The sequence below is a fragment of the Carassius auratus genome, unplaced genomic scaffold, assembly GCF_003368295.1.
Source record: "Carassius auratus strain Wakin unplaced genomic scaffold, ASM336829v1 scaf_tig00039389, whole genome shotgun sequence".
NCBI classification, from domain to species: Eukaryota; Metazoa; Chordata; class Actinopteri; order Cypriniformes; family Cyprinidae; genus Carassius; species Carassius auratus.
In genome coordinates, this window is record NW_020526507.1 from 386 (window position 1) to 72474 (window position 72089).

A 72089-nucleotide genomic window follows, 5' to 3' on the forward strand; every position below is an offset into this window, starting at 1 on the left:
TTAAATGATTTGTAAGTGTTTTGTAATGATTTTATTGACCTACAAGCATTTCTGAAAGTTCGCTTGCATTAGAGCTTAGTCTTGATCTGTGAGCTGAACAGATTTACTGTTACATCCATGAGATTATGTAAATTCAAATAAATATCATGTCACAGGATGTCAGAGGTCAGTATCAAATTAGTTTGAAATTATTATTTGCAACACAAATAAGGTTTTTTAGGATTTTTAAAAATCCCTAAAACTGTCAGAAAAGGATAAGGCCTAAGATTTCTAAATTTATTTGTTTTTATAACTATAATGCATAAACTATGAAATTATACAAAATGTATAAAAAAGTACAACAGTTATTCTTTTCCAATGTTTTTTATTTATTTAATTTTTTTTTTTTTTTTTTTTTTTTGGATTTACATTTTTAAAAATTAGACTATGGCAATCATTCTAAACAGCTTGAATAAAACCTGTCAATATTTATTATAGACCACTGTAACTGTGTATAATCTAACAAACAAGTTTATTATGAAAATAAAAGTGTGTACACCAGATAAATTGGACGATAAAAAATTGCTAACAATAGTATAATAGAGCATGTTTTAGGTTTTTAGGCGTTTAGATGCAGAAATGGACAAATCAAATGTAAAATAAAATGTAATTGATTTAATTAAATATAGATTAAGTCTTGTTAGAGCAAAATAATAAATAAATACGTACACACATTAAAAAAGCAGCCAAGATGAATGAGTTTAATTTTTTATATAGATTAAAATTGAAGACCGAAGCAGCTGATATATGCGGTTACTTAATATTAAAATCCAGTAGATCCACTTCAGATTTATTTCTCAACAGTTTATGTTCACATGGCTGTTTTCGTTTATATTAGCCAAGCTATTATGTATTTTGAAATAATCTTGTCCGTGATGTGTTCGTTCGTACGACGAAAGGCAGAAACCTGCAGCTCGAGAGATATATGTTATTCTGCCAGTCGCGCTTTCAAATAGCCTTGCGCACATAAACGGGTCACAAACACCTGCATTTAGCTCTTGGTGTGTTATAATGGATGTATCGTGCGCATTTATGGCAATAATTTATTTTAAAAAGCTCTTAAACAAGAATAAATTCGTTAGTTTTGAACTTGTGACACTGTGCGCGCTGATCGGAGGCAGTGATTTCAGATAGGCAGCCGCGAATATTTCATTTTCACACAAACAGTTCAAAAACATCTTAATTTAGCTCTTGGTGTGTTCTAATTGGTGAATTGTGTGATATCGCTGCAATACTTTATTTTAATAGCTATAAAACAAGAATAAACTCGTTTTTTCTGAGCTCATCATTCCACACGCTCCTGCTCAGAGCGGTGATTCATCTCTCGTGTTTCTCACGTATCACTGACCACACATCAATTATTAATGAGCCCTGACCTGATAATAATCATATATGTTGGTTTAGCTTGTCAGTGTGAATTAAATCCAAGTATTTATTTGTATTTTAACAGATTTAAAAGTGAAACCAAAAGAGAGTCTCCTCCCTTTTTTAGTCCGGGAATTGAACCTGTAGGGGCGCATTTTCTCTCAGACAATGGAAGTCTAAGCACACACACTCAAACAGAGGGACAGAGTGAGATGAGATGTCTGACAGTTTTTTAATTTTCTGTTATCCATACAGTGTTGTAAAGTCATGAAACTATGCATATTTATTCAGAATAACTTTTTTTTCTGTATGAAAAAAGGTTTTGAAGTGTTTGGAATTTAAAAATGCAGGAAAATTAATAATTCCATCTTTACTGTAATTTAAAAAAATCACCACGACAAAACCATCCAAGCTATCCAAAACCCATTCACAATTTAAGTTCCTCAATGTTTTTTTCAACATGTAGACAAAGTTTGGTGTGTATAGTTTTACTCTCCTCTGAGCAGTATGCATTAATTCACAGCTAAATGTAAAAAACAATCCACATTCAAATCAAAATAGCCGACTTCCTGTTGATCGTAGCTGATGACTGTGAATTAGAAAGTTGTCCGTCTTGATAAGAACAATTTTTGTACTGAGTTTGGTGTCTGTAACTAAAACTAACCCCCCCACTTTTGACAAAAGGTGGCGCTATAGAGTGCCTCTTCCACGCCCTCTTATGAACTTTTGCCATTGTCTAGCTATCACTAATACTGATATGTGTTTTGAGTTTCATGTAAATCTGAGGTTGTTATCTGCCTCAAACTCACCATAACAGAACATTCAAGTTTGACACGTTGCCATGGCAAACACTATATCAGATATCAATATCCCCACAGCAGATTTACATCGGCCATGTTTTGTCATTATTCTGATGAAGTTTGAAGCAAATCGAGTAAAAATAAGATGCTGAATTCAAAGCATTTGGAAAATGACACACTTCCTGCTGCCAGTTGGTGGCGCTATAACGTTGACTCTTAATAGTCACATATATACGATCGGTATCATACATCAAACAAACAAATGAAGTTTGATCAAATTCAGGAAATGTATGTGGATGTTATTAGACATTTCCTGTTTCTCGCCATAATTTCCACACCTCGCCACGGGCAAACCGTTCGAGATATCAAAAATCCCCTCGCAATTTTTCATACTCAATGTCTTGAGATCATGTTCACTGAGTTTCTTGGCGAATGGGATGAAAACCTCAGAGGAGTATTTCAAATTCCAGAGCATGCTTTTTTTAAACAGCCCTGATTAGCTGACTTCCTGTTGGGCGGAGCCTATGACATAAAGTGTGAAAGTTGTTCGGCTCAATGAGATCTATAAGTGTACCGAGTTTCATATAAATACATGCAAGTGTGTGTGAGCTATGGTTCAAGATTTCTGACGGTGTTCCAGGGGGCGCTGTAGAGCCCCTGTGCCACGCCCGGGTCCCAGCCTCTGCAGCGTCCTGATGGCCGCAGATTCCAATGTGTGTGCCAATTTTCATGAGTTTTTGAGCATGTTAAGGCCCCCAAAAACCCCCGGAAGGTTTAATAAAAAATAAAAAAAAATAATAAGAATAATCCTTAGGGGAACAATAGGGCTCTTCGCCCCTTCGGGCTTGAGCCCTAATAACAATTTAAAATATATATTTTTTTTCCTGATTATTAAAGGAATGATTAGGTCTCTCTCTCTCTCTCTCTCACTCTCTCTCACTCTCTCTCTCTCTCTGCCAGACAGCCCCTCCCTACAATCCACACACACTGTCAGTCACCAAAGATTCACAGTCACCAACCCCCTCACACTCACACTCCCCCTCCCTTTCCTCACACAGACGGAGTGGCCAGAGTGAGATCATGTCAGTTGAGAAGTCTGACCGTTTTTTATTTTCTTTTATCCATACAGTGTTGTAAAGTCATGAAACTATGCATATTTCCTCAGAATGATTTGATCTCTGTATGAAAACATGCCTTGAAGTGTTTGGAAGCTGCAATTTAGACATACAATACAATTAATGTTTCCCTTCTTACTGTCATTTCAAAAAATCACCACGTCAAAACCGTTCAAGCTAACCAAAATCCGTTCGCAATTTAAGTTCCTCGATGTTGTTTCTTCAAGTAGTCAAAGTTTGGTGTGTATAGTGTACTTCCCATGTGAGGAGTATGCATTAATTCACAACTGTAAAATCTCAAAAATACACATTCAAATCAAAATAGCTGACTTCCTGTTGATCGTAGCTTATGACTGTGAATTAGAAAGTTGTCCGTCTTGATAAGAACAATTTAAGTACCGAGTTTGGTGTCTGTAGCTAAAACTAAATAAAATGCATTATTATTATTATTATCTGTACACTTGCTAAACATTTTTAAATATAAACGTATGCAATTGTGTGTATATATATATATATATATATATATATATATATATATATATATATATATATATATATATATATAAATTCAAGTGTACAGTTTTCTTTTATTGCATCTTGAAATAAATATTTATGAGTTCTGTGTTTGTTTATTTTATTTTTTTTATTTTTTATTTTACATTTTTTAGGGAGATTACAGCCTTTAATCTCCTCAAAATAAATGTGCATATAAACCATGAACAATTTAATTATAGCTGTATTTATAAAATGCTTACTAAAATATTAATTTTGGGAGAAGGCTATATAAAGCATGAACTGACTATTTACTAATGCTTAGCTAAGAATTGCAGCTATTATGAAGTGTTACCAATGCATTTACTAATGTTAACAATTGAGACATTATTTTAAAGTGTTACCAAATCCTTAAATAATTTAAAAGTGTTTTGTTATGATTTCATTAACCTATAAGCATTTGTGAAATAGTTCTGCTTGCATTAAAGCTTAGTCTTCATCTGTGAGCTAAACAGTTTTACTGTTACATCCTTGAGATTATGTAAATTCAAATAAATGTCATGTCACAGGGTGACAGAGGTCAGTATCAAATGAGTTTGAAATTATTATTTGCAGCACAAATAAGGTTTTTTAGGATTTTTTTAAATCCCTGAAACTGTCAGAAAAGGATAAGGCCTAAGATATTTCTTAAGATGTAATGATAACAGCACAATTAGCAACAACAACAAAAAAATAACTATTTAAAATACAGTTTTTTTCTGGTGATTAAAGAGATGTTTAAGTCTCTCTCTCTCTCTCTCTCTCTCTCTCTCTCTGTCTGTCTGCCACTCAGCTCACACCCCTCCCCCACTCACACTCACACACACACACAGAGTCAGCACACAGAGTGACAGAGTGAGATCAGATGTCTGACAGTTTTTTTAATTTTCTTTTAATCATACAGTGCTGTAAAGTCATGAAACTATGCATATTTCCTCAGAATCACTGGTTTTCTAAATTAAAAATGTTTTTTAAAGGTTTGGAAGCTGCAATTTAAAAATACAAGACGATTAATGTTTCACTTTTTACTGTCATTTCAAAAAATCACCACGACAAAACCGTTCAAGCTAACCAAAATCTGTTCGCAATTTAAGTTCCTCGATGTTTTTTCTTCATGTAGACAACGTTTGGTGTGTATAGTGTACTTCCCCTGTGAGGAGTATTCATTAATTCACAACTGTAAAATCTCAAAAATACACATTCAAATCAAAATAGCCGACTTCCTGTTGATCGTAGCTGATGACTGTGAATTAGAAAGTTGTCCGTCTTGAAAAGAACAATTTATGTACCAAGATTGGTGTCTGTAGCTAAAACTAACCCCCCCACTTTTGACAAAAGGTGGCGCTATAGAGTGCCTCCTTCACGCCCTTTTAAAAGCTTTTGCCATTGTCTAGCTATCACTAATACTGATATGTGTTTTGAGTTTCATGTAAATCTGAGCTTGTTGTCTGCCTCAAACTCACCATAACAGAACATTCAAGTTTGACACGTTGCCATGGCAACACTATATCAGATATCAATATCCCCACAACAGATTTACATCGGCCGTGTTTTGTCATTATTCTGATGAAGTTTTAAGTAAATCGAGTAAAAATAAGATGCTGAATTCAAAGCATTTGGAAAATGACACACTTCCTGCTGCCAGTTGGTGGCGCTATAACGTTGACTCTTAATAGCCACATATATACAATCGGTATCATACAACGAACAAACCCATGAAGTTTGATCAAATTCAGGAAATGTATGTGGATCTTATTAGACATTTCCTGTTTCTCATTTCTCGCCATAAGTTCCACGCCTCGCCACGGGCAAACCGTTCGAGATATCAAAAATCCCCTCGCAATTTTTCATCCTCAATGTCTTGAGATCATGTTCACCGAGTTTCGTGGCGAACGGGTTGAAAACCTCAGAAGAGTATTTCAAATTCCAGAGCATGCTTTTTTTAAACAGCCCTGAATAGCTGACTTCCTGTTGGGCGGAGCCTATGACATAAAGTGTGAAAGTTGTTCGGCTCAATGAGATCTATAAGTGTACCGAGTTTCATATAAATATATGCAAGTGTGTGTGAGCTATGGTTCAAGAATTCTGACTGTCTTCCAGGGGGCGCTGTAGAGCCCCTGTGCCACGCCCGGGTCCCAGCCTCTGCAGCGTCCTGATGGCCGCAGATTCCAATGTGTGTGCCAATTTTCAAGAGTTTTTGAGCATGTTAAGGCCCCCAAAACACCCCGGAAGGTTTAATAAAAAATAAAAATAATAATAACAAGAATAATCCTTAGAAGAACAATAGGGCTCTTCGCCCCTTCGGGCTTGAGCCCTAATAATCCTTAGAAGAACAATAGGGCTCTTCGCCCCTTCGGGCTTGAGCCCTAAATATAGCTGCAAGCAGCGATGGCGGGCTCAAGCCACCAATGCCATCGCCACCCCGGTGGCATCAGGTAAACTGTGCCCAGCGGGCACATGCATTCACAATATCCCTCTGGCAGTGAGGTTTTAAAGGATATGGCGGTTAAAGGGTTAATCCGAATCATCTAGACTTTAAAATCACATTCACAGAACAATATATATATATATATATATGAAGAGTTCAGATGCAAAAGCCGCTAAACGCCACCTCCGTCAAAAATGAGATAATGACATTGAGTGAAAGCTATCTGCATATAGTACACGTTCAACAAATATATTTGCTTCAAATACTCTAAATCTCACCCTCAGCCCATTCAGAAATATCAGTTTGTTGGCAAAAGCCTCTAGACGCCACTTCTCTTTGGCAGCAAAAGCCGCTACATCCCGAGAACCAATCAGAAGGCGCGAATCAATACAGGCGGTTTCAATATAGCGGCGCGCTGAGGAGACGGCTTTTTTTAGACGTCTGAGGAGATTGTTTTTGTTTTATTCAGATTCAGATTTTTTTACGTTTTTAAGATGGAGTACGATGAAATGGATGAGCCTATCCTAATGACATCAAATGGCAGAAGAAAACGTCGTTTACCTCAAAACTCTTCCCGTTACAAGGCAAAAGTAAATCGATACAGTGGAAATGGCTTGGTCGCAAGTGAAGCATGCACTCATAACACTTCTTGGTGCGGTGCTGTTACTTTGAAGGAATCTGATTTATTTTATATCAAACAACAGCTCTATTCCACCAATGACAAAGTCGAACAAGATGCCATTCTTCTGTCTCATATGGATGCTATGCCATGTAAACGGAGGAGACAACAAGTGGAGGCTGAAGAGAAAAGAAGGCAAAGAGATGTATCGATAAAGTATGCCGTTTTGAAAGAAGATAAAACAAAAGTTCCCATCTGCCACGCTTCATTCCTGAGCATTTTCTGTAAGTACAATGAATTTCTCATCACAAGTTTATATTTTTTTCCATATTTTTGCATTAGTGGCTTAGTATTTGTTTTATTGTTAGTGTTTTATTTATTTTTCTAATTTTTGTTTTACCTCATCAAAGCCGTGTTTATCCAATTATCTTCCTCTAGTACGTGCTCAGTAACGTTACACAGGCTATTTTTCAGCAGTTATTATCTGGTAATGCATCTCTCTGCAGTATTAAATGCCATGTATCTTATTTAAATTATTATCATTGATGGTCATAGGCTACCTAAATTTGTTAAAAACGATATCAGAATCAGAAAGAGCTTTATTGCCAAGTATGTTTGCACATACATGGAATTTGTTCTAGTGACAAAAGCTTCCAGTAAACAGAGACAACAACAACACACAGATAATGAAAAATAAAAATAAGTAAATAAAAATACAAACACATATAAAATACATATGTATATGTATATAAAAAATAGAACAAACATTGTATGTGCAGGTGAGTTATAGATGGATTAAGTTATAGGGATGGACTAAGTTGGGTGGTATCAAAGAAATATAAGTGAAATTACAAATAGTATTGTTGCACAATGGGGAGAGCATTTAATATGGGCAGACCTTTTCCAAAAAAATAAACTGTATAACTGTTGTCAATTCATGTTTTTAAATTTTGTGTAATATGGGTAATATGCCTGCATGATTGGTTTCATGTTTATTTTCATTTTAGGTGTCAAGAAAGACAGAGTTCAGAGTATTGCAAAGTACTGGCTTGAGAACGGCAAAGCACGTCCCGAACATCGTGGTGGTCCCAGGGAAATTGAAGCACAAACTGCAAAGAAGGACATAGTTCGAAAGCACATACAGTCTTTTAATTGTAGAGCAAGCCACTATGCCCGCCGTGGTGCACCTGGGAGAAAGTTCCTGCCGAGTGACTTGAGTGTGGCAAAAATGCATCAGATGTTTCTTGAGCAGAATCATCAACAAGTTTCCTACTCACTATACTGGAGCATCTTTGTGTATGACTTCAACCTGGCTTTTGGTCATCCTGCCAAAGATGTGTGCTCTTCGTGTGTCAAATTCCGCATTGCAATCAATGATCCTGATCTGACTGCAGAAGAGAAGCGGAACAAGATTCTTCTTTACACACTTCACCGTCGCCGAGCTCGTCAGTTTTATGACACACTAAATGACGTGGGTGATACATTCACTGTCTGCTTTGACATAATGGAGAACCTGGTCCTTCCTAGGTCTGCCATCTGTCAAACGTATTACTCAAGGCAGGTATACTTTTATGTATTCGGTGTGGTCCGTCACCGTGGCAGAGGAGAACCCCAGAGTCGGCATGAGATAAATCTGTACACCTGGCTGGAATATGAGAACTCAAAGGATAGTAACATTGTCGCGTCAGCTCTACATCACTACTTCACCTCAGTGGCAGGAGTTGATCTGCGACAGTGTCAGAGCCTCCGACTGTTCTCTGACTCTTGCTACGGCCAGAATAAAAACATTAATGTTCTGTCTATGTTGTTTGCCATGCGTTCTCAGCTGTACCCCCAGCTCAACATCACTTACTTCTTTCCTATACGAGGGCACAGTTTCCTTCCAGCTGACAGAGTGTTTGGAAGGATTGAGCAAGATATCCGGAAGCATACAACTATTCTGTTGCCAGAAGAGTATAACAACATTTTGCTGAAGCATGGCACTGTCTATCAATATGGAAAGGACTGGCAGTGCTATGACTTCAAAGAGGCAGCAGCCAGGTTCACAACAACTCAGAGATCATTCAAAATAAGTGAAGCAAGAGTGCTGCAAATCTCTGGAGATAAGCTGGGGCTAAAGCCTGCTTTTGCTGGTGAATTTTGCCAGCACTCTGTGCTGAAGCGGGGAAAGAAGTGGTTTCAGTTCAAGCCGGCTCTTCTTCCGGATGTGAACTGCGTCAATGAAGCAAAGAGGACTGATGTCTTGAAGCTGCTGGGTGAGTTGGGAGCACCAAAAGCTGTACAAGAGTTCTATGAAAACATCCTGGCAAGTGATGGTGGCAAGGACATTGAACAAGACCTTGAGGATGAATGAATGACAGCATCTAAAAGTTTCTGAGAGATGTCCTCTTATTGCACAGTACTGTTTGTGTTTTATTTGCTTGTGTAAGCTTTTTTCTAATTCACAAACAGGTCAAGTCCTATTTTTATTGTTATCTTAATGTCGCTTTACTGATCTAATTTATTCTACTTGCATCTGATATGCAGTTTATATTGGAACATTATATTGGAATTGTTTAGGGCTTTTACATTTTTAATTACATTTAGAATACCTGTTTATTTGCACTGATTTTTTTTATACTTGAATTTTATATTAAATTATTACTTTACACTGCTTAAGTCTTATAAGCTTCTTATACAAAATGCACAGATATTGATGTTTAATACTTGATTATACTGAATCGAATATGCTTTGTTTACATCAATGTTTGCAATGTTTACATAGTTCAACTTATAAATCCCAAATATCAGAAATGACGTTATTGTTAAAATTGTATTGATGTCAATGTAATGTTAATGACTTAATGCACTTACTTGGATAGATGTATTTTTAATTTAATGTTTGTGCAACATTTGTTTTTTGAATTGTTAAAATAAATGTACTGCCATTTTTTGCCAATGTGGTTATACTGTGTGAATCTTTCTTTTACATGTGTATATATAGATTTTTTTGGGGGGGGGGGGTTGTCGTTATTCAGACAGGGCAGAAAGGTGACTGCAGAGAAATCAGGTGGAATTTGCAAATAATCGAAGATCACATTCAACCCCCCTGTAAAGAAGTTTGTCTACTGTTTAGTTTTTCAGTGTTTCTAGTTACATTTTTAGTGATTTTTAGTGATTGTTTAAATATTTACTATGTCTTGTTCCAAATAGGTGGATTTAGAGGTTTTTGCGAAAAAAGCACAAGTGGATTTAGCTGGTTTTGACGCAAAAGAAAATCTAATTTGTTAAAAATCACTGAATTGACTGAAGTGACATTTAAAAAAAAAAAGTTATTTTATTCACTGACTAATAACCTTATCAGTACCTTTAAAATGAAACTAATGAACGTGAACACAGGAGCCTAATAAAAAATGCTCATTTAAAGAAAATAAGTCTGATGGATTTAGAGGTTTTTGCATCTGAACTCTGCATATATATATATATATATATATATATATATATATATATATATATATATATATATATATATATTTAGTAACACTTTACAATAAGATTTCATTTATAAACATTATGTTAACATGAACAATATTTATATAGCATTCATTCATGTCAGTTAATATTCCAAACTTAAACATTAAAACATTGTTTTATTGTGATTTTTTTCCAAGCACATTTTACCAATTCCAAACCATATCAATCTTAATAACTACCATTATTTTTTATTTAATCATTTATGAGTGCTATACAATAGTCCAGGAAAGCTGGAAGAGAAAAACTCCTTATATTCATGTGCAGAATTATTAGGCATGCTTTCTTTTACAGATGAAATGCGCTAAAAAAGAGTTTTAACTCAAACTGTTTTAACTCAAAGTCGAAAATTATGAAATACCCATGAGAAATATCAAACACAAATGCAATACAGAAATGGATAAGTTAAGACTTGACCATTGTACAAAAATGCTGACTGGGTCATGAGGTCAGAAAAGAAGAAGAAAAAAAAAAACAGGTCAAGAAGGACTGACAAAAATAATTGCAAAATAATTAGGAATTAATGTGAAGATAAATTTTTAGTCAATTCTGCAACATAGACTTTCAGGAAAGGAGGTGGAATAAAAATGAGCTCCTAAATCTTAATCCCGGATTCTGGAAGATATATTCCTCAAACCAACGGACAAGAGGAGGTGGTGCTGGTCCTTCACAAGTCACTCTAATCTGTTCATAAAGCCTATATATAAAGTCTTAATATATAGTATTTCACAATACTTCATGGTATTCTAATTAAATCATGTTTTGGAATCTTTGATTTCTCAGAACCTGACACATTGTAATTCTGAGACTCCAGGAAAGTGGCAGTTCTGTAAAATGTTGGCACTGGAGACTAAATGCTCCCTGATTCAAGCCATTCAAAATTCATCCGCACCTGTACTGTAAGATACATTCTTTAAACAGTGGTAAAAGAGGATGTGGTGCTGATCCTTCAAGAGTCACTCAAAACGTATCTGTCCATAAAGCCTATAAAGAATTATTCTTAATGTACAGTTCACAATACTTCAGCTTGTTATTCGAATTAAGTGAGGGTCATTTTATCAGTAAAATACATAAAATTCATATAATTTTTCTTTGAAAGATTTCTATAAATGATTTAAATCATACTTGGTTCTACAATAATTATTTAAAAGTAATCCTATAGCTCCATCTGGTGGCCATTATTGGTACTAAGAATTGCAAGCTTGATTTATATGTTATGATAGTTTTAATTTTATGCTGGCTCTTGAAAATGATAAAGCTATGAAACTTACTGTGCTTCCTTCAAATGATGACTTCTACGTATATAAAAAATTATGAAGAGTTGGAATTAAATTTTTTAAAGATATAGTAAAATAACTATTGTATTGTTTTATGTTACTTTAATAAATCGCTATGGCCACACCATTTAAGGTATCCTAAACCCATTCGAAATTTAACATCTTCAGTATATTGGCTTCATGTTAAAAAAGTTTGGTGTGAACTACTTGTGTCTTCTTGGAGGAGAATGAATTCATTTACAGGCTGAGTTTATCATAAATCCACAATAACATTTCTGAGTTTTGTATCAATCAGTGTTGTTGTTTGTTTATTTTTATTTGTTTTATTTTTCATAGGAAGATAACTGACCCTTTACTCTCCTTTTTAATAAATGTGCTTATAAACCAAGAACAAGCTATTTATAGCTGTATTTATAAACTGCTTACTACTGACTATTAATATTGGGACAAGGCTTTATGAAGCATGAACTGACTATTTACTAATGAGTGCAGTTATTATAAAGTGTTATCAATGCATTTGCTAATGTTAACAAATTAGACATTATTTTACAGTGTTATCAAATCCCTTAAATGATTTGTAAGTGTTTTGTAATGATTTTATTGACCTACAAGCATTTGTGAAAGTTCTGCTTGCATTACAGCTTAGTCTTGATCTGTGAGCTGAACAGATTTACTGTTACATCCATGAGATTATGTAAATTCAAATAAATATCATGTCACAGGATGTCAGAAGTCAGTATCAAATTAATTTGAAATTATTATTTGCAGCACAAATAAGGTTTTTTAGGATTTTAAAAAATCCCTAAAACTGTCAGAAAAGGATAAGGCCCAAGATTTCTATGTGAGTGGCTAAATTTATTTGTTTTTATAACTATAATGCATAAACTATGAAATTATACAAAATGTATAAAAATGTACAACAGTTATTATTTTCCAATGTTTTTTTTATTTTTTTTATTTATTTACATTTAAAAAAATTAGCCTACGCAATCATTCTAAACAGCTTGAATAAAACCTGTTAATATTTATTATAGACCACTATAACTGTGTATAATTTAACAACAAGTTTATTATGAAAATATAAGCGTGTACACCAGATAAATTGGACGATAAAGAAATTGCTAACAATAATATAATAGAGCATGTTTTAGGTTTTTAGGCGTTTAGATGTAGAAATGGACAAATCAAATGTAAAATAAAATGTAATTGATTTAATTAAATATAGATTAAGTCTTGTTAGAGCAAAATACTGAATAAATACCTACACACATTAAAAAAGCAGCCAAGATGAATGAGTTTAATTTTTTATATAGATTAAAATTGAAGACAGAAGCAGGTATATGCGGTCACTTAATATTAAAATCCAGTAGATCCACTTCAGATTTATTTCTCAACAGTTTATGTTCACGTGGCTGTTTTCGTTTATATTAGCCAAGCTATTATGTATTTTGAAATAATCTTGTCCGTGATGTGTTCGTTCTTACGACGAATCCTGCAGCTCGAGAGATCAATGTTATTCTGCCAGTCGCGCTTTCAAATAGTCTTGCGCACATAAACGGGTCACAAACACCTATATTTAGCTCGTGTTGTGTTATAATGGATCTATTGTGTGCATTTATGGCAATAAGTTATTTAAAAAAGCTCTTAAACAAGAATAAATTCGTTTGTTTTGAACTTGTGACACTGTGCGCGCTGATCGGAGGCAGTGATTTCAGATATGCAGCCGCGAATGTTTCATTTTCACACAAACAGTTCAAAAACATCTTAATTTAGCTCTTGGTGTGTTCTAATTGGTGAATTGTGTGATATCGCTGCAATACTTTATTTTTAATAGCTATAAAACAAGAATAAACTCGTTTTTTCTGAGCTCATCATTCCACACGCTCCTGCTCAGAGCGGTGATTCATCTCTCGTGTTTCTCACGTATCACTGACCACACATCAATTTTTAATGAGCCCTGACCCGGTAATAATCATATATGTTGGTTTAGCTTGTCAGTGTGAATTAAATCCAAGTATTTATTTGTATTTTAACCGATTTAAAAGTGAAACCAAAAGACAGTCTCCTCCCTTTTTTAGTCCGGTAACTGCACCTGTAGGGGCACTATTTCTCTCAGACAATGGAAGTCTAAGCACACTCACTCAAACAGATGGACAGAGTGAGAGGAGATGTCTGACAGTTTTTTAAATTTTCTGTTATCCATACAGTGTTGTAAAGTCATGAAACTATGCATATTTACTCAGAATAACTTTTTTTTCTGTATGAAAAAAGGTTTTGAAGTGTTTGGAATTTAAAAATGCAGGAAAATTAATAATTCCATCTTTACTGTCATTTAAAAAAATCACCACGACAAAACCATCCAAGCTATCCAAAACCCATTCACAATTTAAGTTCCTCAATGTTTTTTCAACATGTAGACAAAGTTTGGTGTGTATAGTGTTACTCTCCTCTGAGCAGTATGCATTAATTCACAGCTAAATGTAAAAAACAATCCACATTCAAATCAAAATAGCCGACTTCCTGTTGGTCGTAGCTGATGACTGTGAATTAGAAAGTTGTCCGTCTTGATAAGAACAATTTTTGTACTGAGTTTGGTGTCTGTAGCTAAAACTAACCCCCCCACTTTTGACAAAAGGTGGCGCTATAGAGTGACTCTTCCACGCCCTCTTATGAACTTTTGCCAGTGTCTAGCTGTCACTAATACTGATATGTGTTCTGAGTTTGATGAAATTATAAGCATGTTATTTGCCTCAAAATCACCTGAGAAGTATTCCAGTTTGACATGTTGCCACGGCAACAATATTTTTAGATATCCAATTTCCCCCAGCAGATTCATATCGGCTGTGTTTTAACATTATTCTGATGAAGTTTGAAGAAAATCGAATAAAAATAAGATGCTGAATTCAAAGCATTTTGAAAATGACACACTTCCTGCTGCCAGTTGGTGGCGCTATAACTCTGACTCCTAATAGTCACATATATGTGATCGACATCATACAATGAATAATCTGATGAAGTTTGATTGAAATCAGGAAATGTATGTGGATGGTATTAGACACTTCCTGTTTCTCAATTCTCGCCATAATTTCAACGCCTCGCCACGAGCAAACCGTTCGAGATATCAAAAATCCCCTGGCAATTTTTCATCCCCAATGTCTTGAGATCATGTTGACCGAGTTTGGTGGTAAACGAGTAAAAAACCTATGACAAGTATATCAAATTCCAGAGCATGCGCTTTTTACATAACTCTAAATAGCTGACTTCCTGTTGGGCGGAGCCCAATGACATGCATACGAAAATTGTTCGGCACAATGAGATCTATATGTGTACTGAGTTTCATATGAATATGTGCTTGACTAACTGGGGCCCAGGTCAGGAAGCAGACAGACTGGCTAAACCGACCGTCTGCTAGCTGCCTCCCGTCACAGAGGTCAGTTAATTCTCAGCACATAGAGACTCTTTCACCTAGATATCACACTATAGAGACTGTGTCTGTTCCACGAACTAGAAAATACAAAAAACGTCCAAACCAAGTTAAGGTTAACAATTTAATTGAGGTTCAACAAATAAAAAACAAATGCAATATGGATAAACAAATGATAAAGATTGGATTATTGAATATCAGAACACTTTTTGTAAATAATATGATAACTGATCATAATATAGATGTGCTCTGCTTGACAGAAACCTGGCTAAAACCTGATGATTACATTATTTTAAATGAGTCCACCCCCCAAGATTATTGTTATAAACACGAGCCGCGTCTAAAAGGCAAAGGGGGAGGTGTTGCTTCAATTTATAATAACGTTTTCAGGATTTCTCAGAGGGCAGGCTTCAAGTATAACTCGTTTGAAGTAATGGTGCTTCATATAACATTATCCAGAGAAACCAATGTTAATGATAAATCCCCTGTTATGTTTGTACTGGCTACTGTATACAGGCCACCAGGGCACCATACAGACTTTATTAAAGAGTTTGGTGATTTTACATCCGAGTTAGTTCTGGCTGCAGATAAAGTCTTAATAGTTGGTGATTTTAATATCCATGTCGATAATGAAAAAGATGTATTGGGATCAGCATTTATAGACATTCTGAACTCCAGACATGGGGACTTGTGACTTGGTGACTTGGACTCGAGTCGACTCGAGTCGCTATTTTTAGGACTTGAGACTTGACTCGGACTTGGAAGTTAAAGACTCGGGACTTGACTTGACTTGAGACACGATGACTTGAATGACTTGAGTGTTAATTACATCATGTTTTCAGTTTGAATATAAAATATATAAATTATTTTTTAAAATAAAGTTGATTACTCAGCTGGAGCGCAGGCTGAGAATAGCGTCGTGACAGGATCAGGACACTATCATCAGTCATGCCCTCTCTACCTTACACACACCACGCCCACTTAAATCAGATATCACATCACAACATGTCAGCCTGAGAGGTACCGAGGGTCATCGCTTTTGTCTTCAATAGTTCGCACCTAAAAACGCTAGTCGCGCCGCTTTCTCCTTCTTTCCAAAGCGCTCAGGCAGAAGTGCTCCAGGGGCGTCTGTCGTTGCTAAGCATCCATGACACGCTCTCTCTCAATGAAGACGCGGAAATTTCAGCAAAGGATAAATGGATTTGCAGCACTAAAAATCGCTCGCAGTAGCTCTGCTACTAAACTCATTTCAAAATGGCAATCCATATACAGCTATGAACAGCTGTTCTTTCATCTTAGCTGAGCTTTCAACGTTGATACGAGAAAGGATGAAGCTGATTGGTTAGTTATTGTCACATGACCTGCGATGCGCTTGCGGCATTCTGAAAAGTTTAGATGTTGAGCGCGTTGCTTCCATTTATGAGCGCTCATACCGCGCGCCTACATTGGAAATAACGAACTTGCGCGCAAAGAAGACGTGATGTGAACAGCCCCTAATGATCTGCTATCAGGCCGTCAAAAAAACGCATTCCAGGGGCGGCGCTAGGGTTGGGCTAAGGGGGCATAAGCCCCGAATATTTTATTACCTTGTCTTTCTCATAGATCAAAACAATTAATCAGAAAAACAAATGTAGCTACCGCGATTACCCAATCATGACAAGTGCATATTACATACATACATATATACATATATATATATATATATATATATATATATATATATATATATATACAGTACAGAATATAAATATGACGTATTTTCAGTTGTTTCATACTTTTTTGTTATGTACAGTACAGACCAAAAGTTTGGACACACCTTCTCATTCAAAGAGTTTTCTTTATTTTCATGACTATTGACTATTGTAGAGTCACACTGAAGGCATCAAGGGCTATTTGAGCAAGAAGGAGAGTGATGGGGTGCTGTGCCAGATGACCTGGCCTCCACAGTCACTGGACCTGAACCCAATCGAGATGGTTTAGGGGTGAGCTGGACCGCACACAGAAGGCAAAAGATCCAACAAGTGCTAAGCATCTCTCGGGGAACTCCTTCAAGACTGTTGAAGACCATTTCAGGTGACTACCTCTTGGAGCTCATCAAGAGAATGCCAAGAGTGTGCAAAGCAGTAATCAGAGCAAAAGGTGGCTACTTTGAAGAACCAAGAATATTACATATTTTCGGTTGTTTCACACTTTGTTATGTATATAATTCCACATGTGTTAATTCATAGTTTTGATGCCTTCAGTGTGAATCTACAATTTTCATAGTCATGAAAATAAAGAAAACTCTTTGAATGAGAAGGTGTGTCCAAACTTTTGGTCTGTACTGTAAGTTACAAGTTACAATTTTGTTTGATTCCATGATGTATTTTACTGAACATGTGTATTTACAATGCAAATCCAAATTATTTTAATTTACTGACAGTTACTTATATCTTGTCTTTTAACTTTATTAAGATCAGATTCTGCAGGTAAAATAACAATATTAAGGTGACTTGACTTGGACTTGACTTGACATAGCTTGTGACTTGACTTGACTTGACTTGACTTGCCCAAGAAAAAAATACTTGGGACTTACTTGAGACTTGAAGGTAAAGACTTGAGACTTACTTGAGACTTGCACATGTGTGACTTGGTCCCATCTCTGCTGAACTCTATTGGTGTTAGACAACACGTTTCAGGACCTACTCATTGTCGAAATCATACTCTAGATTTAATACTGTCACATGGAATTGATGTTGATAGTGTTGAAATTATTCAGCCAAGTGATGATATCTCAGATCATTATTTAGTTCTGTGTAAACTTCATATAGCCAAAATTGTAAATTCTACTTCTTGTTACAAGTATCGAAGAACCATCACTTCTACCACAAAAGACTGCTTTTTAAGTTATCTTCCTGATGTATCCGAATTCCTTAGCATATCCAAAACCTCAGAACAACTTGATGATGTAACAGAAACTATGGACTCTCTCTTTTCTAGCACTTTAAATACAGTTGCTCCTTTACGCTTAAGAAAGGTTAAGGAAAACAGTTTGACACCATGGTATAATGAGCATACTCGCACCCTAAAGAGAGCAGCCCGAAAAATGGAGCGCAGCTGGAGGAAAACAAAACTAGAGGTATTTCGTATTGCTTGGCGGGAAAGTAGCATATCCTACCGAAAAGCATTAAAAACTGCTAGATCTGATTACTTTTCTTCTCTTTTAGAAGAAAACAAACATAACCCCAGGTATTTATTCAATACAGTGGCTAAATTAACGAAAAATAAAGCCTCAACAAGTGTTGACATTTCCCAACACCACAGCAGTAATGACTTTATGAACTACTTTACTTCTAAAATCGATACTATTAGAGATAAAATTGCAACCATTCAGCCGTCAGCTACAGTTTCGCATCAGACAGTGCACTATAGACCCCCTGAGGAACAGTTCCACTCATTCTCTACTATAGGAGAGGAAGAATTGTATAAACTTGTTAAATCATCTAAACCAACAACATGTATGTTAGACCCTATACCATCTAAGCTCTTAAAAGAGGTGCTTCCAGAAGTCATAGGTCCTCTTCTGACTATTATTAATTCCTCATTGTTATTAGGACATGTCCCCAAAACCTTCAAACTGGCTGTTATTAAGCCTCTCATAAAAAAGCCACAACTTGACCCCAGAGAACTAGTTAATTATAGACCAATCTCGAATCTCCCTTTTCTGTCCAAGATACTAGAAAAGGTGGTATCCTCACAATTATATTCCTTCTTAGAGAAAAATGGTATATGTGAGGATTTCCAGTCAGGATTTAGACCGTATCATAGTACTGAAACTGCTCTCCTTAGAGTTACAAATGATCTGCTCTTATCATCTGATCGTGGGTGTATCTCTCTATTAGTTTTATTGGATCTTAGTGCTGCGTTTGACACAATTGACCACAACATTCTTTTGCATAGACTTGAACACTTTGTTGGCATCAGTGGAAGTGCATTAGCATGGTTTAAATCGTACTTATATGACCGCCATCAGTTCGTAGCAGTGAATGAAGATGTATCATATCGATCACAAGTGCAGTATGGAGTACCTCAAGGCTCAGTTCTAGGGCCGCTACTCTTCACGCTTTATATGTTACCCTTGGGAGATATCATCAGGAAACATGGTGTTAGCTTTCACTGTTATGCTGATGATACGCAGCTCTATATTTCCTCGCAGCCCGGTGAAACACACCAATTTGAAAAACTAATGGAATGCATAGTCGATATAAAAAATTGGATGACGAGTAATTTCTTACTGCTAAATTCAGAAAAAACAGAGGTGTTAATCATAGGGCCTAAAAACTCTACTTGTAATAACCTAGAACACTGTCTAAGACTTGATGGTTGCTCTGTCAATTCTTCGTCATCAGTTAGGAACCTAGGTGTGCTACTTGATCGCAATCTTTCCTTAGAAAGCCACGTTTCTAGCATTTGTAAAACTGCATTTTTCCATCTCAAAAATATATCTAAATTACGGCCTATGCTCTCAATGTCAAATGCAGAAATGTTAATCCATGCATTTATGACTTCAAGGTTAGACTACTGTAATGCTTTATTGGGTGGTTGTTCTGCACGCTTGGTAAACAAACTACAGCTAGTCCAAAATGCAGCAGCAAGAGTTCTTACTAGAACCAGGAAGTATGACCATATTAGCCCGGTCCTGTCCACACTGCACTGGCTCCCTATCAAACATCGTATAGATTTTAAAATATTGCTTATTACTTATAAAGCCCTGAATGGTTTAGCACCTCAGTATTTGAATGAGCTCCTTTTACATTATACTCTATGTCCGCTACGTAGGTAAACCGGAACCGGAAACACTTCACATAACACCCTATGTACTTGCTACATCATTAGAAAGAATGGCATCTATGCTAATATTTGTCTGTTTCTCTCTTGTTCCGAGGTCACCGTGGCCACCAGATCCAGTCTGTATCCAGTTCAGAGGGTCACTGCAGTCGCCCGGATCCAGTACGTATCCAGACCAGATGGTGGATCAGCACCTAGAAAGGACCTCTACTGCCCTCAAAGACAGCGGAGACCAGGACAACTAGAGCCCCAGATACAGATCCCCTGTAAAGACCTTGTCTCAGAGGAGCACCAGGACAAGACCACAGGAAACAGATGATTCTTCTGCACAATCTGACTTTGCTGCAGCCTGGAATTGAACTACTGGTTTCGTCTGGTCAGAGGAGAACTGGCCCCCCAACTGAGCCTGGTTTCTCCCAAGTTTTTTTTCTCCATTCTGTCACCGATGGAGTTTCGGTTCCTTGCCGCTGTCGCCTCTGGCTTGCTTAGTTGGGGTCACTTCATCTACAGCGATATCGTTGACTTGATTGCAAATTAAAACAGACACTATTTCAACTGAACAGAGATGACATAACTGAATTCAATGATGAACTGCCTTTAACTATCATTTTGCATTATTGAGACACTGTTTTCCAAATGAATGTTGTTCAGTGCTTTGGCGCAATGTATTTTGTTTAAAGCACTATATAAATAAAGGTGATTGATTGATTGATGTGCAAGTATGTGTGAGCTATACATCAACATTTATGACTGTGTTCCAGGGGGCGCCGTAGAGCCCCTGTGCCACGCCCGGGTCCCAACTTCTGCAGGCTCCTAAAGGCCACAGATTCCAAAGTGTGTGCAAATTTTCAAGAGTTTTTGAGTATGTTAGGGACCCCAAAAGCCCCCACAACTTTGACCAAAAATATGAATAATAAACCCTAAATAGCCAACTTCCTGTTGGGCGGAGCCTATGACATGCAATACGAAAGTTGTTTGGTTTAATGAGATCTACATGTGTACCGAGTTTCATGTGTCTACGTGCAAGTATGTATGATATATGGCCCTCAGTATTCCAGGGGGCGCTGTAGAGCCCCTGTGCCACGCCCGTGTATCAGTCTCTGCCCGACCCTAATGGCCGCAGGTTCCAATCTGTGTGCCAATTTTCAAGAGTTTTCGAGCATTTTAAGGACCCCAAAAGCCCCCGTAACATTAGAAAATAATAATAATAATAATAATAATAATAATAATAACAAATAATCCTAAGGAAAACAATAGGTCTCTCGCCCTCCAGGCTTGAGCCCTAATAATAATAATAATAATAAATAATCCTAAGGAAAACAACAGGGCTCTCGCCCTCCAGGCTTGAGCCCTAAATATAGCATGATAGCATGCTCATAATGTAGCTGTCACGAGTCCGGACCCGGTGTTCCTCCCTCTCACCACCAGAGGGCGACACTTCCCCATCTCCCGGACTCCTTCATCATTCACATACACCTGGTTCACTCGGTACACCTGTTTTGCATCCGCTCACTCACTTAGACACACACAGCTGATTCCCATTTGTTCACCTACATATATTGTCCTCTCTCCCACCACTCGTCCTGCCTGGATTAATTGTACTTGCAAATGTTGATCTGTGTTTCTTTAGTGTTTGTTCCTCGAGTTGTGTGTGGTTTCCTAGTGATCGTGTTTATGCCATGCCATTTATGCCGTGTTTTTGTTCTTTTTATAATAAAGTGTCTTTTCCCTGCATTTGGACCCATAATTTGCTCTTTCCACGGCGCTGTCCCTACCGCGCCGTGACAGAATCCAGGCAGCACAGATGGGTCCAGCAGGGAGGATCCTCGATGTCCGCCAGGGAGTTCGGAGTATCGAGGATTATTCTTGGGACTTTGTGGGGTCGGCTCGGCAGTCAGCGACAGAGAATACCTGTCTAATGGTCTTCGGACTGGGTTGCGGGAGGCTGATCTGTGCCAGATCGCGTGAAGTGAATGTAATGAACAAAGTCATTTTCAGATGCAATGAAAAAAAAAAAAACCCTGGATAGCCTAGATTAGTCCCATGCTCTGTTCTGAAGTAAAATAATTATAATTACTGTTAACCAAGAGTAACAAATGTTAACGGATTAATCGGCTATTTTCGTTTGCTGCATGTTTTTTTTAACACGCTAAAAAATAAATCAGAGTTTGTGAGAGGAAAAAAATAGGCTATAAGAAAATATTTTACAACAAATCCTTTAAATGTAAAAAAATTATCAGAACAAAACAATAATTAAAAATATATAATTCTAATGGATAAAAATAATTGCAGTATATAATAATATAGGCTTAGTAAAAAAACAAAACAAAAAATATTAATAATTTTAAGCTAAACATAAGTAGGTTGGGCCTTCTCAATCGGGAGAAATCCAAACGTTTCCATATTCGTGATGTTGCCCATTTGAACCTTAACTATTAGCTATTCATGAGGTAAATAGGCTGTGTGTGTTTCAGTATCGATGGAAAAAAAATCATAATTAACAATATGTCAAAGTGCTCACGCCAAATGTCTGGTGAACGACTGCTGTTTCCAGTGAATATGTACGCGATGCACCAGCGCGATCAAACAGCTGAAACAAATAATACTTAAGTTTTGGTCACACATAAGGCATAATTCAAAAATCCAAAGTGTTGGTAGTTTGAAAAATCAAGAATAATAACAGAGTTAATACTAATTATTGCTAAATGCTGGACCGTTCCCATTTCTCTCTGCATATGGAACCTGAAGATCTTTTTAAACCAAGATTGAACCGAAATGAAAATGAAATTAAAACATTTAGCTTATATATATATATATATATATATATATATATACTGTTTAATACGCCTTATATTTATTTACTGTTTAATAAAAATAGCATGCATATGATCCTTTGTGTAAAGGTCTTCTTTTAATTTTTGTTTAGTAGACTGTAGCCTAAGACTATCCTACATTTTAAAAATTAGCAAATTGTAATTTTTTTAAATGTTTTTTTAATTATTATTGTTACAATGTTATATCATAATGTTATTGTTGTTTTCCTTCTTTTATCTCATTTTACAATTACATTCATTTCGCAATCCGTCCCTTTGCGCCACCTGGCGGTACTTTCGCGAATGTTTTTAACACGCGACTGAATTACAGTTACCGCCGCGGCAGATAGGCTGGCCACCTACTGTATATACATGCATTTCCCTGAACTAAGTACATTTCTGCAGCTGTTATTATGTTTAAATGAAAACGGTATTTGATATCATATTTCGTTTTATTGTAAATGTACAGTGAGGAAAATTGCAGTAGCCAAGTCGAGCTGACTGATGTTATCAAGCACGCTGCTGTTTGCAGAGTTACCGTCCTTCCGTCGTCGTGGACATCCACAGGTCTGGGGGGAAAAAAGTTCCTGGTACAAATGTTCCGGGTAATTTCGTTGGAAAACGTGACATCAGTCTTCAACATGGTCCCAATATGTAGGTGTGATTTAGACATCAGTGTGTGTGTGTGTAGCTCAGGACACTGTTTTATGGGTCTTTGTTTTCTCTGACTTTGACTGATTTGCCTTGTTAAATCTAAATCCTAATTTATTTTTATTTTTTTTAGGTACAAAAGTCAGTGTCAAAAGGAACTGGTCGGAAGAAGAGGTTGGGGCAGTTGAAAAGCATTTGATATATTTCATACGCAGCTGTTGAGTTCCTGGGAAGATGGACTGTGTCTCATGCCTGTTAGCTGAACCTGAGGCACTGAAAAACAGTTATAGTTTTAAATTATCCTTTTAAATCAATTTAATTCAATAAATGACTTTAAGGCTTTATAATTGCCTATTTGAGTTTAGCAAAAAAAATGTAAAAACAACACTGAATGTTTTCACATGCTTGTTTGTGTCTGCGATTTAAGAAGCAGTTTTATAATAAATGTTGCTTGTTGCTACAGCAATAAAACCATTCTTGTGAATTTGGTAGTGGATCTTTACTTCATGGTATAGTTTGCCCTTTGTTTCTATGATAAATTCTTCACTTTTGTGAGTGTATGGAGATGCACTATTTCTGAAAAACAACTAGATTTTTTTAGTGGGTGGTTTATTTCAGCATGTTTAGAACTAAGAAATGCAGATCAAATGGACGGCTTGCAATGGGCACTTGTAAATGGTAAATGGACTGCATCCAAAGCGCTTTACAATTTGCCTCACATTCACCCATTCACACACTCATTCACACACCGACTGCGATGTCAGCCATTCAAGGTGCCATCCAGCTCTTCGGGAGCGGCTTGGGTTAGGTGTCTTGCTCAAGGATACCTCGACACTTGGTCAGGTGGAGCCGGGATTGAACCACCAACCTTCCGGTTTGTAGACAACCTACATGAACCACTGAGCCACTGCCGCCCAAAATTTGTGAAATTTTGTTTGCGTTGTCTCCAGTAAAACTCTGTTCTTCACAGCAAAACAGTTTTTTTTAAATCAGTATGATAATCTTGTACCAATATGTAGGTATGATTTAGATCAGTGTATGTGTGTTTATATGTCCTGAAAGGTGATGAAATTTATATTTGTACTCATATGTATGTTAAAAATCTGGTTGTGCAAAAATATGCTTTAAATTAAAATCTTAACAAATGACTGTCATAACAAAAACCATTGCTTTAAAAAGGCATGTCCCCATACGTGAGGTATTTTTCATATGTACCCGTACAAAAACGCGTATGTGTGTGTGTGTGTGTGAGAGAGAGAGAGAGAGAGAGAGAACAGTCAAATAGGAAAAATTACGAATGTAAATTCAAAGTAAGAATTAGAATTGACTTAAAATCATTTTTTTCTTGGACAACCAACCAATCACAGTCTTCAAAAGATTGTCTCATACATAGCAACGGGGCAACCCCGCCTCCTCACTAAGATGAAAGTTTTTGTCTTTTCCTTACTCAGAGTTGCTCTCAGATCGGTCCTGAATCGCTCTTAAGCTAAGACTCCTACGTAAAAGTTTTTAAGCTAAATTAAGAGTTTTCTGAGAGGATTCTTAGAATCTTTATGAATACGGGCCCAGGGCTTTACATTAACTTTTTTTGCTCACTAGCCAATGTAGCCAAGTTACTAGCCACACAGCAATTTTACTAGCCACATTTTTGTTGTTGTGAAATTACCTGATAAAAGTTGACTATGGCGTGCTAACTAGATTTACAACCCTTTTAAAACCACTGTACAAACCCAAATCAAGACTACATAAATGTATAACAATACAGTGTCATTATCATTAGCTCTGGTTGTGTGTAAAGCTCCTTTTTTAAATAAAACCATGCATCAAGATAAAGACAAAAAAAGTAGCTTCTAATTGCATAATAAAAGTGATGCATGGATGTAGAAGATTAATGAAAAAGATTTTTTTTTAAAAACTAACCTAAAAAAACCTAGCATTAGAAACACTTTAAATATCAAAATCAGACTCAGAATTACTTTATTGAACCACACTGAGAAATTCTTTTACAGTCAAGCTTTATAATAATCAAGTATTATTTAACATAACTTAAGCAATTAGAAGTAAATTTGATAACCATGTTTGAATGCATATTACTCATTATTCATCAAACTGAACTTTAACAAACTGAATTTCATCAAACTGAACTTTAACAAACTGAATTTTAACAAACTGAATTTTAACTTGAGAGGTAGTTGTTTTTTCTGTCATTCAATTTTTGACAAAAATGGGAAAAAACTAACAAAAATACTGATAGGAAAATAATAATATGAATTCTAATAATAATAACTATAAAATACACCAAGGATTACTAAAGGTTAATGAGCTGCTGGATTTATAAATATGAATCAGGTTTTGTGCTTTTAGCTTGAACTGAATTACTCTCTGCGATTTGTCACGTAGCACCACATCTACTGTAAACAGCATCACTGATTATAATGGGGTCTATTGCATGTTGTTGCGCCGCTGGCATATGGTGTAGACACTGTGAGAGCCACGCAGATGTGTGTGGACACTGAATTATGCTCACCTCCATCTCAATTTATGCCTGAAATGACACAGTCTATGTGCAAAACTATGTCAGAATATACGTGAATATGAATCTACATTTTCCTCTTACTTCAAACGAATACTTAATTTGTGACTCATCGTTAGCCTATAATTATTAATAACAAAACATGCTAAAACAGTACGATGACAAATCCGCTCATATTAAACTTTGAACTTTTTATTAATATATTATTAACTCGCTTAGCCGAAATTAAACTTTTATTCACAAAAAGGTGTGCTTTTGGATCAGTATCTTGCATCAATCTCATCGTGCGACAAACCAATCCCTGTTATAGCCTAAATAGAAGCTCTGCATACGCTTGCACCTGTCAATTGTTTATATTATATATGAGTTAATTTTGCTTTTGTGTAATAGATAAATCATTTATTTGTTTTAGATTTATTATGTTTAGATACTTCTTTTTTTATTTTCCTGTGTCCTGCACACACACGAGTCTTGTCCCGCACCGCTCCCTGTTGCATCGGGTCCCGCGGGAGCAAGTCTGTAATCCACTGGCACTTGACGTGACAGTGCGTGAGCTACATCCTCTTTACAATCTCTAGATTATAAACACTGCATTCTGTCAGCAATGTAACGCAGCAGTAATGTATAAGACTTAACTGTAACAGACAGTAAAAGTTGGACTGCAGAATATAAAGCACTTTTTTCATTTGTACCATTTTTCTATCATATTTATCTATGTTTTAATTTACTTATTTTCATAGCTGATTTATTCACCTACAAAATCACCCCAATCATTAATTTTTTCTTTCCCCAAATAGAGCTGTTTAAGTCATCTGGTGATTTGTTATACATTGCAGAGAAACATTATCAAGATGTGAGTTTTTTTTCCAATATCATGCAGCTCTACAACGTAGTGGTGTCTGACTATAGTAGAGACGTGGGGTGATGACATAATTGTTTATCAAAATTTATGGATTGGCAGAACACAAAAGCAAAAAAGGTATTATTTTCAAATTTATCCACTCTGGGACCTAGTTTAAAAAAAATAATTCACTCTCCCAAAATGCTGAATCCGTCTGGACGAAACACATATACGGTACCATACAAAATATTTACATATACAACTAAATGTGTCTTTGCATGTACGGGGCCTTACTGTGTTTGTTTTTTGTATGACTGTGTGTAACAGATGACATAAAGGAACACTTCTCACGTACATTGAGGTGATGTGCTTTCTATCCAGTGTGAATCCTCTCATGTCTTTTCAGCTTTATTGACTGACTGAATCTCTTGTCACAGTGTGAACACTTGTAAGGTTTCTCTCCAGTGTGAATCCTCTCATGTGTTATCAGATTTGATGACACACTAAATCTCATGTCACAGTGTGAACACTTATAAGGTTTCTCTCCAGTGTGAAGCCTCTCATGTTTTTTCAGACTTGATGAATCACCGAATCTCTTGTCACAGTGTGAACACTTGTAAGGTTTCTCTCCAGTGTGGATCCTCTCATGTTTTTTCAGATTTGATGAGTGATTGAATCTCTTGTCACAGTTTGAACACTTGTAAGCTTTCTCTTCAGTGTGAATCCTTTCATGTGTTTTCAGATGTGTTAACCGACTGAATCTCTTGTCACAGTGTGAACACTTGTAAGGTTTCTCTCCAGTGTGAATCCTCTCATGTCTTTTCAGATTTGATGGATGACTGAATCTCCAGTCACAATGTGAACACTTGTAAGGTTTCTCTCCAGTGTGAATCCTCTCGTGCAGTTTTAAACTGCTCACTGAACTAAAAGTCTTCTCACACTCAAAGCACACGTACTCTCTCATGCCAGTATGTATTATCTGAAGATGTTCTTTCAAACTTTGTAGATGCAAAAAACTCTTACCACACAAATGACATGAATGTGGCTTCTTCTTTGCATGAACTTTCAAGTGTTTCTTCAGAAGTGAAGCCCATAAAAACATTTTACCGCATTGATCACATGCATGCTGCTTCTCTTGATGATTTGATTCTTCATTTTCCTCTTTTTCTTCAATGTACTCTAAAATAAAAGTAAAATTATTTATTTTTGGTATATTGTTAAAAGCTGAGAACATCTGTTAAAACACAATTTACTTTTTTGCTTCAGATTTATTGACTTTTACTAATTTAATAGGGAAACTGGGTAAACATTTTTAAGCATCACTGTATCACCGTCACAGCGCTGTGTAAATAAGTTCAGAGGGCGCGCTTGAATACTGCTGTTAATGCGTAATTACCATTTTAGATCTACAAACTTTACTGTACAAGATTTTTTTTCAAATTGAATACATAAATCTAGGCTATCCGCTAGCGTTTTCAAAGCACAATTCAAAACTGTGACATTTCATTCACTGACGCTCTACAGACGGCAGCGCTAAACCCATAAATCCATGTACTTACTTGCTGGCAACCCGCCAAAATAAAAGCCGATTTTCAGTTTGTAAATTCCGAAAGTTTAGATTAAAATAATAATAATAATAATAGCATTTTTTATAATAATATTATTTAAAAAAAAATATGTTTATTATAAAATAATTGTATATTAATTGAAAATAATTTGCGGGGTGTTATTTATTATGCCATTATGTCTATACATGAGCGCTCAAATGTCTGATTTCACATGATTTAATGAACAGGTCAAACAAAAAAGCAGATTATTAATAACTATGAGGCCATCCTTAAAAATATTTTGGTTTGCAGTAACAGTAAAAAACAAAAAAAGGGTCGTAGGTCTATATATTTTTTTTTTTCAAGTTTCAATGTAAAAAAAAAAAAAAGTACATTTTTGTGATGTTGATGACGTCGGTATGAATTTACACAAATGAGCATATTGTGACATCACTGACTGGGTCTTCAACCCGTGCCTTCGGGCGCATCATTGCAAACCTCATTTTGATGAAGGCTATATAGACTACAAACAAATTTAAATTTTGTCAAAAACATGTTTATTGCATGAATTTCAGGTGAGGAAAAATAAGAGAGGTACTGTTTTACTTGCATCCACCGCTACGTATCAATGCAAACTAAAATGAGAGAACTTTTACTTTGCTTTCTTGGGTTGTCACTTTTGTGAAAAAAAATCCTGTTTGATTTGAGTGACGAGTGTTCATTGAATCGATTGTAAAATCGATTTTGCATGTCTAAAGTTTTATACTGCAAATAACACCAAATATAGGTAAATCCACGGACAACAGGCAGGAGGAATGTAAAGATTCAATGGTAACACTTTAGAATACGGTTCCATTAGTTAATGTTAGTTAATGTATTAATTAACATGAACAAACAATGAATAATACATTTATTACTGTATTTATTCATCTTCGTTAATGTTAGTTAATGAAAATACAGTTATTCATTGTTAGTTCATGGTAATTCACAGTGCATTAACTAATGTTAACAAGCACAACTTTTGATTTAAATAATGCATTAGTAAATGTTGAAATTAACATGAACTAAGACTTATAAATGCTGTAGAAGGATTGTTCTTGCTTAGTTCATGTTAACAAAAGTAGTTAACTAACATTAACTAATGGAACCTTATTCTAAAGTGTTACCGATTCAATATATTAGTAAAGACCAATATTTCTGATGACTTATTGGCGTGAAGTTACGTGCACAATGACAAACAGGAGTGCAAAATTTTCAAAAAACAATAAGCAGAGTGGACTGCCATAATGCAAAACATTTACTGCAGGCATCAACATGGCTGTGTTTACAATTAAATTTCAACAACAACAAAAAAAATTGCATAGGCGATTTTCTTAGGTTGTCAACAAAATATTTTTTCGAATATTCGTCGAATTTAAAATAGAAATCCACATTTCAATGCGCATTCGAATTTTGGGTGTGCATTAAGGAAGCTGCCTTTTGAGCCCCGGTACGCGTTCCAATTCCATCTCACGCGCACAGCTGTGTCTACACAACTTTCAAAGGCGGACGAGCTCGACACGCAGTATCTGCTTTCTCATCTTCCACCACATGTGTGTTAGCATCAGTAATTATGGCTGTAGAATGTCTGACTTGACTCAATGTATTTTGACCCGCCCCCAAACATATAATTCGATATCAGCAAGATTCGAAAATTCCGATTCGACTAAGAAAATCCTTAGCCGGGAACACCACTAATATATATATATATATATATATATATTAGGGGTGTAACGATACGCGTATTCGTATTGAACCGTTCGGTACGACGCTTTCGGTTCGGTACGCGGTACGCATTATGTATACCGAACGGTTCGTTGGAGTAATTAATTATATTTGAAAAAAAAAAAAAGAGAGAGAGAGAAATATAATGATATGCGTTCAACAAGGTAGCCCAATAACCCAAACAACGTAACAGGCAACGCCCCTGACACTCCCGAAGAAGAAAAAAACACCATCTTATATGTTTATGTTAGGCTACTCAGTCAGGCGCTCGCTCACTCAGTACGCGCTGAAGGCTCGTTGCAAAATAGCCAATGCGTTTAACAGACTAGAAATGAGAAGATCCTCCAATAACCAACAGGTCTGGTGTTTGGGTGCACTTTGGATTCCCTTTAAGCTATAATGGTGATGGCAAGAGAGTGGTGGATAAAAAAACAACGGTATGTCGCATCTGCAACATGACAGGGTACACCAGCGGGAATAAAAAAAAAAATAAAAAAAACACTAGCGGGAGTATCTGGGATATATGCGTCAGTACTATCTGGGAAAAGACGAAAAAAAGGAGAAACATGCACGCAGCAAACTATCCCTGCAGCATTTAGACACTATAGCTTACAGGGAATCCAACCCAAACACCAGACCTGTTGGTTATTTTAGGATCTTATATTTCTGGTCTGTTAAAGGCATTCGACATTTTGCAACGAGCCTTCAGCGCGATGCTGAGTGAGCGAGCGCCTTAGGGGCCGTTCACATATCGTGCCTAAAAACGCATGGAAAACGCTAAGCGCGTCTTTCTCCTCCTTTCCAAAGCGCCCGGGCAGAAGCGCTCATGAGGCGTCTGTCTTTGCTAAGCAACAATGACGTGCTCTCTCCATGAGACGCGGAAATTTCAGCGAAGGATAAATGGATTTGCAGCTCTAAAAATCGCTTGCAGTAGCTCTGCTACTAAATTTATTTCAAAATTGCAATCCATATACAACTATGATCAGCTGATCCTTCATCTTGGCTGAGCTCTCAACGTTGTTACGGGAAAGGATGAAGCTGATTGGTTAGTTCTTGTCACATGACCCGCGGTGCGCTTGCGGCATTCTGAAAAGTTGAGATGTTTTTACATTTTGCTGTATCTAAAACGTATCGAACCGAACCGAACCGAACCGTGACATCAGTGTATCGTATCGAACCGAACCGTGAATTTTGTGAACCGTTACACCCCTAATATATATATATATATATATATATATATATATATATATATATATCGTCACAATCATCAGCTGGAGTGAACATAAACTCCAACAGAGGGGAAACTCCACTCAGGACTTTGAAAATGACGACGGTTTCACTCCTAAAAGGATTCAACAGGAATCTACACCTTATACATGCACCTGGACACTTTACTTTTACAGACCAGACACTTTACAGAACCAATGCAAGTATCCACTTGTTAATTTTCATGCCATGCCATTTTCTGCCATGACGCTCCACTGTCTATTGTGTGTGATTGCTCTCTCTCTCTCGCTGCAGTTCGTTCGCTCTTTCTCTCTCTCTCTCTCTCTCTCCATGCTTTCCTTGCGTTGAAATCTATGTTTAATGTGTATATGTTTGTGTTAAGTCAGATGTTCCATGTTGTCCTGTAGTGTAGTTTAACCCTTTAACTGTCACCCCGTCCCGTATACGGAACGCCTACATTTACTTCACTATATTACTCTCAAAAATCTACACACACACAGAGATAAAAAGCTACATGTTTTCATTTTGGTTCATTCTTGGTTTAAAAAATATCTTCAAATTTACATTGAAATTTACATTTAATGATTTAGAATACACTTTTTATCCAAAGCGACTTACAAATGAGAACAATAGAAGCAATCAGATCCACAAGTTAACAACAACAGTATACAAGTGCCATGACAAGTCTCAAGTACAGTACGAATAGCCAGGGTTTTTTTTAATGAAAGACAAGAAAAGAAAGAAAAGTGCTAGTATTATTTGGTTAAGTGCTGGCGAAAAAGATGAGTCTTTAGAGGTTTCTTGAAAATGAGTAAAGACTCAGCTGTATGAATTGAGATCGGGAGGTCATTCCACCTGCTGGGAAAAAAAGTCCAGAAAAAGGTCAGTGAGAGTGATTTTGAACTTCTTTGGGATGAAACCACAAGGCGTCATTCACGTGCAGAGCACAAACTTTCTTGAGGGCACATAAGATTGAACTAGTGAGTTTAGGAGTGTTGGTGTCCTACCTTGAATTTGATGCGAACGGCTACTGGTAGCCAGTGTAACCTGATTAGGAGAGGAGGAACGTGAGCTTTTTTTGGCTCATTGAAGACAACCTTTGCTGCTGCATTCTGGAATAGTTGCAGAGGCTTGATAGTACATGTTGGAAGGCCTGCCAGGAGAGCATTACAATAGTCCAGTCTGGAGAGAACAAGAGCTTGGACAAGAAGTTGGGTGGCTTGCTCTGACACTAAGGGTCTAATCTTCCTAATGTTGTATAAGGTAAATCTGCAGGACCGGGTCGTTATAGCAATAAGGCCTGTGAAGCTTAACTGATGATCCATCACAACTCCTAGGTTTCTGGCTGTTCTGGAGGGAGTTATGGTTGACGAACCCAGCTGTATAGAGAAGTTGTGATGAAATGATGGGTTAGCTGGAACCACCAGAAGTTCTGTCTTGGTAAGGTTGAGCTGAAGGTGATGGCCATTTACCCAGCTAGGAATGTCACTCAGACGGGCTTAAATGAGATCAGCTACCGTCGGTTCATCTGGGTGTCATCAGCTTGGCAGTGATAAGAAAAGTCATGTAGATGGAGAAGAGAAATGGTCCAAGTACTGAGCCTTAAGGAACCCCAGTAGCAAGTTGTTGTGACTTCGAAACGTCACCACTCCAAAACACGCTGAAGGATCTATCGGAGAGGTAGGACTGGAGATTGGAGGACTTCTCAGGGTGGACAGGAGAATCTGGTGATTAACGGTGTCAAAAGCAGCAGACAGGTCCTGTAAGATGAGTACTGAGGATTTTGAAACTGCTCTTGCCAGTCGCAGGGCTTCAGTAACCGAGAGCAGGGCAATCTCAGTTCAGTGGCCACTTTTGAAGCCAGATTGGTTACTGTCCAGGAGGTTGTTCTGTACAAGGAACATAGAGAGCTGGTTGACCAAAGCTCGCTCAAGTGTCTTTGCAATGAATGGAAGAAGGTTATTTGATGGTTCTGGTCTTATTTGTGAAGAAAACTGTCGATGGAGAAGGAGGTGGAGATGGATTAAGAAGAGAAGAGAAAGTTTTAAAGAGTGTCTGAGCATCACAAAATTGTTAATTTATTTGTGGTAGTAGGATGTTTTAGCTGTGAAGACATTTGCAGAGAAGGAAGAGAGCAAAGAGTGTCCTTAGCAGTGTTCATGTCCAGAGCTGAAAACTGAAAGAGTGAAGGAAGTGAGGATGAATCCACAGAAAATAGGCAAGATGGAGAGAGTGAGCGTAGGTTCCATTGAAAGGTGACCTGCGTTGGAGTGTGTGTCGCTTCAGGAGTAAGTGCTAGGTTAGCAGTAATGAGGAAGGGGTCTGAGGTGTGCAGTGGAACAACTAAAGAGCTCTCCACGGAGCAACAGCTTGTGTAGATGAGGTCCAGTTGGTTGCCTGATTTGTGAGTTGCTGTAGTAGACACTCGCTTGAGATCAAATGAGGTGAGCAGAGTGTTGAAGTCAGCAGCCTGGGGTTTATCTAGGTCAGTGGTTCTCAACCTTTTTTCCAGCGGGCCGCACTATGGTCCAAGTGCAAGTCTCACAGGCCGCATGCATATCATTTAAATATTACGTCACCAATACAAACCAACCTGATGTATAATATTATAGTCTGAATATTATGATATCTAATCTATTACATTCATTGAAATAAATAAATAATTCTACTCCCCATAAATAAAACACCTGATGCTGTCGGGAGCTGACCAATTTTGTGAAATTCAGCTCGAAAGGAGTAACAGCACAAAGAAGTTGCGATTGTGAAGCCTGTGATATACTTTCCGCATGAACGATCCGATCCAGTAAACGGCCAGCGCGGACGCAGACTTCTTCAATTTATACTTCCGAAAGCGCACGCTGATGGTCCGCTCTGCATTCATTCAATAAATACAGTTAACAATCTAGATTCTAGTTTTCTAAATTATAAACCCAACAATAGCGGGGTTAGTTAATTTTTTATCAGAGTACACAGCAGATGATTCCCAGATCTTTAGCAGACGTCTTATAGATGTCTAAGCTATTCAGGTTTTTTTTTTTCATTTTGGCCGATGCTTTCATTGAATCTGATAATGACTTTGTGCATCACATTCACTTTGAGTGCTCTGCGCAGATCCGCCTTCTACGTTGCTCAGCTGTGGACGCTTTAAAAATGTTTGATAAAAAGGTTGCTGTCCCATTTTATACAGAAATTGTTCATTCAAAAAGAAAATCTAATTATATTGTTAGTTCTAATTATATTGTTAAAATAAATTAATTTAGGCTATTTCACATGCACTGTGACATTGTACACTTTTTAACTAATAAACTACTTAAGATTTTAAGAGTCAGTTTAATAGAATTGAAATTCAAGTTTTAAAAAAAGGTTTTAATTGTTTCAATTATTTCTATGAATTAATAATGTTGTTTATTCTTAAAGAATAAACACTTATTTTCTACAAGAAAACAATGCTTCACCTATTTATGAAGGCTACAATTATTCTAATATATATATATATATATAATATAATATAATAATGTCATTAAAAAATGCCATCGGTCTAAGTCTATGAAACATTTTTTTAAACAATGGAACTTAAAGTTTTGAACAAAAATATTATTTTTACCATATAGCCTGTAAATAAAATGCATAATTTTCAATGAAAGAACACTTATGTAGGTTGCTTCTGGTGTTTGGATTTGTACTTTAATCTAACGAGATCCAAGTTTAAGAATAGCCTACACTAGGGTTTTTTTTTTCTTCCTCTCTCTATCTCGCTCTATTTAACAGATTTAACTTACAATAAAATACATCATCCTTCAGGCAGACTGAATGTTTTCCTGCCTTGCTAAATGTTGGGTCAGTTAGCAGGAGTCACGCTCCCTGTGAAGCGGGAGCAGTCAACAGAGGATTCCGCTTGGTCTCAAAGGAACACTCCGACTTTTTGGGACTTTAGCTTATTCACAGTATCCCCCAGTTAGATAAGTCTATACATTCCTTTTTAATTTCTGTGCGTTCTGTAAGTGTTATTTGACGCACCCACCGCTAGCCTAGCTTAGCACAAAGACTGGATGTAAATGGATAATGGTAGCATAGTAATCCCAATAAGTGACAAAATAATGCAAACATTTTCCTATTTACATGTTGTGATCTGTATAGTCACAGCGTATACATATAACAGACATGGGGACTTGTGACCTGGTGACTTGGACTCGAGTCGACTCGAGTCGCTATTTTTATGACTTGAGACTTGACTTGGACTTGGAAGTTAAAGACTCGGGACTTGACTTGACTTGAGAGACGATGAATTGAATGACTTGAGTGTATATCACACCATGTTTTCAGTTTAAATATAAAATATATAAATTATTTTTTAAAATAAAGTTGATTACTCAGCTGGAGCGCAGGCTGAGAATAGCGTCGGGACACTATGACTATCATCAGTCATGTCCTCTCTACCTTACGCACACCACGCCCACTTAGATCAGATATCACATCACATCACATCAACATGTCAGTCTGAGGGTTACCGACGGTCATCGCCTTTGTCTTCAATAATTCGCGCCTAAAAATGCGTGGAAAGCGCTGGGTGAGCCGCTTTCTCCTTCTTTCCAAAGCGCTCGGGCAGTTGCGCCCCTGAAGCGTATGCCATTGCTAAGCAACCATGAAGAGCTCTCTCCATGAAGACGCGGAAATTTCAGCAAAAGATAAATGGATTTGCAGCTCTAACAATCACTTGCAGTAGCTCTGCTACTAAATTTATTTCAAAATGGCAATCCATATACAGGTATGGTCAGCTGTTCCTTCATCTTGGCTGAGCTTTCAACGTTGTCACGGGAAAGGATGAAGCTGATTGGTTAGTTCTTGTCACATGACCCTCGGTGCGCTTGCGGCTCTCTGAAAAGTTGAGATGTTTTGAACTCGATGAGGTGCGGTCGCGCCTGGAAAAAACAAGCGCGTAGCACTGCGTCGCGACCGCGTTGCTTCCATTATGAGCGCGCATACCTCGCGCCTACATTGGAAATAATGAACTTGCGCACGCAAAAGACGTGAACGCCCCATCACGATCCACTAGCAGGCCATCAAAAAAAAAAACGCGTTCCAAAAAACGCTAGGGTTGGGCTAAGGGGGCTTAAGCCCCGAATAATTTGTTACCTTGTCTTTCTCATAGAGCAAAACAATTAATCAGAAAAACAAATGTGAATAAGATTACAGCTGCCGCGATTACCTAATCATGAGAAGTGCATATTACAGTTATATATATATATATATATATTACAGTGGGGCTCAAAAGTTTGGGCACCCTTTTGCAGAATCTGTGAAAATGAGAGTAATTTTCAAAAAATAAGAGAGATCATACTAAATGCATGTTATATTTTATTTAGTACTGTCCTGAGTACGATATTGTACATAAAAGATATTAACATTTAGTTCACAAGACAAAAAGAAAATGCTGAAATTATTAAAATAACCCCACTCAAAAGTTTGGGAACCCTTGGTTCTTAAAACTGTGTTCTGTTACCAGATGATCCTCGACTGTCTTTCTGTTTTGTGATGGTTGTGCATGAGTCCCTTGTTTGTTCTGAACAGTTAAACTGAGCAGCGTTCTTCAGAAAAATCTTCAAGGTCCTGCAGATTCTTCAGTTTTCCAGCATCTTTGCATATTTGAACCCTTTCCAGCAGTGACTTTATGATTTTAAGATACATCTTATCACACGGAGGACATTTGAGGGACTGAAACACAACTATTAAAAAAGGTTCAAACGTTCACTGATGCTCCAGAAGGAAACAAGATGCATGTTCGCATGCGCAGCCTGTTTACATTTGGTGGAATAAATTGCAGGAACAGCCAGGTACCACTGGACAAGTAAACCTTCTCTGTCCCTGAAACTAATGGGCAGCAAATATTTCACCACCATTTCAGCGAATAGCTTTGTCGTCTTCTCGGTTCTGCCTGCGTTGCATTTAGGTCTTACGGCAGGTGATTCAATGCTCGTCTGAGTTGCCGCTCTGTTATCGGCAGATATTTTATGTACAAATTTTAGATGATAGCGCATTGTATTTGTTGTAGATTTGTGTGAAAGCTTGGCGCTGCACAGCTTACCCTGAACTGTTTTTTCATTGTTATTCTCAAAGGGAATCCAGCCATCACTACGTGACTTTGAGGCCGTTATTATGTCTTCTTATGTCTTTTGAGGCATCAAGTAGGAAGCTAACCAATCAGAGATCAGGGCGCCGGCCAACGTGCTGCCATAACCAATAAAAAAAAAATAATTATAATAATTTCGATCATCGCTGTCGCGGTCGAGTACTCAAGTACTGTTGCAAATCCCTAAGTGGTATAGGGGTATAAGAAAATATAGATACACGGGAGTATCGCAATATTTTATTGAGCGATATTCTATAGATTCTCAAAAACATAAAAAAAAAATACTAAATAAAAATAAAAAAATCATACAAGATTCATAGGGTTCGGTACCGAATCCGCGCGCAGATTTCGGTGCCTCTTAAATGCCTGAGAGATCGATTTAAATATTTGACCTGATTCTCTGAAATGTACACATGATGCTTAGGCATCGCTAGGCTTTTTTAGCGGGGCTTCATAAACTGTACACAAATTCACTATCGCCTCAGAGTCAGACTGCTTAAATGTTATATGAAAACAGCAGCAGACCTGTCTCCTCATCTTTCAGCAGACCGCGCGGAGCAGCGCGAGTGGACTCAAACACAAACAGAGGACACAAGGTGTGTGTTTATCGATAGATTGTTAGAGTATCTGTATCTGTGCAGCTCTTTGTCATAAATACAGTTTAAAAAAGAGGGAGCAATCGGTTTTTCATCTACTGTTAAGTTTTCTCTCTATCCACCATTCATCACACCACAGCCGTTTCCTCCAGCGAAAATCTAGCCCTTAACACATATGAACATATACCGTATTTTCCGGACTATAAATCACACTTGTTTTCATAGTTTGGCTGGTCCTGCAACTTATAGTCAGGTGCGACTTATTTATCAAAATTAATTTGACAAGAACCGAGAGAAATTAACCAAGAGAAATGAACCAATAGAAAGCATTACCGTCTCCAGCTACGAGAGGGCGCTCTATGCTGCTCAGTGCTCCTTTAGTCTACACTAGGCAGCATAGAGCGGCCTCTTGTGGCTGTAGACGGTAATGTTTTCTCTTGGTTCTTGGTTCTAAATAAATGCGACTTATAGTCCAGTGCGACTTATATATGTTTTTTTTCATCATCATGACGTATTTTTGGACTGATGCGACTTATACTCAGGTGCGACTTATAGTCCTAAAAATACGGTACTTTTATTACACTTAAGCCCCTTTCACACTGCACGTCGGACCCGCAATATTTCCGGAACATAGCCGGGTCGCCTTCTGTGTGAAAGCAACCACGTCCCGGGATCGATTACCGAATTGAACCCTGGTCGGGACCTAGTAACATTGCGGGGTTCGACCCAGGACGAGCGCTGTGTGAACAAAAGCCAGATCTAATTCCGTGTCGAAGTGATGCAGACTCTTTTACCGGCTGTTTTGAAGAAAGATCAACGTTCGCGACGAAAACATGTGCAAACTGTAATGAAGCAGAGATTAGTTCCTCATTTTCCGCGCTGATGCGGAGATCGTTTGCTTGCTTCAGTGAAAGTATAACTTGCCTAGCGTTTTCCACTCGTACATTACACGTCACGCACTGATGTCACGTGTCGTTACGGGATCTTCAAAGGTTGTGTGTGAAAGCACGCACATATACCGGGTCATCACTGGCAGTGTGAAAGTGCAAAATCTAGCGACCAGGGAACAATTGCAGGAATACTTTACCTATGTATTTGTTGGAATGACATTATGAAAGGGGCTTTATTAAAATATACTTAATCTAATTATACATACTTTATACAGTACACACACTACTATCCAAAAGTCATAGTCTTAGGCTGTCTGTTGTCAGACTGCATGTGCATTCAACAATCTTTCTAGATTATTATTAAAATGAATGGCAAAATGAATATTTGGAAATGTAATCTGATATTTCCTCCTGACATACTACAGCAAAAGATATAAATAACTGGCTTAAAACCCTTTTTTGGGGTGAAAATACTAATGTGCCTAAGACTGTAGGCTACTTTACAAATGACATTACTGCTACTTTATAAAGAATGAACACAGTCATTCACTGAACTGATTACAGTGACAGACAGCACTCGTTTTTAACTAATTCTAGGGGTGTTTTATGCAGTTGGTGCAGTGCTAGTAAGTTTAACATTAGACATTCATTTTTTTTTTTAGGGCTGTTATGTTTTGAGCCCAAACTAACTCAGATAGTCATAAATCCATGCCCTTTACGTTGCACAAGGCTTAATATCTAGGTGGAAATTAACAATGAACCATTTAAATTAAATAAACGATTTAACTACGTGACATTATAATGTAAAACCAATACCACAAAGTTCAGTTTTCGGAATTACCATTTTATGGTTTTTAAAATAATTTTACAACTTTTAATGTATGCAATAATATAAATCCATTAAAGGACAACATCATATGATCAAACCAACTGTAAAATATACAGAATATTATTCAGTACAATGCACAAGGCATTGTTTTTCAGATGATGCCTTTAGTGTTTTTATATACATTATTGAATCAACTGTTTTATATAATATCCTCACTTCAATTAAACTGACACAGTTTGAGATAAATGTATCAAACCAACAGTATTATATTCTTTATAATGCACAAGAAATGTTTTTTAGATTATGCTTTTATTGTTTGTATATTGTTTATATTTTATTAAAGGACACTGCAAGCACTTTAATTTATCCCTCTTTATTCATACTGCACAAAAAGTGGTTTAATAACATTGAATGTTACAAAATAGTCAAAGGAAATTTATATGAAAGACATAAAGGAGGAACTTCGCCTATTAATAAAAACCCATGGGTAAGTCTTGAGTGCAGCAGTCTACACCTAGTCTTTATATAAAAACACCCACAAATGTCTCCACAGAAATTATCCAGGGCCCCAAAACACCCGATAAGTAAAACTTTGTAAGCCTAATGTAACGTTACCACAGTCATTAAAGATGAATGAAGAACAAAAATATAATAATAAAAAAGTAAAATAAATAAGAATAAACACCAACCTCCTTGTTCCTCTTGTTTTATTCTCCAGGTTTCTGGTTCCTCTTGTTTTATTGTGCAGGTTTCTGGTTCCTCTTGTTTTAATCTCCAGGTTTCTGGTTCCTCTTGTTTTATTGTGCAGGTTTCTGGTTCCTCTTGTTTTATTCTCCAGGTTTCTGGTTCCTCTTGTTTTATTCTCGAGGTTTCTGGTTCCTCTTGTTTTATTCTCCAGGTTTCTGGATCCTCTTGTTTTATTCTCCAGGTTTCTGGTTCCTCTTGTTTTATTCTCCAGGTTTCTGGTTCCTCTTGTTTTATTCTCCATGTTTCTTGTTCCTCTTGTTTTGTTCTCCAGGTTAATGGTTCACTCGTGTTCTCTTCTCTCTCTTTTTTAATAAACATAATTTTCACAGCAGCAGATCTCAGTTCAGATGATAAAACTCCTCCAGATATTCCTGCTCGCTTCAAAACTCACGAATGTGAGGATGTTATAGGTATTTACTGAACTGATTCAAAATCTGTATTTTTTGTCTCTTAGAAACATGTCTAACCGTTTGTATTAAGGCAGCACACCGACAAAACAACAACAGAGAGCGCGGTGAAACTGAACTTCTTCCTCTGAGGTTTAATGATGTTTGTCAAACAAACGAATGTGTTTAGCGCCTCCCGCTGGACTGGAGCGAAGCGACGAGAGGAAGAAAGACCAGAACGTTGGAGTGTTTTTTTTTATTATTTATTGCAACAACATTACAACCAAGGTACATGAACACATTTCCAAAAATATCCACAATTATTCAGACTTGGCTGAGCATAACCAAACTTATAACAACAAACACACTTAAAAAAACAAAACAAGAAAACAATACTACAAAATGGGCTTTTAAATTAAAATATATAATTCCAACATAGAGGATAGCTTAAGGGCTTTTTTATTCTTAACAAATTGTAAAAAATTTGGTGTGATTCAGTTCACTTCTGTTGTAGTGAGATGCAAAACTTGTTATGTTCCAAATATGTTGAATTACCACCATTCAATGTGAAGGTAGTTATGTTTGGTATTTTTCATGAAAACAAAGATTTTGAATTCGTTCTCAATTCTCTGATATGTTTTGGCAGGTTTTTTATTCACAAATGCAGATGGTTTAAATCTAAACCCAACTTTATTCATTGGTGTAATGAGCTAAAACTTTTATATAAATCCTTAAAATTTGTTAAGAATAAAATAAACACTTAAGCTGTCCTCTATGTTGTAATTATATAATTTAATTTAAAAGCCCATTTCGTAGTATTGTTTTCTTGTTTTTTTAAGTGTGTTTGTTGTTATAAGTTTGGTAATGCTCAGCCAAGTCTGAATAATTTTGGATATTTTTGGAAATGTGTTCATGTACCTTGTTTGGTTGTAATTTTGTTGCAATAAATAAAAAAAATAAATAAAAAACTTCTCCACCATTCTGGTCTTTCTTCCTCTCGTCGCTTCGCTCCAGTCCAGCGGGAGGCGCTAAACACATTCGTTTGTTGACAAACATCATTAAACCTCAGAGGAAGAAGTTCAGTTTCACCCATACACAGGCTGCGTCCGAAATCGAATACTTCTCTACTATATAGTATGGAAAAAGCAGTATGCAACAAATTAGTATGTTTGAATCTTTTGCGTTCATAAAAGAGTAGGCGAGAATTGCAATAACTCTCGCGAGATTCAGTTGTACGTATACTTAATTTGCGTTCTAATATGCCTACTCACTTGATATAGTAGGGAAAAAAAGAGTATGTGAAGAAAGAAGTACGTTCGAAACCTTGAACCATAAAACAGTAGGCGAGTAATCCCCGGATGTCCTACTGCTTCAGCGAAGATTCTGAAGGGTTCATCGAGGGATACTTTTCAATCCCAGAATGCCACGCGAAAGGGATAAATCGTCATTGAACGTGAAGTAGAACAGCGTAGTAGTGATGGGAGGTAATTCGGATCATTTTACCGACTCTGACTTTTGAATCAGAATCAGAATCAGAATCAGAATGAGCTTTATTGCCAGGTATGTACACATACGAGGAATTTGTTTTCGTGACAGAAGCTCCGCAGTACAACAGAATGACAGCGACAGAACATAAAACACATAATAAAAGAATAAAAAATACAAATAAGTAGATAGTGAATAACAATATACAAATGACAATTGTAGGCAAGTATATTACAAAATGAAGTTATGTATGTACATATATATTGTGTGCAAAATTTAAGTGTATACTAAGTATGTGTGTTAGATAAATAAAGTGTGTGTGTATATAAATATAAAGTGTAGTGTGTTCGCCGTTATTATCAGCTGTTCAAAAGATGGATTGCCTGAGGGAAGAAACTGGTCCTGTGTCTGGTCGTTCTAGTGCTCAGTGCTCTGTAGCGTCGACCAGATGGCAACAGTTCAAAGAGTGAGTGTGCTGGATGTGAGGGGTCCAGAGTGATTTTGACAGCCCTTTTTCTCACTCTGGATAAGTACAGTTCTTGAATAGATGGGAGGGTTGAACCGATGATTCGCTCAGCAGTCCGGACTACCCTCTGTAGTCTTCTGAGATCAGATTTAGAAGCTGAGCTGAACCAGACAGTTACTGAAGTGCAGAGGATGGATTCAATGATGGTGGAGTAGAACTGTTTCAGCAGCTCCTGTGGCAGGTTAAACTTCCTCAGCTGGCGGAGAAAGTACAACCTCTGCTGGGCCTTTTTCACAATGGAGTCAATGTGAATGTCCCACTTCAGGTCCTGAGAGATAGTGGTGCCCAGGAACCTGAATGACTCCACTGCAGTCACAGTGCTGTTCATGATGGTGAGTGGGGGGAGTGCAGGGGGGTTTCTCCTGAAGTCCACGATCATCTCTACTGTTTTGAGCGTGTTAAGCTCCAGGTTGTTGAGACTGCACCAGACAGCCAGCTCTTTTACCTCCTGTCTGTAAGCAGACTCGTCACCGTCCTGAATGAGGCCGATGAGTGTGGTGTCATCTGCAAACTTCAGGAGCTTGACAGAGGGGTCCTTAGATGTGCAATCATAAGTGTACAGGGAGAAGAGCAGTGGAGAGAGAATGCAGCCCTGGGGAGCTCCGGTGCTGATTGTACGGGTGCTGGATGTGTATTTTCCCAGCCTCACTAGCTGCTGCCTGTCTGTCAGGAAGCTGTTGATCCACTGACAGACTGAGGTGGGCACGGAGAGCTGATTTAGTTTGGGCAGGAGGAGGTTTGGGATGATCGTGTTGAAGGCCGAGCTGAAGTCCACAAACAGGATCCTCACATAAGTCCCCATAAGAACGAGACTCTTGAGTCTCGTTCAGCAAAATGAACGAATCTTTTTTCGAGTCATTTCGTTCATTTTAGCAAAATGTTATTAAAATATTAAGTGCTACCTCCCCAAAACATCTAATACTTACGCAAACGTTGATCACACTACAAACAATACAAAACTAAAATGCTATAAGATAAAGAAAAAAATATTCATTCTTTACCTGGGTCTTCAGTCTGTGATTAGCTCATCTCACCTCTTATCTGACAAGAAGTCTTCGGGTTCAAGTCATTCCTTAATCACATGACAGACCCATACGCAAAACCAACGCGGTCTAGAGCCGGAAAGAGAATTGATTAGTTCATCTAATGAGTCTTTCGGGTCGAGTTTCCTTAACTCGTTCCTTAAAGGAACACTCCACCGTTTTTTGAAATAGGGCTTATTCACATTATTTCCTACATTTAGATAGGTGGGCAAATGCATTTTTGTGTCAGTGCATGCATTGTTTTAGTTTGACTGGGTCGGCGTTAGCTTAGCTTAGCACAATGAATGGAATCCTTTGTTGCCAGCTAGCATGGCCTGAGTAAAAGTGATCAAAAAAATACAAAAAACCCACCTAATTACTTCTTGTGGCCTGCGTATTCACAACGAGTACAAATAGCGATCCAGATTAACACAAGGCGATTTCCTAGGCAGATATTGACTTGGGACTATATTGTGGGGAAGCACAGAAGAAAGCACTGCTGCTAAGGCGAAGCACTGCTACTTCGGCGCAGAGATATCACGCAACACATGAAAACATCAACTCTATGTGAATACAGGTATAATATGGGTCGATCTATACATGCGTCATGATTAAAATAATCACTTACTCTGTGGACAGCTGTCCATTTGGTCCATTCGGCGTGGGGCGTTTTTCCAGGTCACTTTGTCACACCGGAAAAAAAATCGAGTACTGCAGAATGGATCAGCGCCGTGAAATCCTCTGTAGATGTGACACAACTTCGGGCACGCTCATCTTGATCTGACGTGTTGAGCCTGGTCATCAATGGCAAAAACATGTCCCACTCTCTACAGCACAGACACTCTATTTCCGTCGGCATAGATTGGCATATTCCCCCACATTCACACCACCAGTTCATGTTGGCTCTCATCCTCACGTCCTCAGGCTGTTGAGCGATCGCAACTAATACACGCGCATATAAATTTCACTCGCGGCTGGCTTGACGGTGTTTTTCTGAAGTGCGGCTGGCTTGACCGCAGTCTCCTACTGTCGTTCTATTTCCAAAGCACGCAGCTCGTCTTCTGTAAACTCTGGTTCAAACAGGTATGGTTCTGGTTCTTGACTGTCTGAGAAGTCACCCTCTTCGTCTCTCTCAAAATCAGCCATGTTCATCGCCATTCGTGTACTGTAAGGAAAATAGCCAGGCAGGCAGCTACTATTCACGCCGGTATGTTGACGGAAGTCGTGGGATTTCATGTGTTGCGTGATTCTCTGCCCCGAAGTAGCAGTGCTTCGCCTAAGCAGCAGTGCTTCGCCTGTGCTTCCCCATAATATAGTCCCAAGCCAATATCTGCCTAGGAAATCGCCTAGTGTTAATCTGCTATTCGTACTCGTTGTGAATACGCAGTCCACAAGAAGTAATTAGGTGTTTTTTTTTTGTTTTTTTGATCACTTTTACTCAGGTCATGCTAGCTGGCAACAAAGGATTCCATTCATTGTGCTAAGCTAAGCTAACGCCGACCCAGTCAAACTAAAACAATGCATGCACTGACACAAAAATGCATTTGCCCACCTATCTAAATGTAGGAAATAATGTGAATAAGCCCTATTTCAAAAAACGGTGGAGTGTTCCTTTAATCACGTGACAGCCCCATACGCAAAACTAACGCGAGGTGTGTTCGACATCGGCTGCGGCTGGATGCAACCGATCTGTGAGAGTAGCCGCATGCAGAGGTGGGGAGGAGCTGAAAACGGAGATATGAAGCCGGACACGTTGTGGCTCCCGTAGTTTGCTGCAATTACGTCAGTCATGGCAGATCACGTGGCGATTGCTTACTTGATCGCGTTTAAATGTGTGTATAAGTGGTGTTTTGGAAGGGTCATGAATGTTGTTAAGTTGAAGTTACAGCAAGTTGTTAGCAGTTTGCTAACCACATGCAGGTGAAGTATAAACACAGCAAAATAAACTAAAGAATATGAAGAAACCAAACAAATGGAGGAACATAATGTATCATGTATCATTTGTATATGAAGCATACATTTATGACCACATTAGATTGTATGTTTTTAAGATTAATATTTTAGTTATTAAAAATGCTCATTTGAATAGGTTATGTTGCTGAATACTGTAAAGGGTCTGTATAAAAAAGAAAGTCATGCAAAATAAACATACACAAACTTTGTATTAACAATAAAGTAAATACAGTAAAACAATATTTAATAAATATGATTTATAAGATGAAGATGACATAAAAACGTATTGAACTGTTTTAAAAGTCCATATGAGAATTTCTGAAACTGAAGTCGACTCACAATAAACTTGAAAAGCACGTCATCGGTGTCATCAGTGAATCCAGCCAATCGTGGATCAGTTGTGTCGTCATCAGAACCTGTGCAGCTGCTCTTAGGCTTGTTCGACTTCATGCAGTTTTGCGCAAACCGATCGTCGGCTGACTTGAAGCAGTGCATGCCGGTTAGAAATTTTGTCCGACTTGATACAGCGCTGACGCCACGTGACTGTGACGTGTGCCGTCAAAGTACCACGAGAGCGATTCGAGAGTAGCCGGAGAACTCAGCCAGCGCAGCTTCTGAAGAGCGGCTGCACAGATTCTGATGACGACACAACTGATCCACGATTGGCTGGATTCACTGATGACACAGATAACGTGCGTTTCAAGTTTATTGCGAGTCGGCCTCAGTTTCAGAAATTCTCATATGGACTTTTAAAACAGTTCAATACGTTTTTATGTCGTCTTCATCTTATAAATCATATTTATTAAATATTGTTTTACTGTATTTACTTTATTGTTAATATAAAGTTTGTGTATGTTTATTTTGCATGACTTTCTTTTTTATACAGACCTTTTACAGTATTCAGCAGCATAACCTATTCAAATGAGCATTTTTAAGAACTAAAATGTTAATCTTAAAAGCATACAATCCCCAGACAGCACATGTACGTCTGGCCGACGTCGGCCCAATATCGAAACGTCGGCCTCTATACCTAAAACATCTATAAAACATCGGCCTGGTGGAGGCCGATATAATTTGGTCAGTGCTCTGTTCTCCAGCTCATCAATCGTCGGCCCCTGAGTTGGTTCACGACCGCGGGCCGATGCCGCGCTTCTCTGTGTGCGCGTGCCCAGTATTCGTCTCTTTTAGCCACCCAGAGAGAGAGAAGAGGATAATCCCAGCGACATCTGTGGCTCTCAGGTAACGTTACGATTTCACTTCAGCTCAATTAGACAGAAAATACTATTTTGTTAATTCTGTGACACTGAAAAAGTACTAGTAAGGCACACGGTGTGTTTTATACAGTCTATGGGCAGCTGAAGAGTCTGGCTCATTTTCAAATAATGTTACCGTTAACTTTTTGAGCCAACGGTCACGGTAGCGATTTTTTTTAACATTAATGTTAACGCCTTAATGCGTTTTCAGAAGTTTCTCGGAGGGAAAATGTAAAAGTGGGTTATTAAAGAGAAGTCCTGACTGCTTTTTCACCGTGTTTTTCACTCTTTTACAGGCTTCCAGAAATAATCCGGTGAAATAATATGGTGAGCTATTGTTGCTGTTGCTTCTGAACTACAAAATGATTTTTAAATTTATTATTGAATGAGACTGTACATTATAAACGAAACTCTAGATGTTTGTGTAAATACTGTGTGTCCCAGATAGCAAACATATCCGGGCCTCATCTGGGCCAACTATGGCACATCTGGCTCAGTTCTGGCAACGGCAGAGGTTATATGGGCCATCTCTGGCCCACACACATCAAGCCGGTTTTAGTTTGAGTTGTGGCATGCTGTTTATGGGCCAGATCCGGCCTGTGTGTGACAAACCGGCTTTAATTTGAGTCGTGGCTTGCTGTGTGTGGGCCAGATCTGGCCCGTGTGCGACAAACCGGCTTTAATGTGAGTCGTGGTTTGCTGTGTGTGGGCCAGATCTGGCCCGTGTGCGACAAACCGGCTTTAATTTGAGTCATGGTTTGCTGTGTGTGGGCCAGATCTGGCCCGTGTGCAACAAACCGGCTTTAATTTGAGTCGTGGGTTGCTGTGTGTGGGCCAGATCCGGCCCGTGTGTGACAAACCGGTTTTAGGTTGAGTTCTGGCTTGTTGTATGTGGGCCAGATATGGCCTATACCAGGAGACCAGATGTGCCATTTTCTGAAGACACGTCCTGGCATATCACCTTACTTTACCAGTCAGTAGTTCTAAAACTATTTTGAGTACTGGACGCCCATAATATTTCAGGACACGTAATATAAATACATACACACATTTATTTGACCTACACGGACCTTTTATGAAGCTGCAATGTTATTCGATTTTTTTTACATTTTTGTACGATGTCCTCTGGTGTGACACCATGTCCTTTGAACTTTTTCGGAACCACTACAAATGTTTTATGCTTTGTTGCGCATTAATATGACACCCCTAAATTATATATTTTTTAAATTAAAAAGTGCATGTTAAGATACATAATCCTAGAAAATTTTGCAAATGTGTCTTGCTTGACACTAATGACAGGTTAGCTTGGAATAGCAAGGTCATTAATTGACAGAAAAGGCTGAAACGTCCTTTGGTGTGATAAAAAAAAGTCCTCCATTGTGACACCTGTACTGTCACACCACAGGACAAAGTTTCTTTAAAAATCATTTTAAATAATTAAATAATATTTGTTTAACTCCTTTTTTTACTTTTAAATGTAATAATTACATTCATTATATTAAGCTCTAATCATCAAAAAAAAAAAAAAATGAATCTTTAGAATATATGAAACTTTCACTTTTTAATAAAAAAAGTTACAAAAAATGAACTTTTTTCATGATATTCACATTTCTTCAAGATGCACCTTTTACACACACACACACACACACACACACACACACACACACACACACACACACACACACACACACACACACACATATATATATATATGAGTGTTGGTAAAAGCAACAATACAAAATCTTAAACTATAAAAGTGCCACTTTGTCCCACTATTATGTGCAGGCCTGGCATTTTGCACTGGGATATAGAACTACAAAATGAATTTTAAATTAGAAATATCATAATTGAATGACATTTTGAATTATGTAGTGATCTAATTCTATCCACCAAACAATTGCATGTGCATGTGTGAGACTTATGGTCATGGTTATAGGGAAATAACAAGAAGAACAAAGTGCAGTAAATGGTAAAACTGTTTGCACTACAAACCAGTACGTTCATAATTAAGACAATACATTAAAAATAACATGGTAATACAGCAGTTTGCAACAGTAAACAGCAAAACAATCTGTTTGTACAGCTAATATAGCTGGAATGACACCGAAAGCCAGACACATTAAATCTACAAATGACCGCGCCCCCTCTTACAGAAAAAAAATAAGGGGCATATGTTTATTCATATGTTTATTTATGTAACGTAAGAGTGTGACTTTTAATTCGTGACGTGCTTTCATGGGCGTGCGCCGCGCGCGGATCGGATGGAGAAACTATGGACTCTCGCTTTTCTAGCACTTTAAATACAGTTGCTCCTTTACGCTTAAGGAAGGTTAAGGAAAACAGTTTGACACCATGGTATAATGAGCATACTCGCACCCTAAAGAGAGCAGCCCGAAAAATGGAGCGCAGCTGGAGGAAAACAAAACTAGAGGTATTACGTATTGCTTGGCGGGAAAGTAGCATATCCTATAGAAAAGCATTAAAAACTGCTAGATCTGATTACTTTTCTTCTCTTTTAGAAGAAAACAAACACAACCCCAGGTATTTATTCAATACAGTGGCTAAATTAACGAAAAATAAAGCCTCAACAAGTGTTGACATTTCCCAACACCACAACAGTAATGACTTTATGAACTACTTTACTTCTAAAATCGATACTATTAGAGATAAAATTGCAACCATTCAGCCGTCAGCTACAGTTTCGCATCAGACAGTGCACTATAGACCCCCTGAGGAACAGTTCCACTCATTCTCTACTATAGGAGAGGAAGAATTGTATAAACTTGTTAAATCATCTAAACCAACAACATGTATGTTAGACCCTATACCATCTAAGCTCCTAAAAGAGGTGCTTCCAGAAGTCATAGGTCCTCTTCTGACTATTATTAATTCCTCATTGTCATTAGGATATGTCCCCAAAACCTTCAAACTGGCTGTTATTAAGCCTCTCATAAAAAAGCCACAACTTGACCCCAGAGCACTTGTTAATTATAGACCAATCTCGAATCTCCCTTTTCTGTCCAAGATACTAGAAAAGGTGGTATCCTCACAATTATATTCCTTCTTAGAGAATAATGGTACATGTGAGGATTTCCAGTCAGGATTTAGACCGTATCATAGTACTGAGACTGCTCTCCTTAGAGTTACAAATGATCTGCTCTTATCATCTGATCGTGGGTGTATCTCTCTATTAGTTTTATTGGATCTTAGTGCTGCGTTTGACACAATTGACCACAACATTCTTTTGCATAGACTTGAACACTTTGTTGGCATCAGTGGAAGTGCATTAGCATGGTTTAAATCGTACTTATATGACCGCCATCAGTTCGTAGCAGTGAATGAAGATGTATCATATCGATCACAAGTGCAGTATGGAGTACCTCAAGGCTCAGTACTAGGGCCGCTACTCTTCACGCTTTATATGTTACCCTTGGGAGATATCATCAGGAAACATGGTGTTAGCTTTCACTGTTATGCTGATGATTTCCTCGCAGCCCGGTGAAACACACCAATTTGAAAAACTAATGGAATGCATAGTCGATATAAAAAATTGGATGACGAGTAATTTCTTACTGCTAAATTCAGAAAAAACAGAGGTGTTAATCATAGGGCCTAAAAACTCTGCTTATGATAACTCTGTTGTTCTCTTATTTATGAAAGTTTGGGCTTTTAATTAAATCTTCATCTGTAGATGATAGATTTTCACTGTTTTGTTGGTAATCTTTCAATGGATGATTGGAAATTGCTTAATTTATTTAACCTTAACATTTACACTGTTTATCGATGACGTCACGTTATCAAAGAGCGCGAAAATTGGCAGAAAACTAAAGTTGTTTTGATCTTTTATGGTAAACATAAAACTGTTCTGTGATTTCAAGAATAATAAAATAATCCTTCTACAACAGAAGGGAGTGTCCAAGATTTCAATATTTCTGAAGGGAGCTGCTGACAGAGATGTAGGAAGCGCTGAAAAGGTTAAGTAACCTAATATGCATTTTTTTCACAACATATATCGCAATGAATTTGTTATTTTATTTATTTTTTTTTTGCATTTCACCTGCTCTAGCTTGTTTCCATCTAATAAACCTGGAACTGCAGACTAAATATCGTTGGCTCTGTGTCAAATTGCTTGTTTTGTTGCTAGATTCTTCAGTGCTGATGGCCTGCTGCATCCAGCAGAGTCGGAGTGAACCTACTGTAAGACAACATCTCCAAGATGCTATTGACCACAAGACTAGTACAGTAAGTCAAACCTCAAATATACAGTACACTAGTGTTCAAAAGCTTGAAGTTGATACCATTTGTAATAATTATCTTATGCTCACCTCTGTAGTAATTATTTGATTAAAATATGTAAAAAGATTAATATTGTGAAATATTATTACAATTTAAAATAGCTGTTTTCTATGTGAATACATTATAAACTAATTTATTCCTGTGATGTGCAGCTGTATTTTCAGCATCATTCCTCCAGTCTTCAGTGTCACATGGATCCCTCAGAAATGCTGATTTGCTGCTCAAGAAACTTATTATCAGCGTTGAAACAGTTGTGCTGCTTCATTTTTTTTGTAGAAACCGTGATGCATTTTATTTTTCAGGATTCACAGATGAATACAAAGTTCAAAAGACCTGCATTTATTTATGCAGACGCTTTTATCCAGAGCGACTTACAGTGCATTCAGGCTATCAATTTTTACATATCATGTGTTCCCGGGGAATCAAACCCCCAACCTTGCACTTGCTTGCTTGCTAATACAGTGCTCTACCAGTTGAGCTACAGGAACACTATTTTTAACAGATGATTTTGAACAATTTGATGCATGTAACACTAACATTAAAATGTTTAGAGTCTATGTAACAATGAATCCAACAAAAAAAAAATTCAGCACATCTGTATTTTAACATTGATCATAATCAGAAATGTTTCTTGAGCAATAAATCATCATATTAGAATGATTTCTGAAGATTTGGCACTGAAGACTGGAGTAATGATGCTGAAAATTCAGCTTTGATCAAAGGAATAAATGACATTTTAACATAATATTCACATAGAAAAGAGTTGTTTTGTATTGTAATAGTCACAGTGTTACTATTTTACTGTAATTTGATTCAATAAATGGAGCCGTGGTGAGCATAAGAGATTTTTTATAAAGGCATGAAATATCTTACAGACCCCAAACTCTTGAATTATTGTGTAAATTACAGTTATGATGTTCCTCCCAGTTAAACTTTATTAAAATGTATTAAATGTTACTCTGGCATATGCAGTCCATTCTATAGAGACTGTGTCTGTTCCCCAAAAACAGACAACAAATAATGTTTATTAAGGGATCTAGAAAAATTATTTCAGTTTAAAGCTACTAGATTAAAACTAGTACTCAATGTACTCCATTGATGAAATAGTAAAAAGTGCACATTGCCTGAAATGATATGAACAGCAGCTATGCTAATCTTTATCCCTTTGCCTTCCTGTTTCTGCAAATGTCCATCCCAGGGTTATTAGAAACTGCACAGCACAGGACTTGCAGGACTTGTGAGGACTTCAGATGATACCAGTACTCATAAGACCTTAGATGATGGCAACTATAGATGGACATACAAACTACCGCCACTGCAAAAAAGGTAATGTTAATTTGAAAGAGCTGTGTCACAGTAGCCGTGTTTCCACTATCGAGCTAAGACCGGGCGTGCTAGTGCGTGCCAGGGCCAGTCGCGTTTCCACAGTCACTTCCGGGGCTTGATCGTGCCTCGCCGGGGCTTCCTCGGGGCCAACGGCCAGGGTTTTTTGGCCCGACGAAATCCTTGGGTCAAAGCGGGCCAGCTGGTGCTAGAGGAGGGGTTAAGAACAAAGGCGGAGTTTCTCCGTGTCTAGAGTGCGTCAGCGCGGATCATTTCAGAGAGATAACAGCTTTAACACCAGCATTAAAGACGTTTTAAAATCAGTTGAGCTCAAAACTCACTCTTAGTTAGCAGCAAGTGTTTGAAATAACTTGATCCGATATGGATTATAATCACTAAACAAAGCAGAAATATTTATAAGCGATGTAAAAGACTATGCACGCTAAACATTAACGTTACCATAGTAAACATGTTAAATATGACCGCTTGGAGAAATCAGACGTCAGCTTCTTATTCTCTATCAAAATTGTGTATTTATTAAGTAACATTTTATCTGTCGTCTCGTTTCAAGAGTTTAGTTCCACGTTGCATATCACCAAAATATAAAAATGATTTTTGTTTGTGAGCTTTTATAAAAATAGCGAGTCTGCGCTGCGGATCATTTCAGAAAGATAATAGCTTTAACACCAGCATTAAACACTTTTTTTTTAATAAGTCGAGCTAAAAACTCTCTTTCAGTCAGCAGCGAGTGTTTGAAATAACTTGATCCAATGTGGGTTATAATCACCATACAAGGCAGAAATATGTATAAGCGATGAAAAAGATATGCACGCTAAACATATTACCATAGTAAACATGGTAAAATAAGACAGCTTGAAGAAATCAGACGTCAGCTTCTTATTCTCTATCACAATCGTGTATTTATTAAGTAACTTATATTATCTGTCACAAGCCTCGTCTCGAGAGTTTATCTCACGTTGCCTATCATAAAAGAATATAGCCTAATAATGTTTTTTTGTTCGGGAGCTTTTATAAAAATAGAGATATTATCATTCATTATAAATATGACAGCTATACTGTGGCTAATAAACAGAAACAGACTCGACTGAATAAGCAGGCTATTTTCATAAGCGTTAAAAATAAATAAATAAATAAAATAGAAATAAGTGTGTTTATGTGTGATTAATTTTGCATGACGTTGTTCTGAGAGGCGTGTAAAGGGCGTGTTTTAGTGACGTGCAGCGGTGCTTCAAGCTCCACTGTGGAAACCCTGCGCTATTCTGGCCTGGGGCTATGAGCCCCGCCCGACCCGCTTTAAGCCCCGCCCGACCCGCTTTAAGCCCTGGCTCGCTCTGGCCCGACAGTGGAAATGCGGCTAGTATCAAGGGCTCCCTTATCAGTTCTGCTTTCAGTACTGGAGAGTAAAAGATACTTTTTTTTTGTTTGATGTTTTTATTAGTACATATACGTTATCTTGCACATTTTATCTCCCCAACAGATTCTAATTTGAAAGAAGTTTATAATGCATGTTCGCTACTCCCAATTCAGAAGACTGAATCAGCCTGTGTATCTGAATGTTTCTCATACTCACTCCTCTCTGCCACATCTGAATTTAGCTGTCAGTTATAAACACCAAAATTAAAAGAAATAAACATTTGAAATATATCAGTCTGTGTGTAATGAATAAATATAACATACAAGTTTCACTTTTTGAATGGAATTAGTGAAATAAAACAACTTTTTGATGATATTCTAATTATATGACCAGCACCTGTATATCATTGCTCTTTTGTTGATTTTGATTGCTTCCATTGTCCTCATTTGTAAGTTGCTTTGGATAAAAGTGTCTGCTTAATGTAAATGTAATGTTAATGTGTATTTAACTATATTTATAAATATTTATCTGTATTTTTTATTTTGTAATAATGTAAATGTATTTGTTTTATATCTATACATGCAGTTGTATTCATGTATGTATATTTCTTGTCTAATTGTTATATTTTAATAAAGCAGTTTAGACTACCTGAGTGTTTTCTTTATTCTGGATGAATTACATATTCTTTTGTGTCTAGAAAGGGTTAATATGGGCCATATCTAACCCAGAAGTCAGCCACAACTGGGACGGATCTGGGCCACATCTCAGAAATGGCGTGGTTGACATCTGGGCCAGGTGTCGCCCATGCCATTTGTGAGTTGCGGCATGGATCTGGTACAGTTGTGGCTGACTTCTGTCAGACAAAACTGGGCCAGATCTGGCCCAGATGTCACCCACACCATTTCTGAGATGTGGCCCAGATCTGGTTCAGTTGTGGCTGACATATGTCAGCCAGACTCAGGTTGAGTCATCGCCGTCATTCCGCGCGGTATGTGGGCCAGAAGAATATGGGAGATGTGGGCCAGAACTGGGCCACATGTCATTTGCTATCTGGGGTGCGTTGAGTCCTGCGCGAGCGGGGAGCAGAGTTGCCATGGAAACGGGGCATCAACACAAAAACCGTTACTGGCAAGCAGTAATCTCCGTCTCTTGCTGCAGTTGACACTGTTTTGGGTAAGTTTAGTCGCTAAAATCACACAAATATTACATACAAATGTTCCTGACACGTTTCTTGCTTGTTATTGACATGTTTCAATTAAATTTATTTTATAGAAACGGTTTAGTTTCTTCGAAAAAGTCCGTTAGCATCTTAGCAGTTTTCAGGTAGGCTAACTATATAGATTGAGCTCTTGTTGATGAAACTCTGGGCTTTAAATCAAATCTTCGTGTGTGTATGAGATATTTTGATGGCTCTGTGAATGTTTTGCTGGTGATTTGTCAGTATGTTATTGGAAAAGGCTGATTTACTGAATCGATGACGTCACTTACAGTGAGAGTGTAATCGGCTGAAATCAAGTTCAAATTAGTTTTGATATTTCATGATAGACAGATATTAATACAAATTGTTCTGTGATTACAGGAGGACAGGAAGAAACTCTACAGAACAGAAGTGAAGCTCCAAGATTTCAACATTTCTGAAGGGAGATACTGACTTAGAAATACAGGTGAACTGAAGAAGCTCATGAAATACATGAATATGCCTTTTTCAGAATACATTTCACCAATTTTAAGAAGTCCCTGACTTCATAACGTAAGTCACACTCAACCTAAAACTAAAAATATAGATTGTGTTATTTTAAGATTATATTTTTAGTAGTAGAATATGTATATTACATATTATTATAATTGTTATATATTATTCTGTCTTTTATCTCCATTTCACCTCTACTCTAGCTTGTTTCCTTCTAATGAACCTGGAACTGCAGAGTAAATATTGTTGTCTCTGTGTCAGATGGCTTGTTTTGTTCCTGGACTCTTCAGTGATGATGAGCAGAGTCTGAGTGAACCTGCTGTCAGACAGTGAGTACCGTGGGGTTTCAGTCAGGGCCTTCAGTAAACAACTGTTAGATACCTGTACACATCTTACACATCTCTGTTACAGCTAACGCAGCCGTATGTGTAAAGGTGCGGTCACACTAGCGTTTGAACGTGCAAAATTATTTCGGACGCCGCTGCGAATATGGGCGGGAGCAAGATATAACGGTTTCCCCTTATCACAACATGGGTTAATCTGTGCTTTTACTGTGTCTTTGGCGATGGTGTCGAAAGCGTCTTATTATATTGCACTCTGTCTCTCTCTCTCTCTACAAATATACACACTAAACAATAAAAAAATATAGAACGTGTCCTCATTCAAATGTGCCATCTGTTCCTGTTTCCATTGACACTGCGAACCATGCAGCTTCTTTTTAAATTATCTTTTAAATATGTATTATATAAAATAGGATGCTGCACTACGGCTAAAATTAGCACTTCATTTTTTAATTTCTGTACAGAGAGCTCACGCAGTGACGTATCGATCATCTACTGGTCCCACGACTTCACGTGATGCGAATTCACAGGTCAAAGTTCACCAAACTTGAACTTTCGAACGCAGCGAAATTCGAAAATTTTCGCATGAGCCTGGGTTTCCGGTCTGACGCATTCGCATGCGTATGAATGGAAGTCAGTGGAACGAAAAGTGCAGTGTGACCCCTTAATGCACATATTATGCCCCACACAGGCTCTCAACAACAATGACGGGGCTGATCAACAACTTCAGCAGTAGGCTAGATTAGTGTGGGTTAAAGGGATAGTTCACCCCAAAATGAAAATTTGCTGTTAATTTACTTTCCCTCAGGTCTTCCAAGGTGGGGGTGACTTTTTGGTAACAATTTATAATAAAGTTCAGTTGTAAGTCACTTTTAAGTGAGTAGTTAATGATGAACTAATCATTTACAAAATATTCATAAGCGCCTAATAAGTGATATACTAATAATTTGTGTACTTTTTGTAAATTCATTTTAAAAGTCATTTACAAGTAATTAGATTATGATTAACTAATTATTTACAAAACATGACTGTGTTCATAGAAATAAATGATGTTAATATTTTTATCTATGTTCTGTAGATTAAGTTATAAATAATTTACAAGTGACATGAATATACATTCACTAATGATTAAGTAATATGCTATGATTTACACATCTTTCATAAGCAATCTTAAAAAAAATAACATCATGAAAAAAATCAAACAGATCCTTAATGGTTAATAGTTAGTAGTTAATATATTATGAATCACTTATAAATCATTGAAATGTCAACATTGTACTATTATCTCACTGAACATTATAAATCATTTACAAAGCTTTCTGCACCCCCCAATCTAAGGTGTAAACTACTCATCAGTTGTAAATGTTTTACAAACTTTGTGGTTTCCAGTTGTGTGTGCGTGTATATATATATATACATACATAAACACACATATATATATATATATATATATATATATATATATATATATATATATATATATATATACACACACACACACACACACACACACACCAACACACACAAAATCAACCAACCTGTAACCGGAAAGTTTACATTTACAACTGATGAGTAGTTTACACTTTAGATTGTGGGTGCAGAAAGCTTTGTAAGTTATTTATAACTTAATCTACAGAACATAGATAAAAATATTAACATCACTTATTAATCATCTATGAACACATAGTCATGTTTTGTTAATGATTAGTTTACCATTAGCTAATTACTTTTATTACATGGCTCTGTGGGTACTTGATTCTGATTGGTCAGTTGCGACATTCCAATGCATGTTATCCCTGGATAAAAACCTGTAAAATGTAATAACACAGGCTCATCCGGGTAACAGCAGTTGGTGCTGTACTCTTGCTTTAACTATTTTTTTTAATGGTAGAAGCTGTGCATTTGTTTAGCTAATAAATTATAAAAACTGTGTACAAGAGTTGTGTACAATTGTTTAATTTTGTCTTCCTGGTTAGGGTTGGCCTGATTGACGATGCCATCGTCCATCGCCGATGGCTGATAGACATTACGATGCTGCGCCGGAAACAGCGTCATCAGCTGCAGTATCTCGCCCGTGCATCTGTTGTCATGCGACAGAGAAGTCACGTTCTATAGACAGTTTCTATAGACAGTTGTGAGGGTGCTGACAGCTGGTTGCCCAGGCTATGGATTAAAGGTAATACTGTTGTAAGTAGTGTTCATTTTCTCCTAAATACCGATCATTTCGCTTCATTAGACCTCAATGTATCACCAGTAGCCACCGGTATTGATTTGGTCTTGTATTATCAACTACATTATTATCAACTAGAGATCAACCGATAGTGGATTTTTCCAATACTGATAGCTAGTTTGGACCACACTGGCCGATACCGATTTATAGAGGGCGTGCTGTCATTGAATGTCAAAATTTGATTGGCTGATGATTCTGTCACTAATGCTTGTAACAAATCAGATGTGACTTCTTTCATCAAAAGGGTAGCACAATCTGTAGTGCTGGCCATAGACTTTTTGTAATGTAGGATATTCCAGGTCAACCTCAACTAAACTAATCACAAGCAATGTGTGAACATTACACAAATGTAAATGATAACTAAATAGTCTGTAAAAGCATTTTTCACACAATTTTGTTTTTTATAGGGCCAGCAGAGCCCTGCTCACCCTGACGGCCCACCGCTGCTGTCAGACAACATCTCCAAGATGCTATAAACTGCAGGACTAGTAAGTACAATCTTGAACATACACAACTGTATCATAAGTTTGGGAAGGTATGGTTTTTTGTGTTTTTGAAAGTCTTTTATGGCAACCACAGTTTAATATATGAAATGAATACAGTTCACTACAATTTAAAATAAGTTTTCTATTTGAATATATTTAGAGAAGTCATTTATTCCTGTGATAGTAAAGCTGTTTCAGCATCATTACTCCAGTCTTCAGTGTCACATGATCTTCAGAAATCATTCTTATATTCTGATTTGCTTCTGAAGAAACATTTCTGACTATTATCAGTGTTGAAAACCGCTGTGTTCCTTCACTTTTTCAGGATTCTTTGATGAATAAAGTTTTAAAACAGTACAGTGTTTGAAACAGAAATGTCTGTTTTAACTTTTGATAATTGATAAGACAATGATAATAATTGAAAATGTTTATTGAGCAGCAAATCAGAATGATTTCTGAAGGATCATGTGACACTGTAGACTGGAGTAATAAAAATTAGCTTAGATCACAGAAATAAATTACATTTCACAATATATATTCACGTAGAAACTGTTGTGTTAAATTGTAATATTTCACAATATTACAGTTGTTTTACTTGCTATTTTTGTTTATTGATTGGTGAATTGGAAGTGGATGTGTGTTTATTAAACCTACTTGTGATTAAATCATATATATATAGCAAAATAAGCTCAAATTGAGGCAGCAGTATCTATGGTGCATGGCCTGTAGTGAGGTCACTAAATTCTAATACCAAGAATTTATCAAAGTCCACTAAAGGAAGCAAAACCTATTGGTATTTTACTTTGAAAATAGCCTTCCTAATAATATTTGGGGCTCGGACACACTTTTTTTTGTTGTTGTTTAAATTAAATTAAAATACATAGTTTAGTATTCACACAACACATCTAATAACCATGCACTCCAGTTATATGTGATTAAATAAATAATATTTTGTCTTAAATAATATGAACAGCAGCAGCTATTCTAAACTTTCTACTTTTTATTTCCTGTCTCTATCTCAGGATGTCAATCCCAAGGTTTCTAGAGATTACACCAGCTCCAAACTGAATCCAAACTCACTTGTGAAGACTTCAGATGACACCAACGCTCACAAAGACTACAACTGTACATGAACACACAAAACATTGGACACACAAAACAATTATTATCCTTATTTTGCCTATAAGGGTAAATTTGATGATTTTCAAACTGCTTTATTGTAACGTCTCTTATATCTGTAAATGAACAATATTTACTCTCTGAGTTATGTGGACCTACATGTCCCCTTTTATTTGTAAGCATCACTTTAAAAATGTTGAAAGATAATGTTAATGTTAACTGAATACAAAACTAGACTTGTTTAGTAAAATTTTATCAGAAAATATTTTTGAACTTTTATCATGCAATTTAAAACATTTTAATTGCTCAATTAGGAAACACTTTAGAATAAGGTTCCATTAGTTAATGTTAGTTAATGTATTAATTAACATGAACAAACAATGAATAATACATTTATTACTGTATTTATTCATCTTCGTTAATGTTAGTTAATGAAAATACAGTTATTCATTGTTAGTTCATGGTAATTCACAGTGCATTAACTAATGTTAACAAGCACAACTTTTGATTTAAATAATGCATTGGTAAATGTTGAAATTAACATGAACTAAGACTTATAAATGCTGTAGAAGGATTGTTCTTGCTTAGTTCATGTTAACGAAAGTAGTTAACTAACATTAACTAATGGAACCTTATTCTAAAGTGTTACCCTTAATTATTGTTAACCTGGTTTTATTTTGTGTTTATGTAACTTTTTAAAAAGTTCTTGGCATAAAGTTTGCATGCGATGCTGACAGCACTGAACACATGACTTTTTATTATGAACTAGATGGTCTTCCCAGTGAGTCTCAGTCATCTCTGGCTTTTTAAACTGTAACCTTGAAACTTGCATTTCCTGTAAACCTACTTTGAAATAAGTATTGTCAAAAGGTGCTATACTCATACAACATTTAACCATGCAAGTACTGTAGTAATGGTTATTTTTGTTTTTACTATGGTTTTACTGCTAAAGCTGTAGTAAAATCATGGTTAATGTTCAAAAGACTACAAATAATCCCGAATTATCCACTTTTGATCAAAGCATCTGGTAAATGTTATTGTATTTGTACATGTAATATGAAATAAATGAAAATATTAATAAAGTTGCATCGGTTCTTGAGAGTGGTGTGTATTGTTTTATTATAAACCAGCGGCGGTAGCCGCGGGTGGTCCGTAACGATGAGCTAAACGCCGGTGAACCGCGTCCACGCAGAGCGGCCGGGATGTATCGTCTCAGCATCGGCCGGAGAGCATTTCCGATCAGAGGCCGACGTCGCCGAGACATCTTGCATATTAGCAAACGCTCCCTGAGCGATATCGTCCCGATGGAATTTTGTAGGTCGGCTCGACATCGGCACAACGTATGTGTGCTGTCTGGGTCGCATTCGAAGGCTGCATACGTCATCGTGGTTGTCTCATTTCAGAAAAGCAAGTAGCACACTCCGAATGAGACCTTCGAATGCGACCTTTTTTCACAGGAATTCGAAGGATACATGAGGTGTATCCTTCGCTGCTACAAATAACCCACAATCCCTTGCGTCGCCATAAATAACCGTTGTTTATTTGAAAAAATGGCGGCGGCAGATCTACACACAAGCGATGTGGTGTTTAAATGTAAGTACTTTAAAGTTCTTCATTTTTTAAAAGTTGAATTACAAGTGTGGTAAACATGATTACAAGTGTGTGTATTCATCTAGTATAAGACTTTTTTTTGTAAAATAAGCCAAGGAGAAAAAAAAGGAAAAAAAATCTATCTAAAATGACCAAACACTACAAGAGGGGAAAATCAACAATAAAATACATGTAGAAATAAGTCCTGTTACTTTTTTTTTAATAGGGAGCAAGGAAAATACAAAGACGTTTATAAGATTAAGGCAGGAACATTCTGATCTCTTCACTGGAGCTAAAAATACAGCCTTATATGGTTGGAGGTAAGATCTTAAGTGTTAAAAAGTAAGCTGTCAGTCTTTCTTCTTTTTGAGCAGAATTAATCTCATTCTTACCTGAAAGGAAAAATGTAAGTTCTGTCAAGGAGAACATATTAGACCAGGGCTAGACCAGTCCTGCAGAGTTTCGCTCCAACCCTTATTCAAACTCACCTGCCTGCTGCTTTCCAGTAACCGTTGGAACCATGATTAGCTTGTTCAGGTGTTTGATTTAAGTTGGAGCTAAACTCTCCAGGTCCATCGTGTGCAACCCCTATGTTAGGCAGAAGGGCAGTCTTATTTCTAAGGATGTGTAAGGAGTTTTCACTCTGAATTATGATGTTATGCTATGTTATTTTTATGATTATAGATTTATTCTGGAGAAAATGGACCTTTCCAGTAAAATAACACCAGTGCAAGCTAAGAAAAAGTGGGACAATTAAAAAAAAAAAGTATAAGGTAAGCTAAGATGTATACATTGTACAGTCCCATGTTCAAGTTGACTCAACTCTATAAAAATGAACTTTCTAAGTTTCAGTTCATATAGAATACATTGTTGATAATTGGCACAGTCAAAAGATTCAGAAGCACCTTCTAATCAATAAAAAAAAAATTCTGATAAAAAATCAGCCTTTCCAGTACAAGGTGATATTTGACTCCTTAAAATGATTTACAGGGGTATTTTTCTAATTTTATTAAAAGTGTGTATATATATATATATATATATATATATATATATATATATATATATATAAGCTTTTTACCCAAATAAACAATAGAATAAGTTACCAATAATATAAAATCAATATTAGCTAAATTAATTTTTAATACACAAAAGTGTATTCTTCTGCTTATAGGTATATTTTCAGACATTTAATGAGGCTCAGAGGTAACATGAGTGAGTATTTATGCCACCACCATTACCATTTTTTTTTGTCTTAGGAATGCAAACATCCAGGGTCAGGTGAGGGCATGAACAACGGAAAGCCAACTGCTGAAACCTGGCCGTGGTTTGTCCTGATGGATGAGATGTTGGGTCAGAGGCCTTCCATTTCTCCCCCTGTTCTCATTTCTTCACTGCCTGATGACGAACCACAGCCAGGTTGCAGTTTTGTTGAGCCTACCCAGGATGCAGAACAGCAGGAGAGGGCAGGGATAGATCAGTCACAAACGAAAAAGAGAAAAAATAAATCAGATCCTCTTCTTGAGCTCCTGAAGGAAGACATGGCACGGCAGAAGGAGTGGGAAGAAAGGAGAGATGCAGAAGACAGGGCGAGGAGTGATAGGCTCTTTAATTTACTTGAAAAGTTCATTGATAAAATGTAATAAAACTATTTACAATATTTACTTACTATCATTAATTACAATTATTAAAAAGGTAATTCTGTAGACAACATTTCACTAAATCTTTAAAGTAATACATTCTAAATGGCTTTAAAAATCTTTAATGAATAAAATGTATTTGGTTACAATTTAACAAAAATAAAAGATATATTATGAAAAAGATGTCGTGTTGTGTGAGCTCTCATGCTGACTTCTTGGTAAGCCTAAGAACAAAAGAAGAAGAAAATATGCTGGCTTAAGGATTTTAAAATTCCATGATAAGGTAATCAGTTATGCATTAATAATTCTGTATAAGTGAAAGTGAAGTGACATTCAGCCAAGTATGGTTGTGCTCTGCATTTAACCCATCCGAAATGCACACACACAGAGCAGTGAACACACACACACACTGTGAGCACACACCCGGAGCAGTGGGCAGCCATTTATGCTGCGGCGCCTGGGGAGCAGTTGGGGGTTCGATGCCTTGCTCAATGGCACCTAAGTCGTGGTATTGAAGGTGGAGAGAGAGCTGTTCATGCACTACCCCCACCCACAATTCCGTTCGGCCCGAGACTAGAACCCACAACCCTTCGATTGGGAGTCCAACCCTCTAACCATTAGGCCACGACTTCCCCTATAAACTATATTAAACTAAAGTATAGGTAATTATACATTTTAATTTTAAAATCAGTATTTGTAGCCAAATTAAATGAAATTGTATTAATTAAGATTAATTCCTTAATTGTATTAAGTGTGTACAACTTACATTTTTAATTAGGATGAATTATGTAGTCGTGGTCCTGGTTGACATCCTGTAAGGCAGACACTTGGTTGCACAATCTCAAACGCCATGCTGCTCCAGATACTGCCTCTACTAGATTGCATGCCTCCACATCATCTTCCTCTTCTTCTTGGCTGTCGTCTGGTTGTATAATGTCGCCAACACCAAGGCAGATGTTGTGCAGCATGGTGCATGATGCTATTACCTGTATATACACAAATATGAAAACAAATTGTTACACTAAATTGTAAATTGTTTTATCTGACATTAAAGTTGTGTGTTAAGTAAAGGTCAAATATAGAGAAAAATAATGCAACCTTTGGGGCAAATGTTGGATGCACTTCAAGTGCTTGAAGGAAGATGGCTCTAAATCGCGTCTTCATCATTCCAAAAGCACGCTCAATAATTGAGCGGCCTTTGGAAAGACGTGCATTGAAGCGCTGAGTAGATGGTGAGGCTGGATTCTTAAACGGTGTCATGATTGCGATTGGCTTCTCTGTGCAGGGGTACCCACCATCGCCGAGGACGAAAAAGCCCTGAGGTGGATACTTTGCCTGGTTGTAAATGGGGCTGTTCTTAAGCACCCGTGAGTCGTGGACACTCCCAGGGTACCCTACAAAAATGTCTAAAAACAGCTTTCTGTTTTTATAGCACTGTCCATCAGGGCCAGCTGGTGGTTTTATTCTCACATGGCATCCATCAATGGCTCCAACAGCTCTACCAAATGCCTGGTGATTGGTGAGAGAAGCAAAGCCTGCACCAACCTGGATCAGGTGTTCTTCTGTCTTTGGTAGGGCCACAACCTTTGGCAAAATTGCTATGACTTCATCAGCCACTCGATGTATAATTCTGTGAATGGTTGGCCGTGGCATCCCAAAAGCCTGCGACACAACCCTGTAAGATGCACCACAGGCCAACCAATACAAAAACACCAGTGTCTGGAGTGTTGTACCCCAGCCATGTCTCCGTTGCTGATGAAGTAGCTCCAAAAGTTTATTGAGGCTCTCTCTCGTCAGACGAAAGTCTGCTTTTGTATCCCCTCAATCAAAAAACTTCTCAAGAACAGGGACATGGAGATTGAGCCTGCAATACTTGATGTCTGCCTATATAATACAAAATAATAACAATAATATATATAAATACATATTCTTGTGTATAATCATGTATATATAATAAAGTTTTTCAGTTCATTCTTGATGTTCAGTATTGTGTTTAATCATGTAACAGATCTCCAGCATTACATTAAGTATTGTTTAATCATGTATTTGTAATCTAATTATACAGCATTAAATTTAATTCGTGTATATTTAAGATGTAGCTAGTCTAATAGACACAGATTTAGTTATTTTTGTTTGTTTTTTGCATTTTGCTTTATTTATTAAAATTACCTTAAAATTGCGAACACTGGGTTAAATTATGTAATTCGTAGCACTTTTAAAGACAGTGGGATCACAATAATAATAAAATTGTATATAATGTATATAGTAAAATGTGTAGTAAGATAAATGCAGTTATATAATTATTGCATCAATGCCCTACAACCAAAGGCTTTTTATATATGGACTTATATTAAATATAATTATATTAAAGGAACTATGCTACAACTTACCTCAAACCTCCGCCGGTAAAAACGGATAAACTTTGTTCTTAACATCCTCCTCTTTTTTCTCTCTAACAGATGTCTGTTGTGCGTACGCTGTAGCTCCTCAAACATTGAATAAAATAAAACAAATAAAAACATTTTCTTTTCAAATTACTTTCCAGATTTAGAAATAATTTCCTTAAAATCTTTTCTTAAACAAGTGTGAGAGCGCAACGACGTTATGTGTTGGCATAGCAACGTGATACTTCCTGTTTCGTTTTCCGTCCGTCCTACGAAGGCCGTCTCGTTTAATCCCAGGGTGAAGGACACTCCGTGTACGCATCCTAGAGAGGATTCGACCTCCAGAGGATGCGACCTCCGGAGGACGTGGCCTTCTAAATGAGACACAGCTTGTGTGTATAAGGTGCATCTTGAAGAAATGTGAATATCATGAAAAAAGTTATTTTTGTAACTTTTAAAAGTGAAATTGTCATATATTCTAAAGATTCATTTTTTATTTTTTTTTGATGATTAGAGCTTAATTTAATGAATGTAATTATTGCATTTAAAAGTATAAAAAAGGGGTTAAACAAATATTATTTATTTCTTTAAAATTATTTTTAAAGAAACTTTGTCCTGTGGTGTGACAGTACAGGTGTCACAATGGAGGACTTTTTTTTTTATCACACCAAAGGACGTTTCAGCTTTTTCTGTCAATTAATGACCTTGCTATTCCAAGCTAACCTGTCATTAGTGGCAAGCAAGACACATTTGCAAAATTTTCTAGGATTATGTAGCTTAACATGCACTTTTTAATAAACAAAAATATATAATTTAGGGGTGTCATATTTATGCACAACAAAGCATAAAACATTTGTAGTGGTTCCAAAAAAGTTCAAAGGACATGGTGCCACACCAGAGGACATGGTACAAAAATGTAAAAAAATCGAATAACATTGCAGCTTCATAACAGGTCCGTGTAGGTCAAATAAATGTGTGTATGTATTTATATTACGTGTCCTGAAATATTATGGGCGTCCAGTACTCAAAATAGTTTTATGTAGTTTTGTTTGCTTGGCTGTTTCCTTATAAAAGTCCAGAAACTTGTAAAGTTTTTCGTCAGGTGTCGTTTTAAATTATATGACCAGCGATTGGTTGGTGGCAAGACGGCAATAATGACGTCATATAATTTAAAACGACACCTGACGAAAATCTTGACAAATTTCTGGACTTTTTTATAAGGAAACAGCCAAGCAAACAAAACTACATAAATGTAATAATAGATACATGAAACAGATAATAGATACATGTTTTTATTTTATTCGAATTTTTTCATGATTCCCAATTATTTAGATTCGCAATTTATAATAGTTGTGCAGTCTTTACATTTTTATTTCAATGTAGAAATTATCTATTTATTTCATTTTATATTTGGACAGATTTGTTACGTGACAGCATTAATGAAAGTTTCTTAATGGTCAATATATCATGTTATCTGCATCTCCTGCGCTCCATCAAGCCACTCTTATAATCATCACTCAAAATAATGCACGACTCTATTATAGCATGTGTGTAAGACTCTAATACAATTATGAAGTAATAATTTTATGACAAATAAATATTTCAGTGAGTAAAACTGGCTGTGTCTATAGTAGTTATATGGACTACACATCATTTTTATATTATTTTTAAATAATTGTTTTAATGGTTATTGGTCTTTCTTCCTCTTGTCGCCTCGCTCCAGTCCAGCGGGAGGCGCTAAACACACACGTTTGTTTTGACAAACATCATTAAACCTCAGAGGAAGAAGTTTAGTTTCACCGCGCTCTCTGTTGTTGTTATGTCGGTGTGCTACCTTCATACAAACAGTTAGACAAGTTTCTAAGAGAGAAAAAAATACAGATTTGAATCAGTTCAGTAAATACCTGTCACATCCTCACATTCGTGAGTTTTGAAGCGAGCAGGAATATCTGGAGGAGTTTATCATCTGAACTGAGATCTGCTGCTGTGAAGATGGAGTTTGTGAAAGAGGAGAGAGAAGAGAACACGAGTGAACCAGAAACCAGCACAATAAAACACGAGGAAACAGAAATAAAACACGAGGAACCAGAATCTTTGATAATTAAACACGAGGAACCAGAAACCTGGAGAATAAAACAAGAAGAAACAGAAACCTGGAGAATAAAACAAGAGGAAACAGAAACATGGAGAATAAAACAAGAGGAAACAGAAACCTGGAGAATAAAACACGAGGAACCAGAAACCTGCACAATAAAACACGAGGAACCAGAAACCTGGAGAATAAAATACGAGGAACCAGAAACCTGCAGAATAAAACACGAGGAACCAGAAACATGCAGAATAAAACACGAGGAACCAAAAACCTGGAGAATAAAACAAGAGGAACCAGAAACCTGGAGAATAAAACAAGAGGAACCAGAAACCTGGAGAATAAAACAAGAGGAACCAGAAACCTGGAGAATAAAACAAGAGGAACAAGGAGGTTGGTGTTTATTCTTATTTATTTTACTTTTTTTAAATTATTTTTTATGTTCTTCGTTCATCTTTAATGACTGTTTGTGGTAACGTTACATTAGGCTTACAAAGTTTTACTTATCGGGTGTTTTGTGGACCTGGATAATTTCTGTGGAGACATTTGTGGGTGTTTTTATATAAAGTCTAGGTGTAGACTGCGGCACTGAAGACTTACCCATGGGTTTTTTATTAATAGGTGAAGTTCCTCCTTTATGTCTTTCATATACATTTCCTTTGACTATTTTGTAACATTCAATGTTATTAAACCACTTTTTGTGCAGTATGAATAAAGGGTGATAAATTAAAGTGCTTGCAGTATCCTTTAATAAAATATAAACTATACAAACAATAAAAGCATAATCTAAAAAACATTTCTTGTGCATTATAAAGAATATAATACAGTTGGTTTGATACCTTTATCTCAAACTGTGTCAGTTTAATTGAAGTGAGTATATTATATAAAACAGTTGATTAAATAATGTATATAAAAACAACAAAGGCATCATCTGAAAAACAATGCCTTCTGCATTATTCTGAATAATATTCTGTATATTTTACAGTGGGTTTGATACCTTTAGATCAAATGATGTTGTCCTTTAATGTATTGTATTGATATTGACTTGGGACTATATTATGGGGAAGCACAGGCGAAGCACTGCTGCTTAGGCGAAGCACTGCTGCTTAGGCGAAGCACTGCTACTTCGGCGCAGAGATATCACGCAACACATGAAAACATCAACTCTATGTGAATACAGGTATAATATGGGTCGATCTATACATGCGTCATGATTAAAATAATCACTTACTCTGTGGACAGCTGTCCATTTGGTCCATTCGGCGTGGAGTGTTTTTTCCAGTTCACTTTGTCACACCGGAAAAAAAAAATCGAGTAACGTTACTGCAGAATGGATCGGCGCCGTGAAATCCTCTGTAGATGTGACACAACTTCGGGCACGCTCATCTTGATCTGACGTGTTGAGCCTGGTCATCAATGGCAAAAACATGTCCCACTCTCTACAGCACAGACACTCTATTTCCGTCGGCATAGATTGGCATATTCCCCCACATTCACACCACCAGTTCATGTTGGCTCTCATCCTCACGTCCTCAGGCTGTTGAGCGATCGCAACCACCTCCTCCTGTCGTTCTATTTCCAAAGCACGCAGCTCGTCTTCTGTAAACTCTGGTTCAAATAGGTATGGTTCTGGTTCTTGACTGTCTGAGAAGTCACCCTCTTCGTCTCTCTCAAAATCAGCCATGTTCATCGCCATTCGTGTACTGTAAGGAAAATAGCCAGGCAGCTACTATTCACGCCGGTATGTTGACGGAAGTCGTGGGATTTCATGTGTTGCGTGATATCTATGCGCCGAAGTAGCAGTGCTTCGCCTAACCAGCAGTGCTTCGCCTGTGCTTCCCCATAATATAGTCCCAAGTCAATATCTGCCTAGGAAATCGCCTAGTGTTAATCTGGATCGCTATTTGTACTCGTTGTGAATACGCAGGCCACAAGAAGTAATTAGGTGGGTTTTTTTAATTTTTTTGATCACTTTTACTCAGGCCATGCTAGCTGGCAACAAAGGATTCCATTCATTGTGCTAAGCTAAGCTAACGCCGACCCAGTCAAACTAAAACAATGCATGCACGGACACAAAAATGCATTTGCCCACCTATCTAAATGTAGGAAATAATGTGAATAAGCCCTATTTCAAAAAACGGTGGAGTGTTCCTTTAACAGTAGTGAGTTAAGTGTTAATGAATAATCACATGTTAGTTCTTCAATAATTCCATATTACTTATGTAGTAAGTAAGAAACAGTATTCTAAAGTGTTACCAATATTTTTTTAAACCAAGAATGAACCGAAATGAAAACATGTAGCTTTTTATCCGTGTGTGTGTAGATTTTTGAGAGTAATATAGTGAAGTAAATGTAGGCATTCCGTGTACGGGACAGGGTGACAGTTAAAGGGTTAAACTACACTACAGGGCAACATGGAACATCTGACTTGACACAAACGTACACACATTAAACATAAATGTCAACGCAAGGAAAGCATGGATAGAGAGAGAGAGAGAGAGAGCGAACGAACTGCAACGAGAGAGAGCGAGAGTGAGCGCTCACGCGCAATAGACAGTGGAGCGTCATGGCAGTATTTACTCACAAACCAATTCATTACCTGTTAAGAACCATCGAAGAATCTCATCACCTTAATTAAAAGGGGTCAAAGCCTAGAAGCGCATCTTAATAGTTGACAAGTGGATACTTGCATTGGTTCTCTAAAGTGTCTGGTCTGTAAAAGTAATGTCCCAGTATGTCCCAGTGCATGTATAATGCGTAGATTCCTGTTGAATCCTGTTAGGAGTGAAACTGTCATTATTTTCAAAGTCCTGAGTGGAGTTTGCCCCCATATTGGAGTTTATGGTCACTCCAGCTGATGATCGTGACGAGATATATACAGTGGGGATCGAAAGTTTGGGCACCCCTTGCAGAATCTGTGAAAATATGAGTAATTTTCAAAAAATAAGAGAGATCATACTAAATGCAGGTTATTTTTTATTTAGTACTGTCCTGAGTAGGATATTGTACATAAAAGATATTAACATTTAGTCCACAAGACAAAAAAATTGCTGAAATTATTAAAATAACCCCACTCAAAAGTTTGGGAACCCTTGGTTCTTAATACTGTGTTCTGTTACCTGATGATCCTTGACTGTCTTTCTGTTTTGTGATGGTTGTGCATGAGTCCCTTGTTAGTTCTGAACAGTTAAACTGAGCAGCGTTCTTCAGAAAAATCTTTAAGGTCCTGCAGATTCTTCAGTTTTCCAGCATCTTTGCATGTTTGAACCCTTTCCAGCAGTGACTTTATGATTTTGAGATGCATCTTTTCACACTAAGGACAATTGAGGGACTCAAACACAACTATTTAAAAAGATTCAAACATTCACTGATGCTCCAGAAGGAAACGAGATGCATTAAGAGCTGGGGGGTGAAAACTTTTGAACATGATGAAGATGGGCAAATTTGTCTTATTTTGTTGAAATATAATTTTTTTTCCATTTAGTTCTGCCCTTCGTAAGCAACAGAAGATACTTGTATGTTTCCCGGTACACAAATTAAGTACAATTTACCTTGATCTTCAAATTCCAAAAGTTTTCACCCCTAAGGTGAAAGGATTTTCTTAGTTGAATCGGAATTTTCGAATCTTGCTGATATGCGACTGATAGTCGAATCATATGTTTGGGGGCGGGGCAAAATACATTGAGTCAAGTCAGACACTCTACAACCATAATTACTGATGTTAACACACAGGGAAAATGTGTAACAAATGCTTCGCAGATACAAACGGAGTAAATAATGTTTTTATGTTAGCGCAGCTCTTTATCTTAGATACAGAAAGAATGAAAATCCTGGAAGAGAGAATCCATCCTTATATAAATATTAGTGGTGTTCCCGGCTAAGGATTTTCTTAGTCGAATCGGAATTTTCGAATCTTGCTGATATTTGACTGATAGTCGAATCATATGTTTGGGGGCGGGGCAAAATACATTGAGTCAAGTCAGACACTCTACAACCATAATTACTGATGTTAACACACAGGGAAAATGTGTAACAAATGCTTCGCAGATACAAACGGAGTAAATAATGTTTTTATGTTTTTCTTTTGCGATTCTTTGTTTATTCAACATTTTGTGTAATTAACTATTTACAACAAAGCCCAAGATCACCCATAACCGTAAGACTAAATATAAATACATAAAATAGATACATATGACTGAAAATTAAAATAAAATTGACCAAAACTTAGAAGGATATCAAAAACTTCTTGATAAAGTCTCAATAAGGTCCAACCAAAATTGTATTGTCTTTCTATTGGCTCCGAGCACTTTAGCTGTGGTGCACTCCAGATGGGCAATGTCCAGTAGATATGACATCCAGATAGACATAGGTGGGGTAGTTGGTTCCAACCACATTTTTAGGAGAA

At 37.1% G+C, this 72089-nt stretch overlaps 2 protein-coding genes and 2 long non-coding RNA genes across 6 annotated transcripts in view; 3 read left to right on the forward strand and 1 right to left on the reverse strand.

Annotated features, from left to right (window-relative positions):
• Positions 1–25353: 25353 nt before the first annotated feature.
• LOC113083765 (gastrula zinc finger protein XlCGF71.1-like) lies at positions 25354–40496 on the reverse strand. Its single transcript, XM_026254703.1, has 2 exons — positions 40443–40496; positions 25354–27952 (listed from the first exon to the last, which is right to left on the reverse strand). Exon 2 carries the CDS (start codon positions 27873–27875, stop codon positions 27147–27149), a length of 729 nt encoding a protein of 242 aa, XP_026110488.1. The 5' UTR covers positions 27876–27952; positions 40443–40496; the 3' UTR covers positions 25354–27146.
• Positions 40497–55158: 14662 nt separating this feature from the next.
• LOC113083764 (uncharacterized) lies at positions 55159–60074 on the forward strand. Of its 3 annotated transcripts, none has more exons than XR_003283391.1 (7): positions 55159–55292; positions 55392–55442; positions 55699–55783; positions 56071–56138; positions 58127–58337; positions 58788–58868; positions 59888–60074. It is a non-coding gene; the product is annotated as an uncharacterized LOC113083764 (long non-coding RNA). The 3 variants fall into 3 exon arrangements; XR_003283393.1 differs by having other exon boundaries at positions 58127–58326; XR_003283392.1 differs by lacking the exon at positions 55392–55442.
• Positions 60075–61105: 1031 nt separating this feature from the next.
• Positions 61106–62967, forward strand: LOC113083763 (uncharacterized). The gene is made up of 4 exons (XR_003283390.1): positions 61106–61577; positions 61801–61894; positions 62259–62347; positions 62831–62967. It is a non-coding gene; the product is annotated as an uncharacterized LOC113083763 (long non-coding RNA).
• Positions 62968–68024: 5057 nt separating this feature from the next.
• Positions 68025–72089, forward strand: part of LOC113083766 (zinc finger protein 271-like) — an 11934-nt gene continuing 7869 nt past the window's right edge. Inside the window, exon 1 of the mRNA XM_026254705.1 lies at positions 68025–68077. The gene's annotated coding sequence lies outside the window, so the exon portion shown is untranslated. The remainder of the gene's footprint in view (positions 68078–72089) is intronic.

What these genes read in the sequence shown, in the direction of transcription:
- LOC113083765 (XM_026254703.1), bottom strand. Translation starts at nt 27,875, where the DNA reads ATGTTTTTATGGGCTTCACTTCTGAAGAAACACTTGAAAGTTCATGCA.